Below are 72,089 nucleotides of genomic sequence, written 5' to 3' on the forward strand. Positions count from 1 at the left end.
AGCTGACCCTAAATATGTAAGTTTATTTTGGGGCTCTGTATTGTGCTCTATTTTCTGTGTATCTGTTTTTAATCCAGGACCATGTTGTTTTGATTACTATATCTTTGTATTATAGTTTAAAGTCAGCTTTGTTCTTTTTGCTCAAGATTGCTTTGGGTATTCAGGGTGTTTTGGATAGTTCCAGACAAATCTTAGTATTTTTTTTTAATTTCTGTAATAAATGTCAGTGGAATTTTGACTGAATTGAACGTACATGGCTTTACATAGTATGGACTCCCATGAAGACTCATAGAAGAAAGAATATTTTCCAGACACTGAGAGGAGTTTCAAATACCAGCCATTAAAAATCCTGATTCAAACTCAGATCTCTTTAACAACAAACTCCATCCTTTAATTACCATAGTGAAATGCTCATAATTTGGAATAAGGAATCTAGCTCCCCATTTCTTAAGATTTTGAACCAGATGGATTAAGATTATGATCTTTGTGTGTTTCTAAGTCACTCTTATTCTCCCTTCTTTTTTGAGTTTTCTTCAAGGGTCTGGTAATATTCCCATGAGGTTCCTGATTCATCAACAGGAAGCATGTTTCTTTCTTTTTTTTTAAACAACTGTGTTGACAGCTTTGTACATTACAATAAAGGAAGTGGTGTATCTGCCGAGCAGAGTCCACTCCTATACTAGGTAGAGGTGTTGGCTTGAAATGAGCCTGGGAGTCAGACTCCTTGGGAAAAGAATCCCCCTTTACTGACCTCTGCTACCTCACAGGTTTCCCCAGAGTCTTGGCAGCAGTGGTCAGTCACATGCTTACTCAGGCACCCAGTCCCTTGGGGGAGGCGTGGCAAATCCGGTTGATGAGAACCAAGGCCATCTTGTTTTAATTATGGGTGGAGTCCTCTCAAGGGGCGTGGATCATGTTGTTCTTATTGGTTTTGCCTCTGACCCTTGTTTCCTGCCTCCAAGTGGAAATGGAGAGACCTGGAAGAAATCACCAGCCTCCTTTGGCTGCTCTGGGAGATGAGGTGGGCTGGACCTCTAGGCTTAGGGCTACCTTCAGACTCATGTCTTGGTACAGGGGATCTTAGAGCTGGAATTGGAGAGGGAATAGGGAGTCTCATTTTGTATTCACCAATGCAGTTAACCAGATATCTTCTAAGTTCCACTCTGCTGAATCATTGATAGAATCAATATTTAAGTTCTGATTTGGCTATTGGGTATAAATTAGTCTTAAGCTCTGAAGAAACATTAGAGTCAGGACCTCTGGATTCAAAGACATCTACTTAATACATCTGGCAAGTCACTTAGCTTCCCTGAGTCAGTTTACTTCACTGTGAGGGGGAAATAACAATACTGGCCTCATGAGTACAGATTCATAACCACAATCATGGATAAAGAGAAACCGTATGTTAAATGTGTGACATGGCCAGGCCCATGGTACTCAAACCATGTGAGGTTAAAAAAAATTTTTTTAGAAAAGACAGGAACATTTTACTTTCAACATAAAAACAGTTAGTTTAAACTGGTTAAAGAAATAATGCAAGTTCTAGTTTGGTTACATTCTGAAAATTTTATTTAATGGTGTGTAATTTCCTTCTTAAAAGTAGCTATTGTTTACTGAGGACTTAGTCTATGCCAAATACTTTTCCAACATTATCTCATTTAACTCTCATGAGAAACTCTTGATGAATTCTATTAGAATCAATCCTATTTCACAGATGAGAAAATTGAGGCTGAGAGAGGTTTAGTAGTCAAAGGCAGACCTAGAACTGGAGTTTGGGTTCCTCTGGCTCCAGACTCAGCACTTGTAACCACTCCATCTCCTGAGGGTACAAAGAAAAACTCCCAGTCCCTCCCACCCACATGGTTGCCCATCTCCAGACAGGAGTGTGGATGAGCCCACTCTTCCTGTGAGCAGAGGGTCAGAATTCAAACCAATTCTTTATATTTGACACTTGCAATCTGAGATGCTAAGCAACAGCATCTCTCACCATGGATTCTGTCTACCTCATCAGCACAGGTAGATATGTTCCTGGGTCTGACACTGAGGTTAGTAAGGGGGCAGTGAGATGGGGCGCTGACCCCACAGGCCATCAGGATGAGTGACAGCCATACCCTGGATGTTTACCCCTCTCTGTTGGCTGCTTAAGCGCTAAGGAAATAAGGGGACTAGTTTTACTTAGTGCTTTCTGGCTGGTGTCCTCCTAAACAATCCCCCTTTCCTGAGCATCATGCCTATCAGGGCAAGGTTGTATTGAATGAGCAAACTGTGTTTCATGGCCACTATCCAGTTCCAGAATCTAATCTCTTGGCAATAGCGACTCCCAGGATTATTGTCACAATTGTAGGTTCTAAGTCCTTCTTCACAAGGCCAAAGAGGTTTCCAGGAGAAGAAACCCTGCTGTTGGCATTGCACGATGTCTCTGGCAGCGGTTTTCCTGGCACAGGCTGGGTGTGGGGACCCAGGGGTGAGATCTACTCATACTCGGGAGAACCTGGCAGTGGGGAGAGGTGGGAAGAGGAGTGATGGGCAGAGTGGAGGAGGGGACAGCAGAGCTGAGAGCAAGGCACGGGCCTTCGGGGACACCACACAAGCAGCATGGCCACACACAGATCTGTCCCAGCAGGAAGAAGCCACAAGGTAGGAGGAAAGTGTGTGAGTGTGCGTGTGTGTGTGTGTGTGTGAGAGAGAGAGAGAGAGAGACAGAGAGAGAGACAGAGAGATATCTCATCAGATTCTCTTTTAAATAGAGCCTAGATTCCAGAGCTCATCGGGTGAATGACTGAAGCACCTTTAATACTTTCTCTCTGGTGTATTCTCCTAAACTTCTGACTTCAGGCTTTGCCGTGTTTTAAGATCTGATCTCATTGTATCAGTAATTGAGGATAATGACATTATCCATTAATTCAAATTCATTCATTCATCATTTATTAAAAATTATTAATTGGGTGTTTCTCATATATAAGGTGATGTGCTAAGTGTTGGGACACCATGAACAACCTTCACAACCATCCATAGCAGTCCTTCTTTAGCAAAACAGAAGACATAAACAAGGTCGAGTTCTTGCCCTCAATAGACTTAGCATTCAAAACTAGAGAGAAGTTGAGTGGGCATCAAGAGGAGAGATTCCGCTCATCAGGGAGTTGTGACATTTGAATGGGGTGTTGAGATGGATGTAGGATTGGGGCACATGGAAGTGCAAGTCCAGTGGATGGCTTTCAAAAGAGAGAACAGTGTGAAAAGTTGTGAAAGGACAGGAATTGGCTGGTTGTGAATAAAAAGCAATGAGAGGAACAGTTGTGGGCAAAAGGTCTACAAAGTAAAGTGGAAATGAGATTGGAGACAGGTTGAGACCTTGAGTTCCAAGTTAAGGAACGTGTTTGACCCTGTAGGGAAGTCACATGGTGAGTGATGTGAACAGAGTGTGCTTTGAGTAAATTAATCTAATTAGAACATTAGGAAGGAAAGGGACTTGGATCAGACTGAGTAAATAAGTGTCACTTGACTCTTCTCTATGTGTTGATCCAAGCTCTCATTTTGAGTATATTTTCATAACACTGGTGCTTTTTAAAAAGCAAAATTTTGGGAGCAAGCTAATATTACTACTAGGTAATTAAATATACAAATTAAAATAGGAGATCTTTTTGTGTGTGTGTGTGTGATTTGGCTTAATTCCCTATCAGTGAATTTTTATATAACTGATGTTTTGGGCTGGTGATGTCCAATGGTAGAGCATTTGCCTTAGCATGTGAAAGGGCCTAGGTTCAATCTCTAATACTAAGAGAGAGAGAGAGAGAGAGAGAGAGAGAGAGAGAGAGGGAGGGAGAGAACTTGAAATTTTATGTTGTTTTCTAGATTTTTCTGAAAAATTAAGTTTTACAGAAGAAAAAGCACTTCAGTGTTTGAGGATTTGTCTTGGAGCTGCTGTAGACCACTTGACTGGGTGGTGGTGGGCGTGGGCTACTCCTTCGATTTAGTATGCCACTCCTTTGGCACGAGTCAGTTATTGGCAGTAGTGAAGATTTCTTCCAGTCTCAGGGACTTTTCCTCACATGCAGAGGAAGCTCCATTAATGGGACTGTGCTGGATTTTGTCTGATGTCTTACTCCTGATGGAAGAGGCATCCACAGCCTTCCTGACTGATGAGCTGGGAAGGGAACAGGACATCTATTGCTCTGCCACTCTCTGGGTGGAGTTGCCGGCAGGAGCCCTGTGATCTGCTCTTTGGCTCTGTGTCCCCAGCCTTCCCAGGGGGATACTCCACATGCGGAGATCTCTGGTACTCATGCTGTTTGTCAGAAGGTGGGAAAATATGTCTAATTCTCGGGTTTAGAGATAGGGAGCCTATTTTACAGTGTTTTGGACAAAATTCGGAAATAAGGTGATAAAAATTGCGTTTTGATTTTTTCTTCTGAAAATCTTACTTCTTAACTGACTCAGAACTTGAGCAGAGGAAAATGTGTGCTCCTTGTTGGGCCTCGTATTTTCTTCAGCAACATGGCGGAGGGGAAGAAGGTCTTTGTGTTTTCATTGAAAATGTGATGGCGTTCCTGTTTTGTTCAAAAGGGAATGTTTCTGGCTTCAGCTTTAAGGAGAATAGTTGCTCATTCTTCCAGGTAAAGTCTAAAATGCACTTTACAATTCACGGTCCCCAGGGAAAATGCCAGTTCCCAAGAGTGAACATAGTCACCAAAGAGAACTCAGACTCATGGTGCCATTGGGAAAAACAGGACTGTGCCCTCACACAGCTCCTCTCTTTAGCAGGGAAAGATGTCAGGCAACATTTTGCAGAGCAGAGAAATAGCTGCAGGAAGTAATAAACAGCAAAAATGGTACTTACAGCAATTCCCAAGCAAAGATGAACTCCTCTCAACGACTGGTGTTAAGGACTAATAAGCAAGTGCTAATTAACACTGTAGGCTAAAAATTGGATTCCCAATGATGCCCACATCCTAATCCACAGAGCCTGGGAATGTGTTACCTTATGTAGCCAGAGGGCTTTGCAGATGTGATTAAGGGTGTTGAGATGAGGAGCTATCCTGCATGATTCTGGTCGTCCAGCATCATCACACATGTCTTTATCAGGGGGAAGGAAGAAAGTCAGAATCAATGAAGGACATGTGATGGCAAGAACTGAGATCAGGGAGTCAGGAGAGCAATATGAAGATGCTGAACTTCTGGCTTTGAAGATGAAGGAAGGGGCACCAGCCAAGGAACACGGGAGGATTCTAGAAGCTGGAAAGGGCAAGGAAACAGATTCTCTCATAGAGCTTTAAGAAGGAAACACTTGACTTGAGTCCAGTGAACTAACTTTGGACTTACCAAGGGACTGCATTACAATAAGTTTGTTTTAAGTCACTATGTTTGTAGTAATTCATTACAGCATCCAGTAGGAAACTATTACAAAGATCCTAAAAATATAATTAAACATTGTAGCAAAGACATCAAGAAGAAATGGATCTGATCCTGGAAAACTAGTCGCTTAGTCAAACTGACTAAGACTTCTCACCAGCTACTTAACAAGAAGGAGCTGAATTTCATATAAGACCATTCATAATGCATATGTTTATATAACTTATTGTGCGAAGGTTTGTATTGCTCATTGTGAACTTAGCCATTCTCAACAAATTCTTCTTCCTTCCAAAATTTCTAGCTAAACAAATCTTTATTATTGTTTTGTATATTTTTTTTACCTTAATAGATTTTACTTAACTTAGAATCATTAGCCTGGTATTAAAAAGAAAACAGGCAAAAACCTCTTTTACAGAATTCTGTCTTTAATATGCACATTTCTTATTGGGAGTGCTTTTTGTTACCATATAACAATTGGCTCAGTAACTTCTCTGTTTTAAATCCTCTTGGGTCCCCATTACCATATTTCCTATGGCAGAATAGTGTTGGAGAAAAATTCCCCTATAGGAAGAACTTTGAGCACATGTTGACTCACTACTGTGTGTAGAATGAGAGATGGTCATAAGTGTGGATCTGTATTGATCCCTGTACAGCTGGATGGTCAGGGGCTTAGAAGGAACAAGATTGGAATATTAGTGACAAAGAAGTCTGGGAAGTTTGTGGATGATCTTCTCTGAGTGGGCACAGACTGTGATGGTACTTGTATTCCATCTGAATTCTCTGCAGTGGTTGTCACTGCATAAGAGATGCTTAATAAGCAGGTGGACAAAATGAAGCACTTTATAGATGTCATCACATTCTTTCTCTATTCTTCCTAGTGTCTGTTCATTCAGCCCTGAAAAAAGTAGGTAGTAGGAATGGGCTTAAAGATATGGACTTCCCCTTATCAAGGATAACCCAGACAACACTACTGCTGAATCAACCTGCCAACAGAAGAGACCAATATTGAGAATCTGAGATGGAGAACCAGCAAGCTATTGATGGCAGATTGATTGCATTGCATTAGACCTCTTCCACCATGGAAAAGGTAGAGACTCACCTTCCCTGCGATAGATGCATATTCTGAATATGGATTAACCTTCCATTCCTGTCATGCTAACACCATGATCCATGGGTTAACAGAATGCTGATCCATCATCATGGTATTCTCCATAGCATTGAGTCTGATGGAGAACTTCAGTTCACAGCAAAAGATGTGCAATGGTTGACTCACATCCATGATATTAATCAGTCCTGTCCACATACCTTCATCACCTAGAATCAGCTGGCCTAATTGAAAGGTAGGTGCCATTATTTTAGTTAGGGTGCCTGTTGAAAGACAACACCTTTTAAGGATGTGATTCTGTTTGCAGGATATGGCATATGACTCAAACCAGAGATCATTAGATCTTTATGGAAGTCATTCTGTCTCCTCCATAGTTGGCATACATGGATCTAGAAATAAAGAAGTAGACCTGGGAAAGTTTCTATATTGCTTTCCTGGTGCTTCCATAACAACATAACACAAACTGGTAGCTTCACACAACAGAACTTTATTCTATAATCACATTGCCGGTGTCCATAAGTCAGAATTTAAGGCGTTGTTATCAAGGCCTGACTCCCTCTGGAGGCTCTAGGGGAAAACCTGTTTTTGCCTCTTCCAGCTTTGTGGGGCCTGTTAGCATTCCTTGGCTTGTGGCTACATCACTCTGATCTCACTCTCCAGGATCACACTGTGTCCTCTTCTTCTCTCTATCTCTTTCAGCCTTCTCCATATGTGTCACTCATTATTGAATTTAGAGCCCAATGATCTAACAATAAATTCCAGATCCTTAATTTAATACATTTGCAAACACCTCTGTTAGAGTCTGTAAACAAGTCAAAATAACACCTGGCATTTTGTCAGGGGAATGTTAGAGTTGGTAAACAAGTCTGGATGGTGCCTGGCAAAATGCCACAGGGAGTGGTTTGAGAAGTAACAAAAGCGAGCCATTGAGTGTGGAGATTCCTGATTGGTTGATTGCTGTATCTAGTTTATGCTAATTAGATAAGCTGTGTGGAATGTATAAATACTGCTCCTGTCCTACAATAAATGGCTCCCACTCCTGCGGTATCAATCTACACAAGTTGTTCGTCACCCCTCGGTTATTTTGCTGCAGCCGGACTGCAGCACACCTCTTCTCTCAAATAAGGTAACATCCACATATTTCGGGGATTGGAATCTGGGCGTGTCTCTTCTGGAATCATTATTCAACTCACTAGTACTATACCTAAAAATCACAGGGCAATTCTTTAAAAAGAAAAAGAGTGATTCCTTGATTTTTCTCCAGGCATTCTGTCTCAGCATCTCTAAGGATGGGGTCTAGGTGCCTGTATTAGTTCCTTAGGTGGTTCACATCAGGCTAGTTCATACACTCACATTTAAGAACCACCACCAGGGCTGGGGATGTGGCTCAAACGGTAGAGCGCTCGCCTGGCATGCGTGCGGCCCGGGTTCGATCCTCAGCACCACATACAAACAAAGATGTTGTGTATGCCGAAAACTAAAAAATAAATATTAAAATTCTCTCTCTCCTCTCTTTAAAAAAAGAAATAAGAAGAAGAACCACAACCAATTGCACGTGCTAATCCTTTAATTTTATATTGCCAGCATCACCTTGCTATCTGTATTGCCCTGGAGAATTACTTATCTTCTCTTGAGCTTCCATTTCATCTCTAAAATGGAGGTAAAAACTAGAACTTTCTTCAAAGAGCTCCCATAGGAGTGAAATGTTTGTGCATTTATTTCACTGTACTTAGGATGCTCCTGGCATATAGTAAGCACTCAGTAGATGTTTGCCATGTTCTAATCATTCTTATGGTCATTACTGTTATTCAGTGATGTGAGCTACCATTCCTCTGCCATGTCTTTTAATTCACTACATTTAAGGGTCTTGCTACACCATTTTCCAGCATTGGGGGCCTCAGCTTTCTTTCAACTCTAGCAAGAAAGGTCACTGTCACCATAGTGTCAAAGCTTTGTCCTTACTAATGTTCAAATCATCTATCTTAGAATTATAATCATAACAGAATGCTGTTTTCAAGTTAATTTTTATCAGCCTGTTTGGGATAATATGATTTTACAACTTACAAATCTGAAGGATAGGTTGAGATTTTCCAGACTTCCACAAAATGCTGTGTACTTGATATAAATAAGTGTACAATACTTTTGATGATGACATCATAGTATGTTTTTGGTGATTATATTTAATGTGACTATTTCAAAGTATATTATTAAATTTAATATATTCCATTTAATTACTGTTTTCAGCATTTGTGTGTATGTGTGCATGTGCCAGACATCACACTAGATAGGAAGTGGGCCCACAATCTCTGTTTTTATTCCTCATATGAAGGATTAAAACCAGGGACACTTTGCCCCTGAGCTACAGTGGTAAGAAGCTTCTAGATAGGAACTGTGGAGTCCTTTTAATTTTATAATTATTTTTTGAGACAGGGTCTTACTTAATTGTTAAGAGTGGCCTTGAACTTGAGGTCCTCCTGCCTCAGCCTTCCAAGTAACTGGGATCACAGGCACCCATCACAACCTGCTTTTGAAGACAAAGTATTATTGGGACAAAGCCACATCCATTTGTCTACATATGACTTGCTTTTGCATTGTAATGGCAGAGTTGAATAGTTGCAGCAGAGATCTAAAATATTTATTATCTGGTCCTTTACAAAAAAAAAATGTTTGCTGATCCCTCTGCAAGATGCATAGGCTACAAAGATGCAAGAATATCATGTGCTTTCTCTCAAAGAGTTTCCAAATTCAGTTGAAAGATAGAAAACAAAATCTAGGATAGTGGAGAAATTTTTCAACTAATTGTGTGATGCATGCAAATGAGATTACATAGGAAAACATTGATGCATTCTTTCTATGAAAGTTGTTTTGAAGTCTTTGAAGAAGAGATGAAATTTAAGATGAGTATCACTCTGTACAAGATTTTGGCAGTGGACAGGAAAAAGTTTTCACATGAGGATTCCATATGACCAAAGGAGGCAGAAAAGTAAGCAGAAAATATGGGGATCACTCACTAAGTTGCCCATTGCAAGTGTAGCATCTGGTGTGTGGGGGGACAGAAGGAGCAAGTCAGGCCAGTGGTGGGTGGATCCAAGAGAGAGAAAGCAAAGAAGCAAAACAGAACTCCATCATATGGGGATCCCCTTTCCATCTCTTGTAGCTTTCACCAAAGCTGCAGTACCTTTTAGGGTGACTCACATTTTTACAACTGGTATAGTTATCTATAACCATGTAAGAATGGGGAAAGTAGGGGTGGATCTGGTCATGGTGACATTAGTTTCCTAATTTATGTCTTTGTAGAGATGTTTTCATGGCAAAGTTATGCTTTATAACTGGGAAACTGAAAACACTTTCTCTAGAATTGCTCTCACCATTCATTTCAGTAGGAATTTTATTTTCCAAAGCACAGTGTGGATAACACAAAAGAGACAGTCCAAAGATAAGAGGAGAAATGTCTACAGACACCCTTCCCCTTGCACAGGCATCTAAAACGATAAGTAAATGAATTTTGGATAGAAAGTGGGGAAAACCGATCAATTTTGTAGGAAGGGAGGTTCTAAGAACAGATGTTTCACTAGGAAAGCTTTGCAAATGGCTCCTCATTTGGCACTCAGGAAATGCTCTCCTTTTCAACATTTCTCTCTCTCTCTCTCTCTCTCTCTCTCTCTCTCTCTCTCTCTCTCTCTCTATGAATTCAAGCTCCATGATGGTCCTTTGGGAGAAGAAAGGTGAAGTGGGAAGCCCACCGGGAAAAGTTGGAAGGAACTCTGGTAGGACTTCACAGTCAACAGCAAAGTTGCTCCATAATAATTTGCAAAGTTTCAGCTCATTTTATTTGAGCAGCTCCTCAGATTATTTCTAAGTATTTGCTGTACAAATTGATCTTGAATACAGTATCTCTTTCTTAATATATAATTACAGACCTGGATCTTTTTACCTAACTGTGTTGTCTTTGTGAGGTCTTTTATATTTCTGGGTTTGGATTTGGTTTGAGGGTCTTGCAAGGGTGTGTACATTGGAGGCTTAGTCCTCAGGATAGTGGTTTGGGAGGTGGTGGGACCTTTAATGTGGTGCCTTGGTGGAAGAACAGGTCATTGGAGGCATGCCCTAAAAAGGGATTATGGTAGTTGTTGTGTGACTCCTTGACAGTTCTCAAAAGACGTTATAAAAGGAGCATGTCTGGCCCTTCCCACTCTCTTGGCTTCCGGTTTGGGGATACAACTGCTTGTTCTGAGATGGTTCTCCCACCATTGCCATCTGCCATGTGGTCTCACCAGACTGAGCAGGCTGCATGCCCTTGACCCTCCAAACCTGAGTGAAATAAACCTCTTTTTATTATAAGTAGGTTGTGTCAGGTACTTCATTAGAGAAACTAAAAGCTAATATACCAAGCATCAGTTTCTTCAGCCATACAAAAAAAGAATATTAGAAAAGATAGAATAGAGAAGTGGGAGAGCACTAGATTTGAGGTTAGGAGACTATTTCCCAAAACAGCTCTAACTCAGTTGACGCCAAATTGTTACTTATGTACTTTGTGATGTTGGATAAATTATTTCTCTGAAGTATAGTTAAACAATGAGAATAATATGTAGAATTCTTGTGAAGATACCAAGTTTAAATTAAGTAAATAATATTTATAAACTAGCCAAGAAAGATTTCATATTCCTAGGGCTTGTGAAACTTGAAGGTTGGGGACATTTCTTATGATGACTTTTAAAAGTGCTAAATCAATGTTTTTAATATGTATCAAAAACCTTTAAACATGGTCATAACTTTGATCCAATAATCCCATTCTTGGAAATCTTTCTTAAGAAAATAATGTGATATATAGGATTATTTTTAATAGTAAATTACCATCTGAATGTTTAACTAACAAAGAAGTTGCTATTTTGTGAATTATTATGGGATTATTAAAATCATAAAATCCCTGATGGAGTCTCTCCCAACTTGTCTTTCAAATAACAGCAATTTAGAATGTGTTTAAAGATCACGTCATTGCTATATGTCTTTTTCAAGGAAAAGAAAATATAAAAAACAAATGATGTTGTGCCTAAGGACAAAAATCACAACACTGAACGTGACTACTCATATACAACTTAGTGCCAGAATCTGTGATAATTTTCCACACATTTTCTGGTCAGTGGAGTCAGAATGAGAAAATCAGTCGTCAGCCTACACGCATCACCCAAGAAGACAAAGTGGGATGATATTTTTCCTCCTGCTTGTCTGCTCCCTGGCTCTGTGACTTAAGACCATTACTGAAAGAACAGTAGTAACCACACTTCCTCTAGGTAAGTGGCATGTTCAGAGGGAGTCACAGTGATCTTTCTTTTCATCCTGTCCCTGGTCTATCTTTTGAGATCATTTTGCAGAATGTTAGTCTCAGAAATTGCAGGGCAGGAAGTTGTGGGCGAGGTGATACTACTGTGGTAGTGAGATGGTTACCACCGTGCTTTTGCTTTCTAGGGGAAGAGTTCCCTGGAGCAAAGTGCCCTAGGGTGGGCAGCAGGCAGGGAAGAGCATGCTGTGCATTTCAGTTTCAGGGAAGCACACAATAGGCACAAGATGCCACCGTGGGTGTTAAAAGACAAAATTAACCACAAACATTATCTTACAGATCTTAATAGACTTTGTTTGAGATTCTACAATTGGACAGCAATACAAAAACCCAATGGTTCAGAATGTCCCACCTCACCACAAGGACAGGTTTTAGTTATAGTCAGAGGAAAGGAAGTGATATATAGAAAGGGAACTCAGGTGGGGAGAGAGCCCCGATTGGTTACAGCTGGCATCTATCCTAATAGAAGAGTTGGCCATTTGTGATTGGTTGAGACTCAGCTACTTGCTCTCACAGTAGGTTGCAGTCTGTTTTACATGTGCAATTAGGTTGCAGTTCACTATGTAAAGAGAAACCTTAGGCCAAACTTGAACTATGTGCACAGGTAGCTTTGGGTGGCCCAGAAAGCAGTCCTGGGCAATGCTGGTGAAGCACTGGGTAGCGGCTGTGCAAATAACTTCACTCCAACTATGTTCTAAAGTGAAGATGAAACAAGAATGGCAGAGAACAGAGGTTAAACTAAAAATTATTAAAATTCTTTTTTGCTTGGAAATGGTCTTCAGTGCATGATTCTAGAATGCTTCTAAATTCCAACAAATATAATAACATGCTCAAAGATTATGAACATTTTTTTAAATTAAAAATGTCAATAAAAATCTAACATGGATCACAGCAATAAAATTAACCAGCATTGGAATTGTTTGGCTACCCAAAATAGAAAGTGCAAATAGTGATGGCTTAAGAAAGATAAGGTTATTTTTCTCATATGTAAAAGAAGTCTTGTAGAGACAGCTCAGAGCCACAAAAGGCATACAGTTCAATAGAGCAGGTTCCTTCTAGCTTCCTTCTCTGTCGTTCTTAAGGTGATCTCTCAAGATTTCTGCCAGGATTCCCACCATTGTGTCTATGCAGAAGACAGGAAAAGGCACAACCCAGGGACCCACCTCCTCCAGCCACCCTTGAGGTGACTACAGTCACCTTCCTGTTAATCCCTATCAGGGGACTGATTCACTGATTGGGTTAAGGCTATCATAGCCCAATCATCTCACCTCTCAACCTTCCTGCATTGTCTTGCACATGAGCTTTTGGGAATGCCTAATATTTAAACCATAAAATATAATAAGGTATATTTCTGTGAACATCTAAAACACCAATATCAGAAGACTCTTTCTCTCCCTCTGTCTCTCTCTCTCTTTCTTTCGTTTTCTTTCTGTGCTGGGGATTGAACCCAGGGCCTCACACATACTACATCCCCAATCCAGAAGACTATTTGCTTAATATGGTAAAAAAAATAAACTTTCTTAAACCAGAGACAACACTTAAAATATGAGAACATATTTTAAGTGTTGTCTCTGGTTTAAGAAAGTTCACTAAAACTGCCATCAAAAGAAGCTATATTGTTATTACCACTATTTTTGTCCATTGGTATTTGTAGTAAAGACAGTAAGACATAGAGCTGAAGTAAAGGTCATTGGAAAGGGAGAAAGAATACTATTGTTATTTATATATGACTTGACACTTTAATTAAAAATCAAAAAGAACTGAAAAATAATTCTCAATTGAAAAGGTGGATACAGCATAAATAATCAAAATTCCTTTATATGCTAATGGTTGTAAAAATACAGCAATTGTAATGCATAATATAATGTATATATAAATACATAATGGCTAAATAATTCTGTGTCGTATAGAATAGACACATATCTATGGATATATATATGTATATATACATATTTTATATTTTTATATTTATATATGCACATATTAAATATAAAATACTTGCCATATAAATACTAGTCATGAACTAAGAGAAATTTGCATTAAGTAAACTATAATCCTATTTCTGAATAGCACAAATTAGATGAATAGAGGAGATATGAACAATTTGAATAAATAGAGGGCTTATGTAGTGGAGAGATAGGAAACTAGAATAAACATATTTTAACAAACAGTTATTTGTTTACAAATAGATGTGTAGAATTAATATAAGTCAAATTAAAATTCAAATGGAACCTTGGGGAAATGATGTGGGAGATAATTTAACTGCAAGTTGATGAGATACATGTCAGCACCTGTGTTAATCAACTTTGCATTGCTGTGATCAAAACACATGACAAGAACAACTTAGAGGAGGAAAAGTTTATTTTAGCTCATGATTTAAGAGGTTCAGTCAATTTTCAGGTGGTTGCATTGCTTTGGGACCAAAGTGAGACAGAAATCATGGTGGAAGGATATGGTGGAAAAGCACTACTCCACTCTTTGCAGTCAGGAAGCAGAGTGAGGGAGAAGAGAAGAAAAAAAGGGGAAGGTAGGGAGGAGGGAGGAGGAAAGGGGAAGAGAGAGGAGGGAAGGGGAGGAGAGAAAGGGAAGGAGAGGGGTGCGTAGGGAAGACGAATCCTTCCAGGGCATGCTCCCAGGGACACACCACCTCCAGCCACCCCACCTGTCTACAGTTACCACCTAGTCAGTCCATTCAAACTAGATGGACAGACAAGGTTTCAGCTCTTGTAATCTATTCATTAACATTCCTGCGTTAACAAAGGAGCTTTGAGGGGAACACTTCACAAACAAACCATAATGGCACCCAAAGAATGCTTAATCCAGAATCCCTACTTTCCCTTCACCACTTCTCTGCTTTGGGGGCTAGGATGGGACCTCTTCTCTAGGTCACCCTAATAAATTGTCATCTCTGGGAGAAGGGGGTGAGGGCTTGATTTTTTTAACCTTATACATCTTCTACATTAGCTTTCAAACTCCAGATATTAACATTTTCACTTGAAAAATATTAGCATGAAATAAAATTAACTTCCATCTCACTAAAGATACCATTATATTTACATTTTCCAAAATTGCCTTTAAAAAGCCTGTGTTATACCTTTAAATTAGAAGTAATGTTGAATGGAACCACCATTTGACCCAGCTATCCCATTCCTCACTTTATATCCAAAAGACTTAAAAACAGCCTATTACAGTGATGCAGCCACATCAATGTTTATAGCAGCACAATTCATAATAGCTAAATTGTGAAATCAACTTAGATGCCCTTCAATAGATGAATGAATAAAGAAACCGTGGTATATATATATATATATATATATGCGATGGAATATTACTCAGCATTAAAAGAGAATGAAATTATGACATTTGTAGGTAAATGGATGAAGTTGAAGAAAATCATGCTAAGTGAAGAAATTTTAAAAAACCCAGAAGCTGAATGTTTTCTCTGATAAGTGGATGCTGATCTATAATGGGGGCAGGGGAGCATGGGAGGAATGGAGGAACTTTGGATAGGGCAAAGAGGAGGGAGGGCAAGGGAGGGTGCATGGGGGTAAGAAAGATGGTGGAATGATGGACATCAGTACACTAGGTACATGTATGAAGACACAAATGGTGTGACTCTACTTTGTATACAACGAGAGACATGAAAAATTGTGCTCCATATGTGTACTATGAATTGAATTGCATTCTGCTGTCATGTAAAATAAATTAAAACAAACAAATAAATATTTTTTTTAAAAAAGAAGGAAGGCTAACAGTACTTTATAAATTATTTGGGAAAAGATCCTAATAGCATCTTAAATAATATAATAATACTGATTTTTTAAAAAAAAATTTTTTCAATAAATGGTGTTATTACCAAATCCCAATAAATTTCATCTGGGACGCTCTATGAGGGTAAGCTCATAGAAAACCCTCAAATCATTATTAAAACTGTAATAGTCCCAAATTATAGGAAATGGATTAAGTGCAAACTTCTTTAGTTAAAGTGAATTTCATATTTAGGAATCCCATTACCATCCCATTGATAATACTTAAAATCTCCAAAATTAAACAAATTTAAAATCGAATCGTATTAATTGCCTGGAATCAAATTTTTGGATGAAATTGGCCAACATGCATGTTAACTGATAACAATGGAACGCCGACCTATTCTTTGGTTTTCTTCAAATAAAGGAGTGGAATTGATGGTTCCTCTTTCTCTCTAACCCTTCCATCTCTAACCTTGAGTTTATAAAATCCAGAGCTGTTTCAAGTGTTTCCTTTGCTCTCCTACAAACCATGTTTTGGCTGGAGCCGGGGTGGTTGGGCAAGGTAGGATGCTAAGTGGGCTTTGCTGCTGAACTTCACTCTGTGTGCCAGCCGGTTCCTCTGTAATTCCAAGCAATAAATGCCTTCTAGAGCAGTGGTGAGAAACATAAGCTAAGTGGGAATAGGAGTCTTGTCTTCATGTTCATCTCAGATTCCCCAGGTCAAGAGGGGTGTTCAGCCCTACGGAGATATTCAATAGACATCAGTTAAATGAAGGTTTTCCCTGACTTGTAATAGCTTTAAAATTTTATCACAGATTATTTACCTTACATTGAATGATGGCCAGTTCACAAATTAGTTAATCCATTGCAGATAGTTTGTTTTTCATACAAAACAAAACCACTGAGAAAATAAAACAAATACTATGTAAAGGGGGAAATGAGGAAAGCCGAGGAAGTAGGACATCCACATAACCAGGGCTGAGTTTGCATGGTGGGATGTTTCAACATTTTATAAAGGATTTACCAAATATGCAGTGATGTTATAATAAAAAGCAGATTTTAAGAAGTATTTTCAGATGTCTTTGCAGTTTCAGGTTTAGTTTATTTGATGCCTTAAAGCTCAATTGATCTGAAAGTTTCTTAGACACCCAACAGATCTAATGGCAAAACACAAACAAAAACAAGCAACCTCCTAGACCCAGTCTTGGAATTTGTCCCTTCTATGACTGAAATCTATTTATTCTTATATTGAGTAGAAAGACTACCTCTACGTGACACTGTTGTTTAATACTATACAAAGAGGTTAGAAGTAGAAGAGGAGGAAACAATAGCAGCCTACCCTCAATGGCTGACCTGGCCCTATTCCTGTCCTAACTAGTGTTAGTTACTAGCACAGAATTCACCTTTGTTTTATGGTGACTCCTTCTCCATGTTTTATGATGGCTCTTCTCCTCTTGCGGTGTATCTGCAAATTACCTGAGTGTAGGAATCATGTGTTGCTCACACACCCCATGCTTGGAACAAGTTAGTTCCCCCCAGATTAGGCTCTCCCATAATTCCTTGGGCCTCCTTTCCTGAAGTTCTCACCATAAGTGTAAGGAATATGTTGAGCCTCACTTTTTGACTTTATATGACGGAACCTCCACTAGAGTGAAAGCGTCTTCTCTTATCTTGTCCCAGTTTTTTCTTTCCTTAACCAGTTGTGCTCAGTGGAGGGACCAGCTGGTTGGCCCCCTTGTGCTAGCTTCCAGTCAGCTACAGGAAAGCGAAGGTGGCTCTTGGTTCTGTGGCCGAGGATGCTGTTGGCAGAGAACCAGAGTGATTTTTTTTTGGCTCTGTCTACCTTCAGGGACAGATTATTCAGATGATTAAGCTAGTCCTCTGTGAAGGAGGCCTGCAGTTTTATGGAGAAGATTCATTCACAGGCACATCAGAAAACCCACTTGGCTAAGTAAGACACATGCTCCAGACAGTTTTCTCGGTCATAAAGTAGTTTGGCACTTGATTTCCACCATTTCCGTTGCTGGGTCTCTTTCTCAGGTGATTCAAAATTTGGGTGAAGAAGAGAGTGGTATAATGACAGTGCTTCTTAAAATGCTCAATTATTTTAAATTTGATATCTGTGTCACCCAGCAGGCTAGAAGACTCATGAAACAGAGATCAGATCCTCTCTGAGTATGTTTTACAATCATTTCCTCCAGACCCATCCTAGTGCCTGGAGTACAGCAGGTTGTCAATCAATACCTGTAGTTTGAGCAAGTAAATTAGCTTATCTTTTGATTCATAGGACAGTCCCTGACACAGGTGCTCAGTAAATATCGGCTTGAACTGGAGCTCAGACTTAACAGATGGGGGTGGCGGCAGGAGGCACATTCCGTTCCTTCTTTTTGGTCCTTGAACCCAGCCCTCCCTGATCCTGGGAGAGTGAGCACAGCCCCTTCAGCCAACCTGTACTTTTCCACATTGCTTCTCTTTCTCATCTCAGCAAAGTGCATAAAGGCAGGGGGCGTTAGAAAGATGGCAACCTGTTCATTTTCTCTTTACTTGACTCACCCCAATGCTGGTGGCAGAAAGAATTTCCTTTGTATTGAGAAAGACAGCCAAATTTTGGGATGAAAGAGGAAACGAGGGCATCTAATCTTAATAGTAATAGGATTTAGACTTTAGCTTCCAAGTAGCATGAAGAACCTTATAAGTATGCTCTCAAAGGTTTGTGCCAGCCCGTGTCCCAGTTCCCCGTGCTTTCTGTGGGCTGTGTCTCCTCCCAGGGGACTGCACAGTCAATTAAGAACGGAACATTTTCTTCACGTCCACCATGAACAGGAATGATGTGATATGCAGAATGTCTGTGAATTCCGCGTGCTGGTCTCAAGTAGTCCCCCTTTCACACATAAATCTTAGGTCGGCTGACACTTCCCTTCATAGGTGACTCTGGGGCCAAGCACACACTGTCCTTTTGAGTATGAAGTGAAGATCTGCTTTCCAACAGGACAGAGTCCATGATTTTAGAAGGCTGAACAACAGCTCAGTCATGTTAGTCATCTGCCTTTTACCTCCTGCCATGCCCTGGACTGGGTGACGAGAAGCCCATTTAGTGAGCTGAGATTCTGGACTCAATGTTCAGGTGGGACCCTATCACCCATCTAGGTCTAGTGGTCTTCTTCTACACGTGTGGTCCAACTGATGTTTCCCCTTCTCCATGGAGAGGAGATGACATTGTCTCTGAGGTCACTCACTTTATCTTTAGGCAGCTTCAGTCAAATGACCATGAGAGGGTGGCCAACCACCAGCCAGTGCCTTCCTGGGATAGAATGCCATGCAGCCATTAGAACATAATTTAGAAAAAAATTACCCAGCCACCTGGGAAGAAGTTCATGCTATGTTAGACGACAAGAGAAGATTATAAGACAATGTGCACCAAGGATACAAGAGTATGATCCAGGGAACAAGAGGGCAAGAACAAGAGAAAAGTGATAGATGCACCGTGCAGCAGGGATGATGAGCACTTTGAAACACTGAAGAGTTTCTGAGGAACTATGTTTTGGTTTTACCCAACACCATCTAAAAGGACAAGTAGAACAAGTACATTTCTGGAAAAAAAAAATCTGTTATTTAAATACAAAACCACAGGAAATCCGGAGCATGGTACAACACAGAGTTCTTCCCTGTATACTGTTCATCGAGCTAGTTATGGTCTCTGAGAACACTTTTCCTCTGATGGTCTCCCTCTTTGCTTCCACCCTGTTTCTACAGTTTTTCTGTTCTCTTTACAGGTTTTTGGGGCATCTTGGTGTCACCTGGCATTAACTGATCCTTAAAATCTTCCACAGGGACAAGCTTTAGGATTTCCAGAGATTCCAGAGTGAGGCATTTTCAAGATGAGCTCCTCTTTCCTGGTATTTAGCCCATTAGTTATATTTATAACTTAAGGAGTTATTTATAGTGAATAACACTCTACCCGGGATAAGAAGAACAGGAAACTGCACTGGGTCCCATTGAATTTGCCATAGAATTAAACAGCCGGAACACTAAGGTCTTGACCTGGAAGAGGCAGAAGAGGAAGGTACCAGTTTTTGTGGAAAGCAGAGATATCCAGGCATAATCAAGTTTAAAGTCAAAATTGTTTACGATTTCATCTTCAAGTACCATTGCTCTCTCTTTTGATCCTCGCTCTACACTTTATGTCCTGGAAAAAAAAAATTGACCACAGGTACCATTTGCGTTGCTCCTTAGAGAAATTGTGATGAGTCAATTCCCCGGTGTCTGTGGAGTCACAAGGCTTCTGATCATGGCTGAAGCTTCTAGAACTAAGAAAGAACAACGAAGAGAAGGACTGAGAGTGGAGGCAGTGAATGAGATACAAAGACACAGCGAGGCGACCTCGCTAAGGTTGTGTTAGAAGACGCACATCCGTTGGAGAGCAGGGGGAATAAGGTAGATAGCTAGGGTGGGGCTAGGCTGTGAGGGCTGGGCGAACTGGACTTTGTCCCAGAGCCCACTGGAAAGGAGAGCCTAGAGTTGAGGCAGCAGGTCCTTCCCTTTGGCGCCTCTGCCACTCTCATATCCTAGCTTTTGCTGCGGGTTTCTCTGCCTGTCCCCTTCCCAGGTGGGGAGTTCAGCTGTTCTGGACAATGAGAAGTCACTTCAGTGCCCTGGAGCCTTGCTTTGTGGTTCTAATACAGGACATTAGACCTGATTTAATTTGAAAATAATGTAGTGAGATGAAAGGAAATCCCACTTGAGCTTCTTATTTTAAAAGAGTTCAAAAAAAGTAGATGAAGGGAGCCTGAGACCTGAGCCTCAAGGAAGACCCTCTGGTTGGTGGTGGCCAGTGAGGCCAGATGTTTTTCCCATCTGTGTCTCCTTTGGCGTGGGGTTGGATGTGGGAGAGAGGCACCGAGCACACAGAGGAGCAGCCAGCATGCTGATGCCACCCATTCAGCTCATGGAAAATTCATAGCATCTAAAGTCTAAATCCCCCCCCCCTAAATTTGAGGGGAAACCACCTATAACCCACTGGAATACATTTTCATGGAAGGAACTTTGTTACTGTGCAAAATTTCACCCAAGATTAATTGAACTTGACATCCTGAATGTCTTTCACATGATGTACTAAGGTAGTGTTTTTGAAAAATGTCAGTATCTGATCCTTGGTGCGTGTTTTTTAGATGTCCAAATTATTCCCACTTCTCAAATTCCCTTTAAGAAACTGGAATGCAGTGTGTTGCTGGGTTTTCTTTACTTCAGATGAATCCCCACCTTGCTGTAGCAATACCAAATATATTCCAAATCAACAATTCATCACATGCAAAAAAAAAAAAAATGGTGAAAGATCTCCAGAGTTGCTGGCCTCAGTTCAACACCAACCATTCTCTCTTTTACGGGAAATCAGGATCACGGGCCAGCTTTACATTAAATGGAAAGTGTGCGCTACCATCTTGTGGACGAAATGCAAATAACACTAAAATACCTTCAACTCTTTGCCCTTGTCTGTGTTATAATGAACTCCTATCTCATCCTGGCTTCCCATATACACTCTGATGACCAGCCCCTGCAGTTTGGAACTTTAGCCCTACATTATCTTTTTTCAACAAATAGGTGTGCTTCAACAAGAGCTTATTGAGAAAATTTTGGAACACAAATACTAGAGCCCTGGGTCCTCCTTGTAAACTTTGGTTCTGACTCCTGCCTCTCCGATTTTTTATTTTTCAAATTGCAAAATTAAGTTGTTAATTCTTGTTATCTCATATTGGACAGATAGGTTCTTGAATGATAGTGACAGGGTTGGGTTCGCACAGTATCATGTGAAGTTGAAGGTTCTGATACCAAAATAAATTAGTTTATTAACCACTTTTTCTAACTAATGTAAAAATAGTTATTTATCTCCTGAATGACTTACACACACACACACACACACACACACAGAGTACTTATATGATACTAAAGGAATAATGTTACAGAATCTGGAAGCATAAAGTACAGGAAACAGAATCACAGGGTCTCAGAGTGGGCAAAAAAAAGGACCCTCAAGTTTCTTAATTCCAGTTGCTTTTCTAATGTTTGGATCACTTTGACAATATCCAGTTGTTCTTGGAATATATTCTTTCAGTATATAAGAAAGTTACTAGTAACAGTAACCTTGTAAAAGACAGGACTTGGGTTTTAGATCAAGGGTAGAATGCTTCCCTCTCATGCAAGATGCCCTGAGTTCAGTCCCCTTTAAAACACACACACACACACACACACACACACATGAAAACCAAAAAACCAGGAGGTTTATATATAAGTTTTCACTGATGCTGTTTTTTTTTCTTTTCCCTGATGTTCATTTTTATTGTGACCAGAAACATTCCTGGTCTTGCATAGTTTTCTTATCTTTAAAAAAAATATGCAGTCTTCATTTTCTCTATCTCCACTGATCTCACTATTTCTATTGCAACATTACGTCTACACTAGACAAGCTATTTCAAAAGAAGTCTGCTCACTTTCACTTCCCGGGTCAATGTTGAAGCACTGGACTTTTGCAACTAGAAAAGTGCTAAAACTACAAGAAAATTACAACAGTAACAATGACAGCACAAAACCAGGGCAGGCCTTTGTTCTGGCACTGGCTCTAGGAAGGAAAGGTGAGAACAGAAACAGTATTTGACCACACTGGCTATTCCAGTCCTCTAGATTCTAAGTCTACCCTGACTGTATTTTGAGTTTCCTTCCTCCTCAGGGATCTTTAGATTTTTTTTTTTTCATTAAATCTTGTAGCCAAAAGTATAAATGTGGTCTCTAAGGGGAAGCCATTATTTTAAAAGTTCTAAGGGTGCTTTAGAAGAAAAGTTGAATATAAATTCTGTCTTTATTAGCTGTAAAATCACCAGTGCTAAGCACTTAAAATCAGTAAGAAAATTAGTCAAATTGAGGAGGGAAAAGGAATCTTTCATAGTCCCTTGTTCTCTACAATTTGGACATAGTATTTCCAATTTCTGTACACTTATATGAGAATGATGAATTTTTGGATGCTGATACTAGCATTTTAATCATGAAATTGTTGGTGTTCGTCAGAGCAGAAGGATTTGCTACATTCTTATCATTTTTGATAAATTGAAGTTATTCTAGTCTCCTTAAGAATTTACTTCCAAATTAAAAGTGGAACTCAATGAGAAAACAGGCTTAATGTCCAGAATATTTATAAACAGTTGAATTTTTAAGTACTTCTTTGTTCTATATATGAAAAACATGTGCAATACAGACAAAAGATAATCTGAGAGGAAAGGCATGAGAGAAATCCCAAGGAGAAATCAGGAATAAGAAGAATGATATTTATTGAATGTCACGGACATACTAGGTAGTCTTCTAAGACTTTTCCACATACTACCTCCAATCTTTACAGCAGCCTGACCATCAACATTTCAAGTTTGATGCATATAAGTGATTCACTCAAGCCACACCGCTAAGAGAATTAGATTTGGACTCAGTCTATGTCCTGTTTATACCATGTGTGATCCTTATTTAAAGACTCAACTGTGGTCTGCGTACGTTTTAATAAGAGAAAAGTAAATTATTTAAAGGAAAATACCCACTTAGCATTAGCATTTTGGTCAAATAGCATTTGGTCAATGAACATTTTTCCAATTAGCATTTTGGTCATCCTAAGATTGGCACTTGGGAGAGAAGTCAAGGCTATAGTAGAGATTTTGGCATAGGTACCAGAGCTAAAGCTATGAGAAAAAGTGAGATCTCTGAGAGATGGTGGAGGAAGAATGGTGCACAAGCTTCAAGCAGGAGAATGCCCACAGGGGAATGCATGAACCTCTGATCTGTAACCAAGTCAGGAGGTAAGAGGTGGGTGCATCACCATATTCACAGATCACACACCTGCAATACAGAGAGAGAAATAAGTGACTTGTTCAAGGTTCCACATCAAATAAGCATCCAGCCCGGGACCATAATCCACCTTCAGACCATTGCTTTTGTGACCCACAACTTTAAAATGCCATCCTTGCTGTCTTTCCTAAGCTCATTGTTTTTCTCCCCAGCTGATGAGAACAAATAAATTCTGAAGAGAGTACTCCAGCCCAGCCTGGGCTTCCATCTCTGTTGGTCTGACAGCTTTCTGTTGCCCTAATGAAATGGCTGGATGCTGTCTTGGTTAGGTGGAAGGCAGGAGGGTCCACAGTGGGGAGAGCAGGAGTCAATATTAGTTTTCTCATTTGATTAACTCCCTTCAACAGAGCTAATGCCATAAGCAAATTACTAAAGAGCAGCAACATATCCCTTAAGAAATACTTGCCCCCTCCCTTTTCTTTTTCAGCCCATTAGTGACCAGAAGAACAGCCCTCATAAAACTCAGGTCTGCCAAAGCCAAAAGAGAATGTGCATAATTGGAAAAAGGTTGAAAACAATCCTGGATAATAAATTACACTTACTCAGTTCCTTTGTCCTTCCAATTCTACATCTAGCATCACATTTCATAATGGAGCCACGGAGAAGAAGCAAATGCTGAGAGGGAGTCTGTAATTATTAGACACCAGAGAGAGGCCTCGGAGATGAGTGAAATCAGTTGTTTACTTAGATTCCACTAATTCAAAAGATGTGTCATACCGAGAGGAGGCTCAGGCTGCCTGCTTCCCTCCCGGTCCAGGGCAGGGTCTCACAGCTCAACCATCATCTGTGGGGATGTTGGTGGGAGAAGCTTAACAAAAATCTCTTCTCATCAGGTGTTCTGATAACCTAAATCCCCTCCTGCAAAACCTACCTACCTGCCTTGTCTTGTTGGACTGCCTAGAGTTATAATCTTCCCTGACATTAATTGGATCTTCCCTGCGGGGAGAGAGCTATTGAACAGAAAGGAGGATGAAACAGAGATCTCCTGCTCACCAAGTGCGTTTTCTCTAACATGGGGATGCACGTTCATGTATGCACACCTGCACGTGTACACATGCGCACTGGCCTCTTGTGTGGATTGAAACCAGCTGGAATCACTGTGCTGGGGCTTGATGTGGCTCCTCCCTGTTTCCTGGGGTGGATGGTCTACACCATTGCCACTGAGGCATGAACTCAGTCATTAAGTCCTTGTCCATAAAGACATGATGGGCCTCATACTTTTCAGCCCAGGTCTCCTGGGGGAGGCAGGCAGAGGGCAGCATGTCCTCTCTGCTGACAGGTTCTCATCAGCATCCCTGGCATGCATCACCATTTCCTACCCAATATATCGTTGCCTACCCCATCCATGTGGAGTCACATGCAGTAAGGCCAGCAAGCCCAGACACGCATGCTAAAAAGTACAGAAAAAAATTTGCTCTCAAGAAACCTATTTTCTAAAAAAAATGGCCCCTTCTCACTCTTTGAAATACTATATTCACTTCACACTTTTTATGACTTATTGTGCAAAAGCAGGGAATTGGGTCTGCTGTCTATGGATTGAGACTTCTGAAACCATGGACCCTAAAATAAACTTTTCCTCCCCTAAAATTGTTCTGGTTGGTCTTTTAGTCACAGCAGTGAACTGACTAAAACAGTTACCCTATCATTGATGTCTTCCTAAAGGGGTAAATGATAAAATTTCCTTAGACTCAGATTCTGGAATTTACAGAGTTCAAGTTCTAGAAGTATCACCTATGGTTCTTGTTATATAAGAAACTTAAACTTCTCTTTTCCTTATCTGCAAAACTGAAACAATATCAACCTCACATGGTGGTTGTAACTTTAAATGAGAAGCCATAAACATAAAGATCATCAAGACAGGAATGTTTTACAGCCCATCATGACAGCCCCAAGTTAAAGTTTCTGAGCATGCTTTGGGAACAGTGACATAATCAGGTATCCAAGAAACTGTCAGTATCATGAGGATGTGTTTTTCTTGAGTCCCTCTCTGTTGAATTTTCCCCAGTCAGCACAGCTCCAGGTGAATTACAGTCACAACAGTGAAGCCCCCCAACTCACTCATGCCAAAGTGGTTTCTCTCACTTTTGAAGAATCTTAAGTCACTTGAATAAAATTTAAATTGTTCAGCATCCCTGACATTAAGAGTATATCCTCTGAACTCAGAGGTCAAAATCTTGGTTCCAAAACTTAATACCTGATGGGACTGCAAATTGGTGCAACCACTATGGAAATCAGTATGGAGATTCCTCAGAAAATTGGGAATGGAACCACCATTTGACTCAGCTATCCTACTCCTTGCTTTATACCCAAAGGACTTAAAATCAGCATACTATAGTGACGCAGCGACATCAATGTTTATAGCAGCTCAATTTACAATAGCTAGACTATGGAACCAACTTAGGTGTCCCTCAATAGATGAATGGATAAAGAAAATGTGGTATATATATTCAATGAAATATTAGCTTTAAAGAAGAGTATAATTATGGAATTTTCCAGTAAATGATTGGAGTTGGAGAATATCATGCTAAGCAAAATAAGTCAATCCCACAAAACTAAAGGCCGAATGTTTTCTCTAATATGCGGATGCTAATTCACAATATGGTGGGGTGCACTAGGGAAGAATAGTATTTCCTTAGATTAGGTAAAGGGAAGTAATGAGAGGGGAGGGGATATGGGGACAGGAAAGAATATGACTGCATAACCAATATGATTCTGCAACAAAATACTCAGAAAAATGAAAAATTATATTCCAACTATGTATGATATATCAAAGTGCATAAATGCATTCTACTGTCATGTATAACTACTTAAAACAAATAAAAAATATTAAAAAAAGAACTTAGGGCTGGTGTTGTGGCTCAGTGGTAGCACGCTTGCCTAGCATGTGTGAGGCACTGGGTTCATTCCTCAGCACTACATAAAAATAAACAAATAAAATAAAGGTATTGTGTCCATATACAACTAAAAAATAGATTTAAAAAAAGAACTTAAGAGTCAGGTGACCTTGGACAAGTTACTTAACCTTGTGAGGTTCTATCACTCATTTGTGAACTTTGAATAATTTGAATAGTAGCTATCTCATTTAGAATTGGCTATATGAAGTGAGATGATGTTAAATCATTGCCTAGTATAAACTTAGGGCTTAGTTATATTAGTTGCACTTCACTGAAATATATTTAATGCTTATGTTCTTAGAATTCTAATTTTTTTCTTTTTTATTGGCTCTTCTTAATTGTACATGACAGTAGAATTCATTTTGATAAAATTATACAAGCATGGGATATATCTTATTCTAATTAAGACCCCATTCTTGTGGATTCACTTAGGTATTTTTATACATGCACATGGTAAAATCATTTTATATTTATTCTACTATCTTTCTTATTCTCATCCCCCCTCCCTTCATTTTGTTCCCCATTATCTAATCTATTGAATTCTTCTTCCCCTTCCTCCCTTTTATAGTGGTCTAGCTTCCACATATCAGTGAAAACATTTGACCTTTGTTTTTTGGGGGACTGACTTATTTCACTTAGCATGGTAACCTCCAGATCTATCCATTTACCAGCAAATGTCATAAAATCATTCTTCTTTATGGCTGAGTGGTGATCTTAATTCTTGTAAAACCTGCACTTCAGGGGAGGATTCCTTTGTAATATCATCTTTCATCTTTCATAAACTTTGACTCCTTCTCCTAGACTGGAAGCTCCTGGAAGTTATAATACTGTCATCTAAACCACTTCCTCCAAGGCCAGCAGTTGTGTCAATCTTGAACATCTGGTCTGTGCCAGGCACAGTGAAATGCAAATCTCCATCAATGAAACAAACACCAAATAGGAACCCAGACTTCCTATATGATGTCCTCATATAGTAGGGGTCATTATCCCCATTTTACAAATGACCTTGATGCTATGGAAATTATTTTCCAATGTTAGTTAGACATGCAGTCTTTCGTCTGATTTCAAAGCTCATGCCCTTTCCATATAAAGGTTAGGTTCTGGGACCCCCCAGGATGTCTGGGACAGCGCTTTCCACATCTGTAATAAATTAGTGCCCTCCCAATTTTAGCATGTGTCAGAATCACCTGGAGGTCTTGATATGACCTGCTGGTTCCACAAATCTGGGACTTTCCTGAGGCTCTGAATTTCTAGCAGCTTCTCAGGTGGTATTGATGCTGCTGGTGTAGAGACCTCACTTAGAGTAGCAAGGCGTGGAGAGTTGGTTAACAGGCCAAGTGTCTAGGATCTGGCCTTCTGAAATTCTTGAGGCTGGGGATGGTTGGGGAGAGGGTGTGGCAGGAGGAGGAGATCTAGTGGAGCTGAGTAAACAACAGGAGTATTTAGTATCAGGGGTGGTCATAGCTTGGGACCGATTGCTTTTATCGATTTCTCTTAAATTCTATGGCCCCGGCTATTCCTCCAGTTCCCCTGATGATTAGAATCACCTGGGTACTTGAAAACCATATGGATTCCTTAAACCCTGTCCCAGGAGGGGACCAATAAATGCGTCATTTTACAAGTACTTCAGGTGACTCAGTACCAGAGAAGTTTGGAAAACACTGGAAGGGCAAGAGAAATGGAATTGAGAGTAGATCAAGGGTAGGGTTCATTCTTAAAGACCAAGAGGTTTGCAAAGGTTAAAAGAGTGAGAAAAACACCTCAGCAAGGGACAGGAGCAAGGCCTGAAGACTGGTTCTGCGTTTTATCAGATTCAGTTTGAGGACTACTGAATTTTGTTTGAAATCCTGTATAAATGCGTTCTGTGTTGTTCATCTAAAAATGCTCTAATAAAAGATTTTTAAAATATTGGTTCTATATGTGAGTAACACCAATGGCACCTATAACCAAAAGTTTGCATTCTATAATAAACTTAAACAATGGCTGTGCTCCCAACTGCTGTGTCAGAGCAGCTAAAGTTGAAAAGGGGGACATCAAGGGGTACTGAACATGCAAAAAAAGAAGAGAAATTAAATTGTTACAACCATCTTAGACAAATATCTATCTATATGGAAATACATACCTGGTATCTATCCACATGGAAATACACTCTTTCCACAACCCAAGAATTTTTCTTATATGTAGAGATCAAAAAGAAATCCATGCATTTCTAAGAGCACCTAAAGCCTGAACAAGAATTTCATAGCAGCATTATGTGGAATGGCCCCAAATTGGAAGTAAATCGGATTTTTATCAGTACCATCACGCAGAAACTGTATTATATTTGAGTGACGGAATGTTATGCAGTGGTGAAACGAATCACTATTGCAACAAGTCGATGTGAAAGAATATGTAGCATGTGTTTCCTCTTACCTGAAGTTCACAAACAGACAAAACTGGTCTGTGGTGTTAAAAATCAAGACGTAGCTATTTTTAGAGAGGCTAATGCCTGGAAGTGAGCATGACAGAGCAAATTCTGGAGTACTGATAATATTCTATTCCTTACACTGGGTGTTGATAATATGCATAGGTCTATTTTGTGATAATTTATTTGGTAATCACTTAACAAATATCCATTCTTTTCAATAAAAATATTTAATTTCAAGAAAACACACATAGGCATGCATGATCTCTCTCTCTCTCTCTCTCTCTCTCTCTCACACACACACACACACTCACACACACATTATTCTAAAAGGAAGCGAGAATGCCATAGTCACAGATATTTCTAGGCTACCTTGACATTGGCTCTTTTTCCCCAAGACTCATCTCTGAGCAATGATTGGCACCTGGGGATTTGTTTTTCTCCAATCAAATGTTATAAAATTAATATTTGGTAAATAGATACCACCCTGATTCTTCCCAAATCACATATTTCTATAGAAGATAATCCTTGGGCCGGCGTGATGACACACACCAGTAATCCCAGTGGCTTGGGAGGCTAAGGCAGGAGGATCTCAAGTTCAAATCCAGCCTCATCAATTTAGTAACACCCCATATCTAAATAAAAAATTTAAAAAGGCTGGAGATGTGACACAGTGGTTAAGCAGCCCTGAGCTCAATCTCTGGTACAAAAACAAAAATTAAAAAAAAACACACAAAGATAACCCTTAAACTACATCATATTCCCTTTGGAGAGATACTGAAGCATCATTCAACTCTGTGGATATAATTCCACAGAGGAATTACAGTCAAGATCCATTGCTTTTGGAAAAAAACCCTAACCAGTTTCTTGGGAAGGCCTGATCTATCTGTGACCAACATGGTGAGCTGGTGATCACGTTTCCCCTGTCCATCTATCTACTACTTCCCCACAAATATATATGTGTCTGTTTGTTTTAGCTTTTGTGACCAATCTTGCAAAATCCATGTCCCATGGCTCCTGAGGAGTGAGTTTTGCTTTTTCCTGATTACCCTGCTGGCTCTTAGTCCTGGCTTCCTCTCTAGGCCAAAGGCATTGGTGGTCTTTGAGAAACCTGAGAAGGTCATAAATAAGGGATCATCTCCCCAAAGTGACTTTGGAGCCTCAAGCTAAAATCCTCCTTGGAGCCTTGTCCTCTGCTAGTTGAGAAGAGATGGTATCATGTGAGCTGAGGCAAGAGGCTGGGTGGATTCTGAAAGGATGCAAACACAAATGGTATCCTCAAAGCAAAAGACCAATTTCAATAAATCAGCTAAGAGGTACCAATAAAGGCTCAATATGCAAATAACTACAATCAAAAGAAATAAAGAATGAAAATGTACATGTCATTTGCCTCACTTTTAGGAGATCTGCCCCTGTACATCAATTTTTACAGGAAAGCTCGAAAACTGACAGTCTGAAGGCTAATGTAGCCCACAGATAGATTTGCTTTGATTTCTATCATGTTTTAAAATTCAGGACCTTCACCCTAACATCCATGCTTACAGTTTCTCTTTAGAAACGTAAAGATCTGGGTGGTGTCTTCTTACATGAACAATTTTCTAGAGTTCCCCCACTTCCTATTGACTTCCATCAGAATGGCCTCACTCATTTCTATTGCTTGTGTGACTGCTTGAGGAATTTCGTGTTTCCTGCCCCATTGTGAAAGTGTCTCTCTTCATAGGCATATTCAATGAAAGGGCACTTGCCCCAGCCGTGGGCTCTGGTGATGGGAAGGGCGTGGGCAGCCGTCTTTTCCATGAGGTTACTTCTCAGCTGTGGCTTCCTGCACCAGGCATGATAGCTGCTTCAAAGATGGCCCATCCAGAAGCTTGCCAGGGACTTGTGGCCTGGCAAAGAAAAGTGATCAATGGTAACATTCTTTGCTCAGAATTTTGGAATGATAAAACTGAGCAACTGCTTCCAGCTCGCGAGGGGGAAAATTGCAGAGACTGAGAAATGCACTTAGCACCACAGTAAGCCAAAGCCCCGTGTGAGCCAAATTGTGGTGGAGAAAGTCTACAGAGGGAAGAATGTGGATTGCATGCACCAAAAGAGGCAGCGATAAGATGCCAGATGTCCTCAGAGGCTGAGGGTGTAGACTGGTCCTCTGGATTGTGTTCTCAATTCTACTTGTGGCGAAACCTGCTGCACCTGCTTGCAGATCCTCAAGTTTCTAGTAATTCCAGTAGTGCTAGTTTCACCTTTCTTAGGAAAATAATACTCCCAGTTCTCCTAGGGAACCATCCCACCAGATAGAAAGGCTACCTGAGAATAAAGCCCATGCACCAGGGGAGGTAACACCCACACCCTAAATATTTCAGATATTTTCTATTTTTCTGGAAATGATTTTTACTCTTGAAGGTTCTCTAAGCCTTCATTCAGCCTATTCGACTATAATAAGGTATAATGGAGGAAAATCAATAATCATGAAAATACTTTCAATAAGCATTTATTGAGTACTATCTGTTTACAGTCCACCATGGTAAGGACTGAGAAGAAAACAATGATGTCCACCATCCCTACACCCCACAGAGGTTATGATCTAATGGTGAAGACAGGAAACATCCATGAATTGCTAGAATATGACAACAGAATGAAATAAACACTACAGTAAATACTTTCAGATCCTCAGAGCCCTTAGGAAAAAGAAGAGAGAAAAATAATGGTTCTCTTGGGGGGTGGGGGGTGGAGCTTGGTAATCTGACTTCCTGTCAAATAAGAAGGGGCGGTGACAAATGGAGAAGAACTTACCAGGAGAGACTGACATGGGGACAATGTTGAAGGACATGAGGGAGGAGACAGAAGAAGGAACACCAGGGGACTAGAAGCAAAGCAGGACAGAGAAAGCAGTCCCCTCTACAGCATCCACTGCCCTTCAGTAGCACCAATACAGGGAGTCATGAAGGGTCAGAGGAGGAAGAGTCACCATGGATTTCGTATCTTTCCCAGGCAGCCTCACCTTCAGTGGGATTCTGCAGCTTTTTTCCCTCCCCAGAATTTGGGAAAGGGTGAGAGGCAGCAGAACCCCCCCCCCCAGGTGAAAGGAGCCATGGAAGGAGCCCCTCCCAAGGGCAGTCTCCCCGTGTGGGGACACGGGAGGGAGCAGACCAACCTCTCTGGATTGATAGTTCCCATAGAGAGTGATGGAAAAACACTGTTGATAAGGCAGCGTCTGGAGCCAGCCTGTGGAGGCCTGGGATTTCAGGACAAAGGGTTTGGACTTGGTCCTGGAGGCAGTGGGAGCCAGAGACGATGAAAGAGTTCCTCATTCACTGAGGAAAAGCAATCGCGCAGCTCATTTTTCTCCTTAGGAAACAACCATAGAATTTAGTTTTCAAGACACCCCCAACTCAGGGAAATGCATATGCCAGCCCCTGCAGGGTCCCCCGGGAGAGTTCATGAGTTCAGACTCAGAGCACAAGATGTGTTTTACTTGGCATTGAAGCACGTCTCTGGGTGATGCATGTCTTCAAATGGGGCAGGCCGACATGATTAAACATATTATATCAGTTATTCTGAGTCTCTGATGGTGCCCCCCGACACTGTTTAGTCTCACACCCCTCCACGCCTGGATATCCAGAGTAAAATGACTAAGAGACAGGTCGCATACTTTCTTAATAGCATCTGCATGATGCAGATTCACAGAGTAAGGGCTTTGCAGGAATCGAACTACTGCTTTTCTCAAAAGCTGAGTCTCACATGGTCTCCAGGAGTGTGTGGAACACCTCACAGGGGGTCTAGCATATTGGGAGTAATGCTATGGTATACATGGCTTTTAAGGGGAACTTTTGATTTTTTTCTTCTCCTATCCTTCTTTCCCCCTGCCTTTCCACTATGTATTTCTCCATTTCTCTTTCCCCTTTTTTTTTCTGTTTAGATTTTCTGTTCAGTCCAGTCTTGTCTTCTCCCCCCACTCCCATCCCCTCTTTCTCCTTTCTATCTTCTTGTAGCTTTCTTTTTCTCTACAGGAACTGAGAAAGACAAGGGTGTGTGGGCGGCCATGGCGCCCCTCCAAGGAAAGTGTGAGGCTTTGGGCAAAATAGACTCTCATTTCTTCCAAACATAGGTCTAATCTGAACGGTCTCCAGGCTCTGCTCTCCAATCCAACTTCAGTGGTTTCAGTTGGACTCCAAGAGAAGAGACTCCAGGGATGCTGTGTCCTTAGTCTGGTCTTGGAGAAAAGCAGCTTTCTGTGCACCTACTTGTTCTCAAAGATTGGGGCACCCACGTTCCCTTTCCTCAAGTCACCAGAGCCCAAGAGAGGCAAAGCAATGCAAAGCCTGGCTCAGGAGAAGCAGGACTTCATTAACAGTTTGATTTATCCCCAAATGATCTATTGTTATGCATCAAACATGTTTTCCCTACAAACCAGTTGGCAGGGAACACACAGATAAATTACTACAAGATGTAACCAGACAAGCTGTTCAAAAGGAAAACGGTTCTGTGTGTGTGGAGCTCAGGAGAGAACATCTATAAACATGTGTTGGGAAATCAATTTGGTATAAATTGGCTGGAAGAAATGGGTTGCTGCCCCCAAACTACCAGCTTGCTGTGATATCTGACAGTTCTTTTGAGGTCACTGTCCACTGTTTCAGTAGTGAGGATGGAAAAGCAAGGATATTAATTTCTCCGGGGTGTCTTCAAAGAAAGACAATGCCAGGTTATCTGTAGGCAATTGCAAAATCTCTGCATAGGCAAATGTGATCGTAGCCAAGCTTGTTTGCTGGAGAGAATGGGTTAGAGAAATTTCACTGGCATATAACAACATGTAAATGATGCTAAAACAGGTAGCAAAAGAAGGAAGTAACAGAACACTAGAGCACTGTAGCATACAGCTTGGTATGGAAGTAACCAACCTGGATGTAACATCAGGCAGAAAGAACTATAAATCCCTGATGGAAAGTTTTTGAACTCTTTTGAGATTTTTATGCTCTTTTATAAAGGGATAGGTAGACTTGCTTTGACAAGGTTGTAAGACTCATATAACACATGCCACTTGTCCTATAATTCACTATGGCCAATCAACAGACAGACTGATTAAATTAAAATTAATTAGATTAAAGTAGATGGAGTCTATTTTAATGGACTAGTCAATCACATAGCCACATTTCACATGCTCAATGGACACATGGGGCTTGTGGCTAACATTTGGGTGCACAAATATAGAACCTCCCCGACACTGGAAAGTTCTATGGAACAGTGCTAACTTAGAATATGCCAGACACAAAGTAGACCTTTACACATAATTGTTTTCCTGTTTTGAACATTTTCCCACATAGTGCTTGATTAGAGAGCTAATTGTCAAAGTCAGAATGCTCTTTCACAGCCTCCTGATAAGACAGACTATTTAGTGCTCTAAACCTGGCTGACATCTACCAAGCATGGGGATTGCTGGAAATTGGAGAGGATACAAAATAGAGAATCTCTTGGTCTTTGGTTGAGATAAGTATGAGAGATCTTGACTCAAGTCACAAAGGTATCTCAACAGAGATGACAATCAAAGTAGAAACAAAATGGAACTCAGCAAAGGAAAAAAAAAAAACTCTATAAGAACAGCCACCAAAATATTCTTGCTTTAAGCCCGATGAGTGGATTCTAAATGGGCTTCTGCTAACATGCTTATAAACCTTCTAATGTTTCATTTAACTGCCTTGGAAAAATCCCAGGGTAGATGAAAACTTCCCCCAAGATATGTAGCTGGACCTTAAGAAACTTTCTCAAGGTCAAAGACGAATTATTCCAAAGTTGCTTTCATTTGGTTGAGGACCATCTTGACTTTCTGGGGTGAATCCAACACATCTATGCTGCTACTGATCAGATCGTAGCCTGCAGAGAAGGTCCTCTTGATCTTCGTTTCCTGGCAGGAAAAAAAGAAGACGGCCCAAGGTAAGATTGCCTTCTATAGGCAGAAGAAAAGAACAAAAGGAATAGGTACATCTGCTGAGTGCTTATTGTGCACACTTTTCTGATCATGATATCCTGGTCATATGATTTAGTCTTTACCATAACTGTACAGAGGAAGAACTATCAACATCTCCATTTTACAGAGGAAGAATTGAAGCCATGAATGGTTAAAAACTCATTCAAGGTCACAAGCTAGTAAATCGTGGAGCCAGGACCTGACCCTGAGTGGTCCAGCAAAAGTTTGAGTTCTTAACCACTGTGCTCTGAAGCCTGTCAGGGTAAGTAATCTCTCTGTGGCTTCCTTATTTAAGTTTCCAAAAATAATGAATTTTTTAATGATGTTTGGGGTTTTCCTTTTGCAGTTTTTCTGGTCACCATAGAGAAACAAACTTAAGTATTAAAATAATAATAATAACAACAACAACAACAACATTAAAAATAATGACTGAAACAGTTTTCCATAGATATGTCTTATTATAGATTTATGTAAACAATCATTTTGTAATAAATGAGAATAACAAATGCCAATGAGATGGTGAAAACACTTTATCTTTGAATTTGTGTGCGATAGTTTGTAATTTCTGTGCCATAGTTTGGACCTGGGAATTTCCCCCAAGATCCATGTGTTAAAGGCTTGGTCCTAGGCCCACAGCAGTAGTGGGGGTGGTGGTGGTGGTGGTAGAGCCTAAAGGGGTGGGGCCTAGTGGGAGAATTTAAGTAATTGGGGGGTGTGTCTTTGAAGGAGATAATGGGATCCTAGATCCTTCCTTTTCCTCTCTTTCATGTCCTGGCCATGAGATCAACAGTTTCACCACATGCTCCTGCCATGATGTGCTGTTTCACCATGGGCCTCCAAAATAATGAACCTCCAAAATTGTGAGCCAAAAGAACTCTATCATCTTTTAAAATTGATTATCTCAGGATTTTGTTACAGTCATGAGAAGCTGACTAACAATGTGGACCCATTTTGTCATTAACACTTGAAGAAAGTGTCAAGTGACAAATGGGGACTTAGATGGGGAGGAACGGTCCTGAAACCAAGACCTGTAGACCAACTGCTTGTTTTTGTAAATAAATTTTTACTGGGGCATGAGCACACCCAATCATCTATAGATTGTCTGTGACTATTTTTCCATCACAATAATAGAGTTGAGTAGTGACAAGCCAAATGGACCACAAAGCTGGAAATGTTTACCATCTGATCCTTATAAAAAGTAGTTACTAACTCCTCACTTAGAGGACAGTGAGAAAACAGAACTGTGTTCTCATAGTGGGTCTTGACTGATACCCACCAATTTCAGATGACTGAAAATGTCAGATTTCAAGGGTAGTGCCAGTATAACCCCCAAACTGTAAATAAGGGGAGTTTGCAGATCAAATGACAAATTTTTATAACAAAGCTTTGTCACAGTTCTGAATTTGAAAGTCAAAAGCAACCCCCAAATAAGACGGAATGAGAAGATGCTCCAACCCTTGGTCCATTTCTGAGAGTTTAATCCTAAGCAATTATCAGTAGTGTTCTCGTTGTTGTCTCATTTGCAAGCATTTCACCATCTCTACCTGTGTTTGTTGAGGGCAGAAGCTCTGCCTTTGTTGGTCTGGTGCTCAGCCCAGGGACTGGGGGAGAGTGGGCACCTAGTGAGGCTGAATGAAGAGCCATGTGGCACAGGGTTAAAGAATCCACATCTAGGAGGGTGAGGGGAGCAGCCACAGGACAGGGGAGTTGGGTAGAGGGCTGTCTCAAAGACTAGGAGAGTCAGCAATGAAAGGTCACAGGGTCACTACTGAACCAAAATGCAGATACATTCTAGATTGAGCTATGAAGTCAGGGCTGACGTGGACTGATCACCCATTATGTGCTAGAAACCATCTCAGCTCCTTGTAAACATTTATTTTATTTAATATTCACAAAGATTCAAGGAAAAAGACTATTTCCTAAAGCACAGGACAGTTTTCTTATCCCAGGGTATTCAGCAGAAAATAGTAGGTTTTAAGTTCCAGTCTGAACCCAGAGATAAAACTTGCCATGACTACTATACAGTTCTCCATGGCAGCATCCATAACCTCTCCCTCCTCTGTGGTTTTAAGCAATTCCATGGGAAGCTACTTCCACTTTTCTGGTGAGAACCTATGGCCCCAAACTAGTTTGTTATATAGCTCTAATTTGTCTTATAGACAATCTCATGGCAACTGGACTCCAACGTATATCATGTAACAGGGATAGACATGTCATACTCTACTATATATGTATTCTTAGCACTTGTTAAGAATTTTTTTCATAATGGTTTTTAATGTAATTAGAAATACATTATTTCAAATATTGAGATACTAGAAAAACTTTAAGTGTAAGTCCTTTCTAGTCATATGCCTGTCTGAAGTCCAACAACATCAGCCTCATCTGGGAGCTTGTTGGAAACATACAATCCATGGTCTTGGGTACCATTCTAGAATGACCAAATCCTAATCTGCATTTTAACAATATGACCAGGTGATTCCTATGCACTTTAAAGTCTGAGAAGTATTGATTCTGTCATTGTAATATCATTATCAATGACTCCCCAGAAGAGAGAAAATTTGGATACCTCTGGCTAGGTTTAATGAAAGAGACTGAAGAAAGCTTGATGTATTGGGGGTAAAGATGATTCCTCTCCTTGGACCCTCTTCACCTGGGTAACTACTACTCACCTTTAGTGTCTTAGTCTAAACCTTACATTTCTTCCCTCCAGGAAGTATGTGTTGGTTGAGTGGGTGTCCCTCCTATAAAACCTGCTGAACTTCTACCTGCAACTATTATCATTTCCTGTATACTTTCTTCTCTGTCCCATTTGACTCAAACTTTCACGGTAAAAACACTGCCTTGCTCAACAGGAACAGCAGCAGCAGCAATCAACGCACATTGCAAACTGACGATGAAGCCATCACCATGCATGTGTTACCTTGGTCGAAACTCATCACAACCCTGCTATCATCTCCATTTTACAGGTAATGATTTGAGCCTTATGAAATTAATTGACTTGCTCCATGTCACATTGCTTGGGAGTCCTTAATGCCATATTCAGTTCTTGGAACATGGGGTGCTCATCAAGGTCTGCTAAGTTGAAGAAGAGACACATGAGCTGCTCCCCTCTTTGGTCTGCCCCTGCCTTCTCCACTGGGATCAGAGAGCCTCAGTGAGATTCCCTCCCCCTGCTCTCTACCCTCACTACATAGTTCTGGGAGCTCAGTCCTCACGTCTTTCAAGTTTTCAGCCAGAAAATAAACTGACTGAATGTCCTGATCTTCCTATGCCTGGATGCTAACAACTTCCAAATCAAAGACTCATATCCTGGCTTGTTTGACAGAGTCTACTTAAAGAAAAAAATGAAATGAGAGAGAACAGACCATGTGTGTAATATTTTCCAAAGTGTATACTTCCAGCTTGCAGGCTCCAGTTCTGTCTCCCAACCTGCAGGGGAGAACACAGCAGGGCATGGGATTGCTGCAGAAGTCCTTAAATCCTTAGCCGTGTCATACATTTTCTGGAAAGGGAAATGAACACACTTCTCCACTCCTGAATGGACTACTGGACTGTATTACTGTCATGACACATTAAATGTGAGCTCACTTAAAATTATTATCAAACCCATTTTCCATCCTCTAACTCAAATAACAAAAACAGAAGCACTATTACATTTTGTGGGGTCCAGTGGGGATTTCTGAAGTTATTGCTAGCAATAAAAATTCTAAGTATATATATATTTACTGGGCAGTGTGTTGCAGATGTAGATTGTCTCATTTGATTCTCCATCAACCCTTTGAGGTAGGTATTACTATTTCCAGTTTATACAGGAAGATTATAAGATATTTTTAAAAATAGGTCAAGAGCCAGCAGCAGATAATGTATACTAAAGTTCCAGGCTATAGCTCCACATGCATCATCTCCTGAAATCCTCACACTCAGGGAAGCTGGGAGTGCTAATGTCACCCTGACTCTAAAGAGGAAACCGCAGGTCTTGCTGAGTACGTAACTTGCCCAAGATGAGACTGTTACCCAAGATGCACACAGGGCTTGAATCCCAAGTTTGGGTGATCCCCAAACCCAACTTCATAACACTATCTTATTCAGAAAAATACTATTTAAAGTCCTAAAAGCATCTAAATTAATAAATATAAACATTTTAAAATTTTAAACAAATAAATATGGAAATATTACAAACATACCAATATTTCCTGCTTAATAGTGTAAGAGGACTGAGCTATTGGGGTGTTCTCAGCCATCCCTCTCTAGGCTGCCTGACAAGTTTTTCAGGGGGCAAGTGTTTGGGTGAGAGCCAGGAATGTTGAATCAGCTCTAACTCTACTGCTAGAATTACTGAGGTCCTTCTGGCATTGTAGAGTTTCTTAAACATTGCTGGTCAAATTGGGGTCTTAGACCAATGGAACCAGACTCCTCAGAGGTAGGGAGGGGGAACTACATCCAGTGATTCCTACACAGTTCCATTTTGGATAGAGAAGTGGTTTTCCAACTTAGCTGCAATGTTAGCCACCTGGAGGATCTTTAAAATTCCTGACACCTCTACCCTGTCCCCACAGTGTCTGATTTAATGACTCAGAAGAGAGGCTGGGTAGGGAGAGTTTTGAAAACTCTTCAGGTGATTCCAGTATTCAGCCAAGTTGGAGACAGAGGTTTAGAGGATGGTCCCCAAATGCCAGTCCACAGTTCAGCTGTGTCAGAAGGGCCTGGCGGGTTTTTCAAGAAATCTCTATATCAGACCCAATGTGCCAGAATTTCTAAGGGTGAAGGCTGAGAATGGATACTAGAAGAAAATTCTTCTGGCACTTAAAATAAAACATGGGAGCATCTGGTGATTTTTGAACCCATGCAGGTTTGGGAAGCCCCGACTTGGATTGGGGCATCCCAGTCATTAATTTGGTTTAATTTGAGATGGAGTCTGAGATTCTACATTTCTAACAAGCTCCAAACAAGCTGTTGTTTGTCAGAGGAACACACAGCAATTAACCAGAGTTCAGGGGATGGAACGAAAGAGTGGATACCCTTTCTCTGAAACCTACCAAAGGCTGTACCTGAAATCTATTGGCATTCAGGGATCTGATTTACGCGCTTCCCTGTCCCCTTACCCAGTATCACTTTTCTTTGGGGGATGAGTTGGGTCCTTGTCATCTCTGTATCCCTACCATCTAAGCACAGGACTTAGAGATGTTAAAAACACATAAATAGAATAGAATTTGAATTGACTGGATACCATGATGTCCTTGGAGTCCAAGCTGCGGAGCCAACTGAAGGTGAGACATTGCTATAATGGGAGCCTTTGGTCACTTCCACTCATAAATTCCAATTGCATGGGGTCCAGTGCAGAGCTGTGTGTTACCAAAGCCCACTCTGTAGGGGGTAAGTCAAAGCAGGCCTCTGGAATATTAATAATTCTGCACAGTGATCACAGCTATGACATTTACAGAGCCATGGAGTACAGGAGACAGCCTGAGGTTGCTCACAGCTCTAGACTCCAAGGACTTATCTCTGCTCCAAATGGAGCATGTATATGGCCCAATCCTGCCAAAAGCCGTACGGTTCATTAGCTTTTACTATACAGAGAATCTCGCCAGGCCTGGTGCTAAAATGACAGGAGAAAGCCTACTTGACATCAACGGTAAAAGGAAAAATCACAGTGGGAGCAGAGCAGCTCTGGGAGACATTGCTCATGCCTTTGGAACAGGAGAAAAATGCTTCGGCCTCTAGATAGCAGGGCCCAGGCTAGCTGGAATCTGACAAGGACTTATTACTTTAGAAATTGTTTTCAGGGGTTTGGTTTCATCCCTTGGAGCCTCTATGCATGGCCCTGGATGATTTTTCTCTATTTTTTGATACTGCAACTATTTGTGTGGTTTGTGAGTTCTATGTTGGGAGGGGTCAGGAAAGAGAAGGGGAGAGAGAGAGAGAGAGAGAGAGAGAAAGAGAGAGAGGGAGACAGGCAAAGAGACAGAGAAGGGAAGGAGGAAAAAATGGATGCAATTTTAAGTAATCAGAGAAAAAAGAAAAACAGGGAAAGAGATGACTGGGTTAAGGGCGAGGATAAGAAGACCCAGGCCAAGGTTTCCCCTTCTCTTGGGAGGGATGCTCTTTGTACTGAAGGGTACTTTGTACTCTGAGTTCTGGTATCTTTTAAGGGTGTTTTTTTTTTTTCTGTCTTTCCTTTAAGCTCTATAAGAATCCATTACCTACTGTGACCTCGAAATCTCACCTCTAATTGCTTTTCCTTCCACCATCCCCTCGCCCCTTATTCTCTGTCAAAAGGGAAGTTATTTGGCTCAAGGACATTTACATTTTATGGGTTAAAACTTTCTCATCCGACTCCACAACACTTACATCTTTTTACCCCCTCCCCCCACCTCCAGCTCTCCTCCCTGCACACGTGGGTCTATGACAGGGTCTCCTCCTCTGGTCCCCCACTCCCCACGCCATCTGAAGTATGACTCCCACCCGGGATGTTTTCCAAATAACCCAGTGATTCTTCACCCTGGACCATCTGCTTCAGAATCCCTGAGGGAATGGTAAAGGAGAGAGGAAAGAAGGAAATTTTTTTTAACATGCAGATTCCTGGGACCCATCTCCCCGACAACTGGGGAAAGCTACATGTCTTATCTTTGACCTGGGTGATTGTGAAACTCCGTAAAGTTTAAGAGCTTCTGCAAGACCAGCTCTCAAGCCTCCCCATGTCCTTGCCCTTCAAGACCCGACTCAAAGATCCAAGACTCCCCTTCCACCACCCAAGAGAATATTGAGAGCCAGGGTCACACGCCTTACACCAATCATTCGAGTTGGGCCCTGCACCTTCTCCTCTTACGGGAGAAGAAAGCATTCAAGTCAAGGAAAGGGCAGGTAGTGAGGCTGGCCTGATAGGAAGGAATTAAGAGAGGCGGGAAGCTCCAAGCCATGACTAGTTGGGCAACTGCTCCTCACGGCAGCCTGTGGCTTGGTGGCCATACCACCCAGAGATGCAAATCTTCTGAATTTTTAAGGAAACTAGAAATCCAGATTTTTATATAAATTATTCTCACTTTCAATTCCTGGCTAATTTCTTTTTCATGAGTCAAACAAAATACATTCTGGCCGCTGCGTTGATATCTGCAACCTCTGGAAGGTTTTCAGAGGTTTGCAGTGGCTTTCAGTTCTAGGACTCTGGAATCCAGTGGCCCTGAACCTCTGTGGCTAACCAAGTTCTTTGGTTGCTGGTTGGAGCTTCTCAACCAATACTTCTCCTCTCCTAGAAATCCAAAGATCTGGTGACACCACAGCTCCAATAAGTGGGACTTGGTTGCTGGCAGGCTCCAGTGGTTTTGAAACCTGAGTGTGTGTCAGTCACTTGGAGGGCCTGGTCAACACAAGGAAGACTGGGAGCCACTGGAAGCTCCTGATTCAGGTAACCAAGGAAGAACCAGATAATTGTGCTTCTTACAAACCTGCAGGCACCGAGTCTTCCTGGAACTGCTCACGTGATTTAGGAGTCCATTTTAACAGTAACTGTCAGAGCTTAGTAACTTTTTCAGAGCTTAGTCTGTGCCGGCCATTTGTCATAGCACTGTGCTGGATCGACTTTAATCTTACATCCCAACCCTATTAGGAAGGTATTATCCTCAATTTATACAAGAAGAAACTGAAACTCAGAGAGGTTAAGTGACTTGTCCGAGGTCACACATTTTGGTGAATGGCAAAACCAGGACCTAAATGCAAATCATCAGACTACTGAGTCTTGTTATAATATCATTTATAAACCATGCTGAGACACTTAGGAAAAAGTAAGGAGACACCATTAATAAACATGCCAAGGCAAGATGTAAGCCAGGACTCTCCTGGGCAAGCCAAGACATAAGGTTACCTGAGTGGAGTTTGAATTGAGTCTTGGACACATGAAGGTTAGCATTGGGGAAAACTAAAGAAAGACTAAGGTTTATGCTGAACATCTCCGTGATGAAGTTTGTCAGATGTTTCCTCTCCATTCCAACTGTTGCAATACTCCAGACAGAACAAAACAAGGAAATGTCTTTTTTTGTTTCGTTTTGTTTTGTGCACTCTGACATGATTTTGCAGCCACTCACAAAGCCCTGGAGAACCAGAGTCAGGATTTAGTCCACCAGGCAGGGACGTACAGACATGGACATTTCGGAAGAGAAATTGGGCTGTGGTTTTTGAGAAATTCTGAATGTAGGTATTTTTGCACAAAATCCTGCCCATCACAATGGGTTTTACAGTAAGAGCAACAGCTGCTGGGGACTTAGTCCTCGCTGATTTATGCAAAGAGGAAGGGAAAATTCCATACTTTCTCAGACCCGTTGTGGGGAATTCTAAACAGGCTCAATAGTACCCTCTAGTGGGCAAAAGGGGAATGCGCGGGGGCTCAGAGGACAAGGAGACAGCCAAAAGACTGGAGAAAAGTAAGAAGAAATATTCTGCAGAAGTGAATTAAGTATCCAAGTGCTCTGTGATATAGACAGGTACTTTAGTTTAAAGGTTTAACAGATGGTGGATCTGATAAAATATAATTCTCTATAAAACACTGATCCCGTGTGATATTGCATCCACACAACACACAGCACAGTGAGCTCAGAACCCTCTGCATGCAGGACAGTGAGTGAAGGACCCAGGCAGGTGAGCCCGGGGAGGGGGGGTCACTCCATTCCCCACAAACCATTGGCCATTGGACTCCCGCCATAATCCATCATCCCCTGGGCAACTGCTTGTGGAAAGATACCTGGACAACGCTAGCCAGAAAAATACCAGTTTCCCCCTTAAGCTCCCACATAACAGAAGTTTTGATGGTGAAGCTTTAATTGCTTTATTTTTGCTTACAGAGATCAAATTAAATAGTAAACCAACAGCACTGACACAGGGACAAAAGAACAGGGCGAAGACAAAATCAAGTATGTGATTAATCATGCCATGAACTGGGAGATTCTGCAAGAGGCTGAGAGGTCACCAGCAACACCCACCCCACGTACCATCCATGTCTTTAGGCAGGAGACAACCTTCTGCATTCCGTTCACTGCCCTGACTCCATTTTTCTGTCAAAGTTCAGCTGTATCTGAGGTTTATTTCGAGGGTCTCCCTCCTCAGATTTCTCATGACTAACTGTCCCCATGAGCAATTGCCTTTCAAGTTTCTTTTCAGTTTCAATGAACTTCAGTTAGATCACCATTCCTTTTACTCATCAAAGGCACATGGAACTTTTATATATGTACAAAACAGTGTTGGGAATATATATCTGAAAACAGACAACAACCCCATCTTCATAATTTTCCCACTGAAGGAGGATGTGAGGAAGGGACTAGGCAGGCTCAATCCTGGAAAAGTTAGCAGATGGAGATGTGGTAAAAGCTGCAAGGACATTGCTTTATAGATTATATCCAGCAGAGATGTCACCTCCATCACATGCACCTAGTCATGGGTAGGTATTCTATAAATGTTAGCTTTTATTGTGTGTCGCTACTACTATTGCTGCTGTAGTAATTTACATGTATTTCTTTTGCTATTCCTGCACAGTCACATAATAGAAGGGTGAAATGCCAGTCTCTTCCACAAATGCTTTATTTAGTGAAATTACTCCATTACTCAGGGAGTGGTGAATCCCAACACCAATAACAGTTTATTTCTCTATTTGTAAAAGGCTACTATCAAGAAACACTGTTCAGCAGATTTCATTGATTCTTCAATTTCTTCCTTCATTCATTCAACTAACACATTACTTATGGAGTTCACTTTGTGTGCCAAACCTTATGCTAAGGATGGGAAGTAGAGTAATTAAGAAAATGGGCATGGCCTTTGCCCTCCCGGAGCTCTCTGTGTCCCAAGATTTTTGGATATCAAGAACTTCAACAACCTTAGATGAGGTTGTTGAAGCCAGAATTAGACAGGGAGTCATTATAGATAGGTAAATCGAGTCAGGTAAATAGAGTTGGGTGGGCTCAAGGAGGCCAATCTGAGTGAGTCTGGGAAGTTGGAGACTGTCCCCTGAGAGATTGAAATGTTAATTCCTTCAGAGCCCTTCCTCCACCCTTATTAAGAACCTGCCCCTGCTCCAAACTGTTGCTAAGGTAACCTGACCCAGGAATTGCCCCTCCCTACAGGGAGTTATAAAATTGTTAATTAATGTGTCTGGGGCTGCTCCATCCTGCCCTTCCCCCATCCATCTGCTTCTCACCTTTTGGCCACCCACTGAGCATCTCCTGGGCCTAGTCCTGTAAGCAGGAAGGAGGGAGATAGGGGAAGAGAGCAGGGGGACAAAGGAAGCCTAGGACATATAAAAAGTCAAACACCCTCACTTCTTGGGATACCAGGATACCAGGCCCCCTTTGCCCTCCCTGGAGAAATCTGTTACCCCTTTTTAAGTAAGCCCTGCTTTATATGCCTACCTCGGCGTGCTTCTCTAGTGTTATACTTCAACATGTGAAGGAGCAGCACAACTGGTCACTGATAACTGGCAGTATCATTATGTCATGAAGGACGTCAAACTCAGCCTCCAGTATCTGGAAGAGACAATCTCATTGTGCTTACCTGGAGCTGTGCCTGGTTCCATGGGTACCTTCTGAGGTGTCTGCTGCATGAATGAACTGGTGAGTGAAGACTGGGAGGGTTGACAAGAGGAATTATTGCTAAAATTTCATTTGCTGTGCAAATAACGATCATGAGGAACAGAGGGGTGTTCATGGAAATGCCTGGGAGTGAATGAGTTCCTATCGTGTGGTCACTACAATGTTGACACTTTCTGACCATTGCCTCCCAGCAGCCGTAGGATTTAGCATCATTACTCCAATTTTAGAGATGAGAAAACAACAACAACAACAACAACAAAGTTTTGGGATATTATTTATAATTTGGAAGCACGGATAGTAAAGGAATTGGGGACCAGAGAACATGCTCATGTCTGCCTTCTCCAGTCATTCCCTAAATCCCATTTTTCTCACTGGGGAACAAGAGCTTCTTCTCCAGTCTATAATGATGGGAATGGATGAGGTGACAGTCCAGCCTCATTTGCCACAGCAGGAGATGAGGATCCTTTAGCGGAGACTAATTCCCTGAAGGCAATCATCTCCCAACATGCCTGATGGGCAACTCTGATAGTGAAGTCTCGCTTTCCTCCCAACATTTTTCAAATCAAGGAAAACAGCCACAGATTTCCTGAACATCGAAAGACCAGGGTCACTGTGCTGAGTGAATTTTGATACAGAACTTGGTTGCATGGGACCTGGGGATGGGAACTGAACGTCACCTGGTGCAGCTGTTCATTTGATGAATCTCTCTATTCCGTCCCCACCATTCTACCCACCTGCCTGCACCTGACACTGCTAGGCTGGAGATCTGGCTCATGTTTCCAAAAGTGGCCCATTTCACGTTCAGAAGGAGCCTTCTGGAAAGCCTACCCCATGTTAAGCTGCAACCTGCTTCCAGCAGCTTCTCCTCTCCGGTTTTCATTTTCTCCATTGAGAGCCATTTGGAAATCCCATCGTGTCCACGTCACTCCTATTCTATCTGCCACACCACATACTTAGACTCCCAATATTTTTTTCATCCAACTCATTTTAACTTTACTTATTTTAATCTCCAATGAAGCAATAATGCTTTGTAATACATTTTTTTTGTTTTCCTAACAAATATGAATTATAGTATTGTTAGTGTGTTTTTAATTATATAAAAATCATGCATTACTCAATGATGCAATACACTATGAGGAATGCATCGTTAGGCAATTTTGTCATGGTGGTTATTGGCATCAGATCAATATTGGCATCAGATCCACCATTTTAGATCAGGAGCCATTTTTATCTAGGGACTCCTGAGTTTTGATTTAAGAGCCACTCTATCTAGGGACTCCAGGCTTCGATTCTGAATGCACCTGCTACAAGGTTGAACCGCCGGAGCCCATGACACAACCCTTAAGCATGCTTGTGAAATTCCTCTTGTGGGCTCTAAAGCTGCTCTGTGAGGGCCCACAGACTGCTGCTCCCCTTGGAGGGACAGCCTTGTGGGTTTGCTCCATGCTACTGACAATAAATCTCTTGCATGGGATTCCGGTGTGTGGTGTGGTCCTTGGACTTTGCATGAACTTTGCAAGTGTCCTTTCAGTGGGAACATTGAAGAGTGTGCTTCTGTCATCCCAAATGGTAAAGCCATCTCCACACCTGGCTGCATGTTGAAGCCTATGACTCTGAGGCCACTAAGTACTACAGGCAGCTGTAGCACAGTGGTGGATATATATATATCTGAGTGCACCTAAATGTAGGAAAGGCACATTAAACATGAAGTATAGAAGAAAAATAAAAGGGTCCACCTGTATACCTTGCCATGTTCATGTGGCATGACCAGGACAGGAAGTTGCTGTGGGTGAGTGGGTGGAACTGAAGGCGGAGGACATTACTGTAGGCTCCACTGTCTACTTAGCCTACACTCGATTTATGTTTCAAAGTTGTTCCTTTAGCTCACCTTCACTCTTTTGCTTTATAATCTTTTACATTTTTTAAACTTTTTGACTTCTTTGTAATAGCACTTAGCTTAAAACACAAATATATGGGATTGCTACTCAAAAATATTTTTTTCTTTATAGTCTTACTCTATGACATTTTTTCAACCTTTCAAATATTTTATTTTTTTTTTCAAGGCCCTGGGTTCAATCCCCAATACCCACAAATTCTTTTTTCTTTTTTAACTTTTTCTGTTGAAAACAAAGATACAAACACACATTAGCCTAGGCCTACTCAGGGTCAGGTCGTCAGTGTTGCAGTCTTCTATCTCAACATCTTGTCTCACAGGAACATCTTCAGAGGCTGTGACACACACATGTCAGTGTCCTCTCCTATGACAATAGTGGCTTTTCTAAGAATCACTCCTGAAGGACCTGCCTGGGGCTGTTTTATAGTTAGTATTTTTCTTTATAGTAGAATGAATACACTCTAAAATAATAATAAAGCATACAGTATAGTAAATGCATAAATTATTAAGTCATTTATTATCATGATCAAATATTTTATACTGCACATAATCGTGAATGCATGCAATTTTTACACATCTGGGTAATACTTCTAAAGGCTGATGGGCTAAGCTGGAAACCAGGGTCAAAAATGAACTAATATATAGTTTCTAGCTTGATTTCATAGAAGGAAGAAATAAGTGTGGACTACATTTTTTCCCTCTGATTCCGAAGCTGTTGCCACTGTAGTTACCATTATCTTGCTTCTCTTGTATAAATGACACGGTGATGGCATCCCTGGAGGATGCAAGTCTCCACCTTACATTCACAGGTAATCACTGCCGCGCCCCTGTCTTGAGGAGTTGTTGCTCCAGAAAGGAGGCTTCACTCTTCATCTCATCATCAGTGGGTATGGAGGCCCAATCAACATGGAGACTATTTCAAAGTGACGGAGGAGACCAAGGGCACTCAAAGGAAAGACGCACTGGTAGCTGTGCACTATGGCCTTCAGTTCCTGGGCATTCACTAATTTAGGAGAGCATGGAGATGGCTGCTTTTCAATAGGTGCAGCCTCTCTGCAGCTCTGGCGCAGTCTTGTGGCTCTGGGAGGGTGGGTAGCAAGCAAACGTTTCCATCAGAAAACTGTTTTTAGGTGCCAAAAATGCACTTGGCCATGGAACTACTGCAAAAGCCTCCGGGGGAGCCTGTGTGTTTTTGCATGGTTGTGGGTTGCTAGGTCTGGGATAACCTGGGGCAGGCTGCATTGCTCAACAAATCCCTAAATGAAGTGCTTCAGCAAGGGAACGTGGGGTTAGCTCGCCTGGCTTCCTGTCAGGGTTGGCAAGGCCCACTGCCACATCGAAGACCTCATTTCAAGGTATGTTCAGCTGAAAGCATGGAACAACGTGGTCAGACCAGATGGCTGGACCATATGGAAGGGAGCCAGCTTGTTTAAGGTAATCTGAAACATTTTTTAATAATAACTTTATTTAAAAAAATTTTTTTCCCACCTGCTTCTAAAGAACAGGGGAGCCAAATCCGTGTAACTAGGGAGACGTCATCATAGCAGAAACTGTCTCACACACGTCGTTCTGTTCTGTGGTCCAGTAACTGTGCTCCCAAGAGAGATCCTGCTGAGACTTCCCGGGATGTACTACCCTGATGATGTCAGTACCATCCACCCTGGAGCCCCGGAGAACTTGAAATTTGATTTAGTCTATAATGTGATCTGCTTCATTGCTAGAGGAGACCGCAGGCCCTCCCAGGGTCCCCAGGAGAGTGCGGCCTGAGTCAGCTCTCATTTGAATGAGGCCCCTCCATCTTCCCCTGTTTGGAGCCACCAGCATGTCTTCAAGAGGCTCTTCAGCAAAGAGCACCTTCTTGAGCACTTTGGGATTCCATATTTGACCCCAAACAAACAGCAGGGAAATCTGTCCGCACAGCTGCGCGTGTGCACCAGTGTACGTGGACCTCAGGGTATATCCAGAAGATGTTCACAGGGCAAAAGGGAAGAAATTCTGGCAGCCATGATTGTTTCTCTTGTCTTTGCTCATCCAGTTCTTTTAAGAACAACTCACATGCCTGTCAGAGAAGACAGTTTCTCCATAGTCCTCTCAAATGGAGCTCTCCCTCCCATTTCCCCCAAGTACCTCAAGACAAGAAGATGGGACCGGCATCCTCCGAGTTCTGAATTATTGATTATAAAGGATGTCTACTTCCTCCTTCAAAAGCCTAGCTGCTTTGAGGATCATGGGACCAGCCAAGCCTCCACATTGCTGGCATTTACTGACCTCTTGATGACTAGCCAACCCCACTCCTGAGGACTTGAACACCTGCCTCACCCTCTTCTTCTCCACCTCCATTCTGTCACCGTTCCTGGTAACGTCAACGTCTGTCCACAGGTGAATGCAGTCAGCACCTTCCGTCTTAATGCTCTCAGTTCTTGACTCTTGACAATCCTGCTTTCTCCCTGCTTCAGCCACGTGCTCCCCACAGTCACCCACCCCTGGCAAAATCCACCCTCCCAATCTGCTACAAGCATCGTCCAGCCACCGACAACCCCTTTTCTTCTTTCAACTCTTTTACTAATACCGAGGCCTAAGGATGCCTCCGCCTCACTGAGATCCCCCTGAATTTACTGTGGCAGCTCTCTCTCTCTCTCTCTCTCTCTCTCTCTCTCTCTCTCTCTCTCTCTCTCTCCCCCTCTTTGTCTCCCTTCTCAAAAAATCATGACCCCATTTAAACCTAACTGTTCATATTCTCCATGGCTACACCTAAAAAAAATGTTTCTGGAAAAAGTTAAAAGGCTGCACTGATTGGCTTGATGGCATATAAAAGCCTCAAATCTCAAATGGTCACTCAACATCTATCTACTACACTTCTTAGGAAGTCCACTTTACAACTCTCATGATGGTTACTGTACACCTTCTCCTCTTTCTTCCAATTTCCACAATCTCCTTCTCTACTCCTCTCCCCTGTCAGCTGATGTCTTGCTTAAAAATGAAAGCCAAGAAGCCCCTTTATCTACTAGGCACAAACACCCATAAGAATCTACCTCTAGCCAGGGGTAGTAGCATGTTCCTAGTAGCAGCTTGGGAGGCTAAGGCAGGGGGATCACAGGTTCAAAGCCAGCCTCCGCAATCTAGCGAGGCCCTAAACAATTTAGCAAGACCCTGACTCTAAATAAAATATTTAAGAAGTTATGGGGATGTGGCTCAGTGGTTAAGTACCCCTAGGTTCAATCTCTGGTACTAAAAAAAAGAAAGAAGAGAAAAGAAAGTTTACCTCTCTCCCTGCTTTCTCTTGGGTTAGGGTTAGGGTTAGGGTTAGGTTTAGGCCTTTCTGTTACGGGTACCTGGCATTCCTGCCCCTGGCCCCTGCTCCTCTTCTGAGACCTGATTCCACCCTTCACCATCTCAGGCACTTGGCCTCTGCATTGTCGGTTTGTCTGACTCTGTCACCTCATTTTCATCAGCACATAAACACGTGCTGTATCAGGGCCACACAACATGCGAGTCCACCAGGAGGTAAGATGACACCAGGGAGCAAGTCCACATTGCTTTTTTCCTGCAGCGACAAAGTCTTGCTGTGAAAAAACCTCATCATCACCTAGACTGAGCCTTTTGCCCAGTGACCTTGCTGCTCCGTGTTTGCTTCACAGAGCGACCTGGTCTGCAGCCCAGGCCTCTGCACCACACTGGGAATGACACTGCTCTGGATTTCTGGTCCTTAAACCCTTTCCCTTGGCCTTTCCCCAGCTATGTCTTGTTCCTGAGCACAGAAGCATCTCACTGACGAGCTGTTCACTACCTTTGCTTCCTTGATACACACTTGCTGCTCAGTCTCCTCCACTCTGGCTTCTGTCCCTGCCCCTCTCCTGAATTTCCTTGTCATGGCAGCTTGGGCCCCAGCGTTACCGTATCTCCTTGTTGCTTCGGAGCCCTCCTTTTCCTCTTACCCTCAGTGGGAGTTGACGCAGGTAACCTCCCCTCCTTTCCTGACACACACAGGCTCCTAGGGGCCAAGCAACTTGCTGGACCCCTCTTCTAGGGAGGTTAGAGGGAAGGCTCGACCTTGGACAGCTGTCTCCAGAGTCTTGCTCCTGTCTATGATGCTGGGGACTGGCTTAGAAGGAGAGATCATAGAGCAATGGGGAATGCACCTAAATGTACACAAGGAAAGAAAGTAGGACAGCGAGGTCCGAGAAGAGCCCAGGCTGCTGAATCTCAGTACAAATGCAAAAGTCCAAGTTCAGTTTCAAGTGCACTCTGTTAGCACCCCAGGACACAATGTGCATGAGGTTCCACGTGGGGTGGGTGTCCTCTAGTAGCAGTCCTCCTTTTAAAATGTTTTATTAGTGTATTGTAGTTTTATAGTATTGGGGTTCATTTTGACATTATGGCATGCATGAAATATAATCTGCTTCATTTCAGTCCCCAGTCCTTCCTCTTTCCTTCCCCCTGTCCTCTTCCTCTACTCTACTGGGCTCCCTTCTTTTTATTTGTAGTATTTTTAAATTGGTGCTTTACAGTTAAACATAAAGGTGAAGTTTGTTGGTATATTATTATATGTTCATAGCATAATCTGGTGAATTTCATTCCACAGTTAAATAATGGACTTCTAAGCAACACTTTGCTCAGAGTACTGGTTGACTTGTCATGTCCTGAATGTGAGAGCATGGCTCCATGACAAGAGGATTATCACAACTTGCACATCTTAATGGAGTTCCTAAACAAGAAAACAGTAATAAAATGTAGGGGTTTCTTTAATATCTCTCTCTTTCTCTCTCTCTCTCTCTCTCTCTCTCTCTCTCTCTCTCTCACACACACACACACACACACACACACACCATAAATGTTTTCTGACTTTCCTTTATAAGGAACTAAAATTAATATCTGTGTACAGCTCTAGAGTTTTAATTGGTAAACACAAGTCTTGTTAACCATACTTTTGACAAGGTGACCCTATCAGAAAGATGAAGTTCAAGGGAAAAATGAAGTTTTCAGGCTTATTTTGGGGGAAAAAAAAAGCTTCACAACAGGCATTGAGGTGTAGTTGCAAAGAATCTTCTTGCTGAGTCAAGGCCTGACTCATCTAACTGGCTTGAGTGACTTCTTGAGTGGCTTCGGCGATATTTCGGAACTTCTCTGGGCTTTGTTTCCTTTTCTGGGAACCTAAAGACAATAATGGGGGTTCCTGAACTGTTTTTCAATACTTGGGAGTCCTAAAAATCTTTTTTGTGGCCAAACAAGCTGTGTGACTTTTAGCAAGCTACCTCTCTGTTCCTCATTTTCTGTATCAGAAAGGGGGAATGATAAGGGTACCTGATCTGTGGTTGTCTCGTGAGGGTTAAATGACAACATGGATGCAGCACTGACAGCAGGGCCTGCTCCCTGGAAACTATTGAGCAATCTATCTTAGCTATTGTTTTTACCATTGTGATCATCGTCATTATGATGGTGAAATGGAAAAGCTGCGGTACACATTTGAAACAAATTTATTGTTACCTAATACATGTGGTTTGGTGATTAAAATGTTTCAAAACAAAAGGCTCTTTGAGGGGGGCATTTAAAACCAGCATTGAAAATCTGGGAACTGCATCTCCAGGGCATACAGGAGTTAGCAGCTCTCATGCACCTAGCACATACACTGTGACAGATAGCTGTACACATGGTACTTCTTTAAAAACATCTCTGGACTCAGAGCCATGGTCTGTTAACCCCAGCCATGCCTCTGGCATTATCTCCAAGGAACATTTTGTAGAAAATTAGTTGTAAGCAAACTGCTGGCCTGTATCTCAACCTTAACATGATCTCAACTCATTATATAAACATTCCATTAAGGGCTTCTCCATGACTCTTGCATGTATTTATTTCAAATTTGTGTTAGTCAACTTTTTGTCACTGTGACAAAATACCTGAGAACAAAACAACTTAAAGGATGGAAGATTAATTCTGGTTCATGGTTTCAAATGTTTCAGTCCATGGTGGGCCAGCTCTGTTTCTTTAAGCCTGAGGTGAGGCAGGACATCATGGCAGACTTAAATAGAGGAGGAAGTGAGAAAAAGAGAGGAAGAATTGAGGAACAAGATACAGTGTCCACACATACCTAAGGACCTATTTCTTCAACTACTCCCCAGCTCCTACAGTTTTAACCACCTCTAATGCCATCAAAGCATGAATCCATTGATGGATTAATCAATGGATGAAGTCAGAGCCTTCATGATTCATTCACTTCCCAAACCACCCCCCCCACCCTTTGAACATTGCTGCATTGGGGACCAAGACTGCAACACGTGAGCCTTTGGGGGAACATTCCAGATCCGAATCATAACACTTGTATATAGTTTGGGATAAGGAGTAGCAAACATTGTTTGTAAAATATTTGAACAATGCCAAGCAATTAGTTCGTGTTCAGTAAATACCAACTATTTACCAGTCACACGTAACTCTTCTTCCCATGTTTAACTTTAATATCAAAAGTAATGGGCTAGTGATATAACTCAGTGGTACAGTGCTCACTTAGCATGCACACAGCCCAGGGTTCAATCCCCAGTACTGCCAATAAAAAAATCAGTGATGCAGTTGACCTCATATTTTTAGAGGCTAAGTATGTGCAAGTAACAGGGCTAGAGGTTTTGTGTACATTCTTCTCATCGTGTATCAGCTCCACTCATACACCTCAGCAGAGCTGAAGAAGTCAATCATCTATGCTGAGGATAGTGTGTGGTAACTGGACCACTGTCATTTTTAGGCTGGCCCTATATGAAGATACAGGCCCTATATGAAAATATGGCCCTATATGAAGATGCCCTTTGTTCTGTGACTTAGCATCACCACCCACTGGAGAAGGTAGATTTCCTTGACCATTTGTATAGGGCTTGGCCACATGGCTTGCTTTGGATAAAAAATAGGTTGTTAGGAATGGCAAAGTGCAACTCTGGACTAGCATTTCTAGAGGTCAGTCATGTTCCACTTGTTCTGTTCAGTGCAGAATTTCCCTGAAAAGAGCATCTCTTACAAATCTGTTGCTCCTTCCATCTGGGCCCCTGAAGGAGTACCACGGAGCAGACTTAAACACAATCAGCAGACAGGACTAAGTCCAGGTGGTCTCAAGGTTTGAAGGAGAGGTACTTGGTTACCCCAGGAGAGACCAGCCAACCCCCAGATTGTTATGGGGCAGACTGCTGAGAAAACATACCAAGTCCATTTTGTCTGAATTGAAGAGTCTTTATTTAGCCAGCCTGCATGACTACTCCCCATAAGACCTACCAATGTATCTGCAAGGAACAGCCCCAAGCCTGAGCATTTCAGGGTCTTTAAAGGCAAAAATCACTAAAATAACATCCAGGTTGATGTAGCAGCAAGCAACAGGAGTACAGAAACTGAATTGAGCAGCTAACAAAATAATGCAATGGGCACACTGGTATTTCCCACCAGACTTTCCAGGTTAGCAGAGCAACAAGCAAGCAAAAGGGAAGTGGGTCAAAATGACCCTCGTTGAGTACAAGTTAGAGAATGGTTACTAACATCTAGACAATCAATCTCTGGCAGGGTACATTGCCCAAGAAAAATGGGAACCAAAGAGAGAACAGTTTCACATTGTATAAGAATTGCCATTTTGTGTTGCCAAACATGCTATGCTAAGCAACTGTTGATGGGTACGGAGGTGGGGTATTCCCATAGGAGAAGCATTTATTATATGACATGGAGTCTCAGGGTAAAATGGAGTCTGTTTGGTCATTGCCCATGTAACCTGGCCCATAACACAGACAACCTGCAACAGCAACATAATAAACAAGATTGCCCCTGTGGTGTGCTCCTAAGTTCTATGGTGGTTGTTACATAGCATTGATTAAGAGTGGTAACTGATACGTAATCACTTCAAACTCAAAAGCATTCATGTCATGTTGGCCCTTAATGCCACCTGGCATCGACACACATTTTCCTAGTCCATGTGCCTCTGTCCTTAACTCTTCACTATCTCCTCTTCCACCCTCACTCTCAGCTGTCTTTTGTTTACCCTTTCACTGAGAAAAACGGAAAGAATTAGGAAAGAACATCCATGTGTGGCCTCAGCCACTGTCCTGCAGGTCAGCCTCTGTGCCCATACACAGTGCCGTTTCTTCTGCTACTGATGAACTGTCCCGTTCCTATCAAAACCGGCTCCTCCTTTTGAGTTTTGAGCCACATTCCTTCTTGCTCCAGCATTTTTCTTCTTCTTTATGTCCTGCATCACCAAATTTCTCCCTCCCCCAAATGCATCATTACTATCACCAAAAAGAAAGAAAGAAAGAAAGAAAGAAAGATGGGAGGGAGGAGAGAGAGAGAACCTTTACTATTCTCTTACTGCCACCTCAGTTCCCTGGCCCACGCTGTAGCAAAGTTCCTTGAAAGGGTTGACCACATTCTCTGTTACCACTTTCCTTGTCCCTAGGCAACTCCCTGTAGTCATGTTCTACCCTGGCCACTCCACCAGACTGCCCTGGTGAGGACCCCTTATTCTTTACATCTGCACAAATCCGTGTTCAAGGCTCAGTCCTCATCTTATTTGACATATCTACTGCTATGACTCCCTCATCATGCCTGTCTTTCTGAAAATGTGTTTTCCAGGACCCTATACTCTTCCGATTTCCCTCCTGCCTTGCAACTAACTACCCCTTTCATGAAAAGCTGGAGGACCTTAATGATCAGGTCTTGGAACTCTTCTCTCCTGTGTCAACTCTCCCTCCCTTGACGATCTTAACCAGGATCGTGTCTTTCCATCACACTGAAATATGAATGACTCCCAAGTCATTCTGCAGTTCAGATTTCTCCTTAAAATGCAGACTTGTATATTCGACTGCCTATTTGGTATCTCCTGCTTGGAAATCTAATGAGCAGCTCAAACTTCACATGAGCAGTAGCAAACTCTCCATCCTCCCCGTACACATACATCCACAAAACTCTTTTCTCCATCTCAGTAAATGAATGGTACTCTCTCTATTTGAGGAACCAAAATATCTTGGAATCATCTTTGAGTCTTCGTCTTTCATTCACATCTGTCTGTTGTCAAACACCATTTGTTGCAGCTTCAAAATTCATCCATAATCTTACCATTTATAATACTGATCTATCCTGTTATTTGGGTGGGACAGTTATGGTCTAACCCACTGCCAACTCTGGCAAGAATGTCCTAATGGTCTCCCCATTTCCTTCTTTGGCCGACTAGTCTGTTCTCAACTAAGCTGGCTAAGTCAGAATGCTCAAACCCAAGTCAGATCACAGTAGGTAGAGAGTCAAAGTGCTCCTAATACCTACAAGGCCTTCTGGTTCTGACTTCATCTCCGACTACTGTTCTCTTTAATGCACTCTGCTTAGCCATCTGACCTCCTTGCTCTTCCTCAGGCACATTCCTGCCCCAGGGCCCTCGCTTTTCTTTGCCATACTCTATGGTTTATTCCCTTATGTCCTGTTGATTTGCTCCATTGTGATCTCACGGAGAAGTTCCCTGACCTTTCCTAACCTACTAGCACCTTCTCGTCTACTTCTGTTTTTCTCACACTTATCGTAGTCTAACATACCACAAAGAAATTTCTTGTTTACACTGTTTATTGTTTGCTTCTGGACAATCTCTGGGAGCAGGGATTTTTGTATTGTTTGTACCTGATACAGAATAAGCATTTAGCAATATGTGTTCAGGAAATGAATTTATATAATTTAATCTTCTCAACAAATTTGTGGGGCATATTCTTTTCTATTCATTTCACAGAATAATATAAGTCTGAGAGAGGTTAAATGACTTTCTCAGATTACACTGATGGTCACTGCTATGTCTTTAACCTGACCCGTTTACTGGAGAGCATGATTAATAGTGCTCCACCTAAGACAGGACTTTACATTACATATCTATATATATAATTATTTCTTACACATACATAGTACTATATCGTCTCTATCTTCTGTAATAAGTACTTTCAGATTTAGTTCTCACCTCTAGTTGCTAATCCTTTCCAACTTCTCATAAACTGAAGTTATCAGCATTTCTCCCTGTAATTTTTTATCAACCCTTTTAAAGCAGAGAACCACACTTCTCTATGTTCTAGCTCATTCTTTGCCCAGATTGGACCAATGAAATAAAGAGCTCTTCTTTAGTCCAGCCCAGGCAGATACTGAAAAGAAATCTTATCAATGAGAACACTCTTAAGTAGACTTTTTATAGCATATTGGATTTGAAATGTATCTTCTTATTAAAAAAACTTCTCAAACTGAGTGTTCTTCCTGTCCACTCCAGGTAAGAACTTTGAGTCTGGACTCAGAAAGTTTTAGTTCAAATTCTGACTCTGCCATGTTAACTGCATGACCAGGGTAAGTTTCTTAATATCCCTTAAACTTGATTTCCTAATCTACAGAATAGTTACTACTGCAGAGGGTGAACATAAGAGGTTATGTTCGTGAAGTACTGATGACTACAATGAGAATGCACAGGACATTAAAGATCATAAAAAAATTGTAACACAATCCTAGAAAGTGGGCATCTAAAGAGGCCCAGAGGACCTGAGGGCCTTACCACCATTCCATATCCCAAGTGCACTCTAGATCCAGAAGGTCTGTCTAATAAATGAACCTGCCCATTGTGGACACATTGGCCCAAGTTAGAAGGTGTGAATCAATTCATGAGTATGGCTACGAACAACCAGAAATTATCAAATCATCACTCAATCAAAAGACATCCATTAGTGAACTCTCACAACTTTCTCTTCGTTAAGAGGCTCTGGGATTGGAAAAAGAAGAAGGAAAAAATAAATAAAATTGTCCCCATGGCTCATAACAGTATATTAGTATGTCTGTGTCAATAAACATTTATAGGAAAAGACAAAGTAAGAGCAGGCCACAGTATGTTGGAAGAGGCAAAGATAAAGCAGATATAGCACAAGTAGGGAATGGAACTTCCCAGGAACAGGCAGGTAGGGGAGCTTTAGGAGGGAGGTGAGACTTTGGCCTGGCTTTGTGTGTAAGCTGAATCTGAACAAGATGCAGGAAAGCAAAAAGTCACTTAAAGGTGAGACTAAAATGTAAGTATGGAGCCAAGAGCTTGAAGACCTTGACTAATAGCTGAAGAATGTCAACCTTGATCCTACAAGAAGTGGGAATCAAAATTTGACAATCTAAGAATGACATGGAGTCAAAGAGACCTGCCATGTCTCTAGACTAGAGCTAGAATGCACCTCATGCTGGCGAGCCTCCTCCACCTGGGACCAAGGAGGAAATGTAGGTCCAGGGAGATGAAGGGGCTTGCCCAAGAGACCAGTGGTGACGTGGCTAAGACTTGAACGCAGGTCTCCATCTGCTAGTTTGGCATTCTTTCCACCTTGTCATCTTCATAAAAGGACAACCACCCATGACTAATTTTATAAGCCATAAACCAAAAACGTCATACATCTGTTATCTCCACAATGATGAATAAATCATAAGCATGAAATGCACACTGACTGTAGCTGAATCTTAATATAAGTATCAGAGGATCCAAGAGAAGTAAGTCCAATAATCTAATGAGCAAAAGAGACATTCAAGATGTTTATGGTTGCTTTTATGGTAGCCTAAAATCAAACAGAACCTGCCTTTCTTTCATGTTTGCTCGGCTTTCCTTTCAACTCCACTTTTGCCCCTCAACCGTCATTGAGTCAGAAGGTGTTAATGCCAGGCCTTGCCCACTCTGTGTCTGAGCCTCCTGAGTAGGTTCTGGATTGCGGACAGCCAAGCATTTAATCAAGAAATTAGAATTGATTAGGTCCTGATTGGAATAAAATTTGTATTTACAAATTTACATCTTGAAATAAAACTTAAACTTCTGCTTGGTGTACTGAGAGAAGCCAAAAAAAATAAATGGACAGAGAAACTGTCATCCTTCCATATGGCCCAGAAATCACAGGGGAATGTACTTTGCCTGGACCAAGAGGTGATGATGGGTCCGATGGTGTGATAGGCTGGATGCTGGATGCTGATCAGTCTAGGACACAAGATGTTTCTCCAGAAATGATTTCCTGGAAACAGAATTACCTCACTGTACTAAACTCTTGGAATTGGCCTTCTCTGCACATCTATAACATAAGGGTGGGTAGATCAGCAAATGAACTAGATGACAGCATAAAATTTGAGATATATTGAAGCTCTATAATCACTTTATTTGATTTTAATCAAATGTCTCAAAGTCAGTTTTGCAACCTTCTACTCATGGAGGATAGGGAAGACCTTGCATTTTCGAGTTGCATGTGGTTTTATGCCGCGTACTCTACCCCATGCTTAGAGATAATAATCTATGTTAGTTTATTAAAAGCTCCAAGAGGTCATGCAGTAAGTTGAACAGCTGTTGCTCAAATGTGATCATAGAATCCTTCCTTCCCCCAGAAAAGAAATCTCAGCCTAGCTATTTTAAACTTACCATCAGTATGAGGGGAAATAAATTGCTTATCTGCACTGGGAACATGATCCAGTAGTTCATAAAACAGCATTCTCTAGAGGAGAAAAACAATAGGTAAAAAGTATGGTCACACAGGAAAGGCTATACCTAAGGTTATCTATGGAAAAAGTTAAACACGATGTACGTTTTAACATTCAGAGACTAATGTGGTTTAATTAGCCGATGAAATTAAATATTATCTTAGGAAGTCCAGCTACTCTGGAGGTAAATTCCTATACAAAACAAATATCACTACATTTGTACAAATAGGTTTTAATATCAGAAAGGATTCCTGGCAGCAGAAATACTTTGTCGTGCAAAGTTATAAAGTTAGTACTCAGAATCTATTTATTGAATTATCCTAATATTTATAAAAGGAAATAGAGAATAAAAGTACACTCCCTATTGAGTTATACAGTGGTCTCTGCACATTGCAAAAATAGAACATTGCATCCCAGTGAGTGAATTCACTTTTGCCGTTGCTAAAGTGGACACCTGTCAAGAAAGAGTATCCATCCCAAGTTTGATGGTCTTGAAAGGAAATCTCCATTTCCCACAGACAGCCAAAGTCTCAGGTATTTTTAGAATTCAGGAAGTCAGTTGGCTTAAAGTGAGTTCTCATTTGCCTTGCCCAGTAGTGTTCTTTTCTGGTAGCCAAGGAACATTTACAGAAGGAAAGAATCCCAGTACAGTCTCAGACAGCTAATGGATTCATATCTGTGCTCTACCCATCAGATTGCTTGAAACATGGTGGAATTGGCTGTCTGAACAGAAAATCTGTCCTGGAATTTTGGGTCAATGAAGTCTCTCATCAATGGAGATGTACAAAATCAAATTGACAGTCAAGGGCACCAAACTGACTGTTCTTCAATCTACCCTCAGAATCCAAGGTGTGAAAACCAGGGAGAGGCAGAAGAGCTAAGATGATTAAATGAGTTGGGGACCCTTTGTCTGTGGCATTGTTATCAAGGCTAAAATTATTGAGCAGAGAACAGAGCATTCAGGATGCTGAGATTCAGAAGGAAATGTTGAGTGGACTCTCCACTCAACATTTTCTGAAGCAGGCCCTGAGACTTGCAATAGTTTCAAAGCAGAACTGCTTTGTGGCTGGCCAGAATGTCAACAGTCCTAACCAGTTTGTATTAAAAAAAAATTACAGCAGGTTTGCTTCAAATTTTGTAACAATAAGATTGCTTTCATCTGGATTATAGCAACATCTTGATTAATTACAATGAAAATAACAAGATGTTTCAATTAGACACTTTTTGTCCATATTAGTAATAAAACTGAAGTGATAATAAAACCAAATCACTTAATAGGAGATAATGACTACTTTCAGAGGGTACCAAGTCATCTGTCTTTTCAGAATTCAGTTGCAATTAAGAGGACACTAACTATCGCTCAAAATGATGATTTAGAGGCATCGGAGATTCGGGCACTCACCAACTCCTCTTGCAATTTAGAAAATGAATATTCAGCATTAATTTCTGAAAAAAACTTACAACATATCCTAGGATAGCTTGGAAGCCTGTGAGATTTTACAAAGTAGATTACAAACTACTGTGACATGTTCCCCTGGCATGATACAGTCACACTGGCAGACACTGTCAGCTAACAAATAGTTGGTTACTGATACCAGCTATAATATTAAGGCATTTTCAAGGTCATCTTTATTATGACAAAACAGAGATGATACTTTTTAAAATTCTTCATGCTCTTTACTTCCTTTACTTTCTACATACTTGACTTTCACTCACTTGAGATGTGATCCATGTGCTGGGGAAGTGGGGAACAGCATCAAGCACCCCACAATTAAAGATGAAAGTAATGTTCAAACGAAATAAGATTTCCAAGTAAGAAATAAGAAGTAAAACTGGGAGGGGGTTGTTCAGACAGAAGTTTTCTAATTCTTTTGTGTCCCTTTTAGCAAAAGCTCTTCCTGTAACAAGCAGCTCTAAGACTTTGGTAGGATGACAGAGATACCCCTTCCCTGTGTGACATGAGCTTGTCAATTCATGGTAGCAGAATATGATGTAAAAGGATAGAAAATAAAAGTCAAGTCCCCCTTTCCATTTACACAGATGCACACATCTCAAGAAAAAGACAGCATACACATAGAAAGCAAAGCAGGTAGACTGTGTTTCTCGACACCCTCTTCTCCCACCCTTGAAATGGACAAAGGACTGTGTGTTAAAAAGTGGAGATAACCCTGAGGGGAGAAAGGGATCTCCTGTCTTTAGCTCTCTGTCTGAGGCTCTGGGAGGTTCCAAGTCTGTGCCACTAAGAGGGACAGGCTTGACAGAGCAGGGTAATTAGGCTGACAGGCCTGACTTCAGGTTTTCTGAAGCTGTCTTCTGTTTTTATTCAAAATTGAAGTTGGAAATCCAACAGACCTGTACTAATAACTTTCTTGTGGATAGCAGGTATATAAGTCAGGGTGCTCCAGAGCCATAGAAACAATAAGAGGTAAATATACAAGGAGATTTATTATAGGACTTGGATCATACAATCATGGCTGAGAAGTTGTCTTTGCAACCTGGAGAAAACCAGGAAAGGTATTGCTGTGACTCAGTACTAGACCAAACACCTGAAAACCAGGGGAGCTGAGAGTATAAATACACCCAAGATTCTAATGTTCTGAGAAGTGGGAGCTCAAGTGTCAGAGGACAAGAGAAGATGGAAGTCCCGGTTCAAGAAGAGAGAATGGATTCACCTTTTTGTTCTATTGGTTTCTTGGATTGAGGGAGACACATTGGTTCTACAGGTTGAAGAGCTAACCTCTTCTGGAGACACCCTCACTAACACAACCAGAAATACAGATTTACCAGCTATCTGGGAAGCCCCAAGCTCAGTCAAGCTGACAAATTTACCCACCACATTGGGTAAAATGATCCAATAGAAAATGGCATTTTCACTAGGAAGAAGAAGCCAGTACAGAAGAGAGGGGAAGGGAATAGACAATTCTCCAAGAGTACTGTCCAGGCCAAAGAATGGTTAGCATTGGAAACAAGCAACATGCTAACTTCTAGACAATGAGAAATGACACCTGGAGACCAGGAATGGCAGAAGATACCATTTCCCGAGGTCTCTAACTCTTTCTTTTCTGCACAAGGTCATATAAACAGGTCACCGCTGTGCATCCAGATGTTATCTTACAGAGGAAACAAGGAGGTGATCAGAAAACCCCAAACTCTAAGACACCAACAATAATCTAAAGGGACCAGTTTAGTGACTGGATCTGACTAAAGTTTTAAAGTAGCTAGCACTAAAAGTTATTTTCTCCCTGCTATCAGAAGACAGATTAGAATTATAGATAAAATTTAAAAATCATTTTTTTTCCTCTGCACATTAAGTTATTGAGTTAGAAAATTTGCAGCCACTAGGATTTTAGGATGCCAGACTAAACCTAGGGACGCATGTCATGCCAAGGTCAGAAATAGATGTAACCATCAAATGGGAGAAATAACATAAGTTATAACAAGGACCTTTGCGAATACTGAAATCTATCTGTCTATCTATCTATCTATCTATGTATTTGTACCAGGAATTGAACACACAAGTACTTAACCACTAAACCACATCCCAGCCCTTTTTTATTTTTTATTTTGAGACAGGGTCTCACTAAGTTGCTTAGGGCCTCACTGCATTGGTGAAGCTGACATTGAGTTTGCAATCCTCCTGCCTCAGCCTCCTGAATTACTGAGATTACAGGCCTGTGCCACCACCCTGGCTCTGAAAGTTTTAAAAGATTAATTGTTCTTGCAAAAAAAAGAATAGCCTTAAGATGGACCACCAATTACTGGCATGGTTCTTCTGAGACACTCCAGAGGTAAAGGTAGCACTCCATATCAGGGTCAGAAAGCACACGGGTAGTACTGCAGACACTGGACCCTGCTTAAGAAGCCCTGTGAGCTGTGTCAGAATCACAATGTTCCAGCAAAAGCTGGTTCAGCCAGTACCACCTATTTTGTTTTGTAATGATGGATCCATAATATTTCTACATATTGATGTGATTCACATACATAATTTGAAACATTTTTATAATATTTATAGCCAAATCATGTCCACATGTTGGAAACTTTGGTACACTTCTTTTCTAGTTATTTTGAGATTCATCATAGGTTATTTTGAACAATATTTACCCGACTGTGCTAACCAGAACTGTTTCCTCTTGGACTGTGTTTTGGTACCCTTTTCTAACCTCTTTCCACCCTTGTTCCCCACCATTACTAGGCTCTGGTGACTATTATTTCATGCTGCTCTTCAATGAGATCAATTTTTCAGTTCCCACAAATGATTGAACATGGAATTTGTCTTTCTGGATTATTTTACTTAATATAATGACCTCTGCCTCATCCATGTTGCTGCAAATGACAGAATTTTATTCTTTTTTTGGGCTGATTAATATTCCATTGTGTGTGTGTATGTATGTATGTGTGTGTGTGTGTGTATATATATATATATATATATATATATATATATATATATATATATATATATATATATATCACATTTTCCTTAAGCATTCATCCATCGTTGAATACCTTATTGATTCCATATCCTGACTGTTGTGAATAGTGCTGCATAAACATGTGATTTTCAGGTATCTCTTTGATATAATGACTTTATTCCCTTTGGATATAAACCTATTAGTGAGATTGCTGGATCATATGGTAGAAGTATTTTCAGATGTTTTAGGAACTGTGGGAGGCCATCCTTGCACATGAGTCGAGTCACCTCCCCGACTGGGCAAGACGCTGAGACACATCTTTGAGTTCACAGTTTTCCCCACCCTTCTCGGGTTGTTCGTGTAGAGGCGTGCCTGACCACAGCCCCTGAAGACCCAATTGTCTCACCTGACCTCGGGACACTGCCCCCTTTAATCTTCATTGGATGGGACCCTGGTGTGTTCTCTCTCTCTCTCTCTCTCTCTCTCTCTCTGTCTCTCTCTCTCTCTCTCTCTCTCTCTCCCTCCCTCTCTCTCTCGCCTCTTCAGTAAACCTTGCTACCCTAATAGGTAGCTTGAGGCTGGGGCTGGGGGTATGAGAAGCCGTCCTGGAGCTGGTTTAAAGGTAATTAGAGTCTCTGTCATTCAAACTCCCTGTGGATTTCTCAAGTAGCCGAACCTTCACCTATGAAGCCTGTGCTGGCTTCGGGGTAAAAGGGACCTCGATACTGTTCTTTATAATGGTATCCTAATTTGCACTTCTACCAAACACATATGATTTACCCGTTCACTACAAACTCGCCAGAATTTGTTGTTTTCTCTTTTTGATGGTGACCTTTCTAATTGGGATGAGGTAATATCTCCTTTTGGTTTTGAGTTACTATGTTTTCAAATACTTGATGGCCATTTCTTTCTTCTTTAGAGAAATCCCTATTCAGATCTCCAGCCCATTTTGAAAATGGACTATTTGTTTTGTTGTTGTTGCTGCTGTTTAGTTTTTTGAGTTTGGTTTGTATTTTGAATATTAAATTCCTGTTTTTTGTTTTCTTTTGCTTTGGTTTGGTTTGGGCTTTTTGCAGTATGGGGGATAGAATTCAGGGCCTTGCACATGCTAGGCAAGCACTATACCTCTGGGCTACACCTCTGTTCTTTTTAAAATTTTTTAAATAGGGTCTTGCTAAGTTGCTATGTTAAGTCAGCTTTTTTGCTGCTGTGACTAAAGGACCTGACCAGCATAATTGTAGAGGAGAAAAGTCTGATTTGAGGGTTCATGGTTTCAGACGTCTTAGTCCATAGAAAGCTAGCTCCATTTCTCAGAGCTCCAGGTGAGGCTGAACATCATGGTAGAAGAGTGCGGTGGAAGGAAGTAGCTTATACCATGGTGATCAGGAAGCAGAGAAAGAGGGAGAGAGAGGGAGAGAGGGAGAGGGAGAGGGAGAGGGAGAGAGAGAGAGAGAGAGAGAGAAAGAGAGACTCCACTCTCTAGATACAAAATATATGCCCCATAACCACACCCCCAATGAACTACTTTCTCCAGAACCACACCCACCTGACTCCAGTCACCACTCAGCAATCCCACCAGGGATTAATTCACTGACTAGATTAAGGTTATGACCCAATCTTTTCTCCCCCAACCTTCTTGCATTGTCTCACACATGAACTTTGGGGGGACCCCTCACATCCAAACCATACTAGTTTCCCAGGCTGGCCTTGAATTTGTGGTCCTCCTTTCTCAGCCCCCACAGTAACTGGGATTACAGGTGTGCACCACCATGCCTGTTTTACATTAATCCCTTATTGCATGAATAGTTAGCAAATGCTTTCTCCTATTCTTTTTGAATCAAATGGGGTATAATTTGTCATTTTTCCAAGTGTACGGGTTGCAGAATCACATTGGCTACACAGACACGTATATACACACAGCAATACTAGTGTCTATTTTATTCTGCTGCCCTTCCTATTCCCCCTTCCCCTCCCCTCCCCTCCCATCACCTCTCTCTACCCAATCTAATGTGACACATTTTTTTTTTTCAATAAGGACAGCCTCCCATCAATAAAAACTGCATGGGAGAAAAAAAAAAAAGGTACGTGGCTTTGAATGTAAGAACCGGGGAGTAACAAATCACTGGGTTAGCTCAGCACCCCAGGGTGGTTCCAGGTACAAACAGATGCCACAGGCACCAGGTGAGGACTGTGTTGACTATTCAGAGAGTAGGAATTCTGGATGCTTGCACCACCTAAAGTCATCAATTGCTATTTTCTATTTTGTTTATTTAGTTTTTGTGTGTTTGTTTATCTTTTTCCACATTTTTATTGGTGCATTATAGTAGTACATACAAATGGTATTTGTTATTACATATTCATATATACACACTTACATAATTTGGCCGATATTACTCCCCGGTATTTCCCCACTCCCCCTCATTTGCCACCCCTTGGTCCTCCTCTACTGATCTCCCTTTGATTTTTATGAAATCCACCCCCATCTTTCTTTTCCTTTTCCTCTCTATCTTCTGCATATGAAAGAATATATATGACCTTATTCTCTTGAGTTTGACTTATTTTGCTTAACATAATGGTTTCTAGTTCCATTCATTTTCCTGCAAATCAGATAATTTCTTTTTTATTTATGGCTGAATAAAATTCCACTGTTTATATATACCACATTTTCTTTATCCATTCACCTATTGATGGACACTTAGGCTGGTTTCATGGTTTGGCTCTTGTAAATCATGCTGCTATTAACATGGATATGCATGTACCACTATAGTATGATGACTTGAATTTTTTAGGATAAATACCAAGATATGGTATAGCTGGTCACATGGTGGTTCTATGCCTACTTTTTGAGGAATTTCTAAATTGATTTTCATAGTGGTGGAACTACTTTACAATTCCACCAGCAAGAGGATTCTCTCCTAGTATTATCATTATTTGTATTCTTGATGACTGCCATTCTGACTAGCATTGATGAAGTCTGTTTTGTTTGTTTGTTTGTTTATGGTGCTGGGGATTGAACCAGTGCATGTGAGGCAGGCACTCTTACCAAATGAGCTATATCCCCAGCCCTCAGTTTAGTTTTGAGTTGCATTTCCCTAATTGCTAATGATGTCGAACATTTTTTTCACATATTTATTGACCATTTATATTTCTTCTTTTGAGAAATGTCTGATTAATTCATTTGCCCATGTATTAATTGGGTTCATTGATTTTTTTTCTTATTCACTTATGATTTTTTAACGGAAGCTTTCATGTGAAAGTGGCAGAGCTGAATTATTATAATAGGCACCATTTAGCTGACAAAGTTTAAAATGTTTTTGTCAGAATATTCATGGGGGGAAATAATTATTCTTGATTAACATTAGGAAGAGTCCTCTCCATATCGAGGAAATGATCCATTTCGTAGCTAGAGAAGACCTCGACATGAAGCTAGACTTGTGATATATGATTCCATTTTAAAATAGAAATTTCTGGAGCATATTCCTCCTTGATAGATCTTAATTCAGAGAGCACCCTTGTGAAATATAAATGTCCAGTCAAATAATCTGTTTTCACTAGGACTCTATAAAAAAATCCATCCATTTATGAAGACCAGGAAGAGAGGAGCTTAAGTACCTATACATAAAGAATGGGTAGAAGAAGGGAATTACCTGACTTCAACAGTGCCCACTATATTCATGTGTTGAAATATAACACCTATCCCATTAATGTGTATAATTATTACACATTAAGGAAAAAATTTTAAAGTACGATCAGTTGCAGACACGTGTAGCTTCATTTTTTCATGTAAGTTTTTTTTTAGTTGTTTTATGTATTCTAGGTATTAATACTCTGTCAGAAGAGTAGCTAGCAAAGGTTTTCTCTCATTCTGTAGGCTTTTCCTTCACATTTCTAGTTGTTTCCTTTTGCTGTGCAGAAGATTTTTAATTTGATGCCATCCCATTTATTCTCTCTTGGCATTTTTTCCTAGGCATTAGGGGTCCTATTGAGAAAGTTGTTGCCTGAGCCTATATGCTGGTATGTGTACCCTATGTTGTCTTCTAGGAGTTTCATAGTTTCTGATCTATTCTTTAAGTTGCCTTTTAATTCTATTTCTTTTTCAGCAAGTTTGTTATGGGCATACACAAATGCTATTGTTTTTATTTGATGATTTTGTATCCTGCAGTTTTACACAATTTGTTTACCAGTTCTACCAGCTTTTTGATGAGATATTTAGGTTATTCTATGTTGAAAATAATTTCATAAACAAACATCGATATTTTGACTTCCTACTCTCTAATTCATACCTTATATGAAAAAAAATGAAGCTACACCTGTCTGCAACTGATCATACTTTTAAATTTTTTCCTTAACGTGTAATAATTATACACATTAATGGGATAGGTGTGATATTTCAACCTTGCTAATACTGTATTGAATAGAGTGGTGACAGTGTATTTCATTTTCATTTGTTTCAAAATAGTTTTGATTCAATTTCCACATCTATTTGCATGTTTTCCACTTGTTGTTGATTTCTAGCTTTATTCTCTTGTGGTTCTGAGAAGATATATTAATTCCATTTTTAAAAGTTATTGAAATTGACCAAGTTATGCTATACGCATATATGAATATTTCAGAGTGAATTTCACATCTGTGTATAACTATAGTGCACCAATTTAGAAACAATAAATAAACAAAAGGAAGATCAAAAGAGAAAAGGAAGGAGGTCAGGAATAGGGAGGAGAGGAGAGAATAGGGGAGTATTAGGAATTGAAATGGAGCAATTATATGTAATTAAAAATATGTCAAAACAAATCTCTCTATTATGTGTAACTGTAATACACTAGTTAAAAAAAACATTAAACTCATCAGTATTTATCCAAAAGAAATAAAATCAGCATACTATAGTGACACAAGCACATCAATGTTTATAGCAGCACAATTCACACTAGCCAAGTCATGGGACAAGTCCAAGTACACATCAACAGATGAACGGATAAAGAAAATGTGGTATTTATATACAATGGAGTTTTATTCAACCATAAAGAAAAATAAAATTATGGCATTTTCCAGTTAATGGATGGAAATGAAGAATATCCTGCTAAGTGAAATAAACCAGACACAGAAAAATCAAGGATTGAATGTTTTCTTTCATATGCAGAAGCTACAGCAAAATAAGGAGGGGAAAGTAGGAGTCAGACCTCATAAGGATAGGCCCATCAGTCAAATCAAAAAAGAAAATTGAGAGGGAGGGGAAGAGACAGAAAAGGGAGCAAATGCAAAATGAATTAGACAATGAAAGAATTTTAGAGTGTGAATGTGTTTAAATATACCACAGTGAATTCCACCTTTGTATAACTACAAAGTACCAAATAAAAATAAATAAATAGATGGAAGGAAGACCAGGGGATCAGAGGAAGGAGAAAAGGGGGGGGGGGAATCAGGGGAGGGAAAGGGGAGGCACTTGGGACTAAAATAGAACAAATTAAATCCATGCATGTTTGATGATCTCAAAATGAGCCCAACACTATGTATAACTATAGCACACTAATACAAAGACTTTTTAAAAGTTACTGAAAAAATGTGTGGTTTAAAATTTGATCTCTCCTGGAGCATGCTCCACGTTCATGATAAGAAGAATGTGTATTCTGTTGCTGTTACATGAAATGTTCCTAAATATCTATTTGGTTCATTTTCTTTATAGTAAAGTTCAACTCTAATCTATGTCTCTTCATTTTCCATCTGTTTGACCATCCATTGATTAAAATGGAACAATGAAATACCTAGCTGTTATTTTATTAAGGTCTCTCTCTCTCTTCCTTTACATTTAGTACTGTTATCTTCATTCATTAGGGCGGTCCAGGGTTAGATGCTTGTAAATTTACAGTAATTTTATCTTCTTACTGAATTTATTCTCCTATACATATGGTAAGTCTCTTTTAAAATTTTTGACTTAACATCTGTTTTATTTGATATAACAATAGGAACTCATGCTAGATTTTGGTTTTCTCTTCCCATGTGTTATTGGTACATTATAATGATACAATAGTGGGATTCAATGTAACATATTTGTATGTGCACATGATATAACAATATGACTTGGTCAGTATTATTCCTCAGTATTTGGGTTGCTGTTTGCATAGTATGTCTTTCAGTCCCTCACTTCTAGTTGATGTATATCCTTCTAGTAAGTTTCTTATAGGCAGTATAAAGTTAGACCTTGCTTTGTTACCTATTAAACCAGTCTATGTCCTTTGATTAGAGAACTTAAGCCATTTACATCAAGGTTATTACTAAAAGGTACTAGCTTTCTTCTGTAATTTTGTGAATTGTTTTCTGATTGATTTATATATACTTTATTCCTTTCCTACATTCTTATTATTTGTCCTTGTGGTTTTGCAGGGGTTTTCTTTTCCTGACAAGATTTTATTCTCTTTCTCTTTTGTGTATATATTCTACCAATGGAGTTAATACATCTCTGTGTTTTCATGATGATACTCACCATTCTTTTGATTTCTAGCATCGGACTCCTTAAGAAAGTCTGTAAGTGATACATCCCTCAGTTTTTGCCTGCCTGGGAAAGGCTTTATTTCTTCTTTATTTCTGAAGGATATCTTCACTAGGTACAGTATTCTTAGTTGGCATTTTCTTTTCTCTTTCAGAACATGGACTGTATCATCCCATTCTCTTCTGGTCTATAAGTTTTCTGCTGAGAAATCTTGACAGTCTAGTCGAGATTCCATTATATAGGATTTGGTGTGTTTATAGTCAGTGTTTTCAGTATTATTCTCTTTGTCTTATACTTTGGACAGTTTGACCATGGTGATGACCTTTTTGGTTGAATTTCATTGAGATTCTTTGAGCTTCATTGATCTGGACATCTCTATCTCTTTAAAGGCAGAGGAAGTTTTAAGTTATTATTGCAATAAGTAGGTTTTCAATGCCTTTTTCTCTTTCTTCTCCTTCAGGAACCCCACTCTATTCCTTGTATGCTTTCTTCATTCTTTTTCTTTCTTTCTTTTCTTTTCTTTTGGTCTGACTGGTTATTTCAAAAAGCTTGTCTTTGGGTTCAGAAATTCTTTCTTCTGATTGGTGTAGTCTGTTGCAGAAGCTCTTGATTGTACTTTTTACTTCATTGGATGAGGTTTTAAACTCTAATATTTCTGATTATTTTTCATGATTTCTATCTATTTTGAAACTCTTATTCATATCATGAATTGTTTTTCTCATTTCATTACATTATCTATCTTTTCTCATGCATCTTACTAACTTTCAGTCATTATTTTTAATTGATTTTCAGGCATTTCATAGATGACCTTCAAATTGGGATTCATTTCAGGTGAATTACCAGGTTCCTTTGGAGATGTCATGCTGCCTAGTTTTTCATGTTTCTGTGTCCTTATGTTAATGTCTGTGCATCTAGTATAATAGCCATTATTTTAGTTTTATGTGGTAGCTTTTGTAGGAAAACATTTACATTTAGATGGGATGAACAGTGTAAGTTAGTCAGGTCTTTGACTTTGTTTTATATAAGCTCATCTAGAGCTCCATGTGATTTCTTCAGCTCTAATGCATGTACTCTACACATGATTTCTTGAGCTCTGATGAATGTTGGCAGTGTCTATGAATGCATCGACAGTTTAGGCAACAGCAATTCATAAAGATAGTGGTACAACTTTTTGAGATGGTACAGGTATACCTCCTCAGGTCCCATGGAGTAGTGCTGAGGGTACTGGGTCTTGTGATGGTGGTAGCCATGGTCCCAATGCTGCAGGATGTGGAAGGAAATATCCCCAGTTCCCATGGAATAAGTTCAGGTGACCCAGGTGATTGTGGGGCCAGCTGTGGTCCCAGAACCACAGAATGTGGAGGAGAATATTTGTAGGCTCTTGGGATGAATGCAGGTAACATCTTGGCTTGTGAGGCCAGCAGCCAAGGTCCTGGAGCTGCAAGGTGCAGAAGGGGCCTTCTCCCAGTCCTATGAGATGAGGATAGGCAATACTAAGGCTTTTGGCACCACAGCTGTGATTCCAAAAATGTGGATTGTAGAGGGGAACTTTCCTGTGTCCTGTGGGCTAAGCGCAGATGTACTAGGTCTTATGGCACTGTTAAC

At 40.8% G+C, this 72,089-nt stretch overlaps 1 long non-coding RNA gene across 3 annotated transcripts; it reads left to right on the forward strand.

The window, feature by feature from the left end:
- The first annotated feature begins 32,214 nt into the window (after positions 1-32,214).
- On the forward strand, positions 32,215-46,715 carry LOC124083131 (uncharacterized). 3 transcript variants are annotated; one of them, XR_006848642.2, is made up of 5 exons: positions 32,215-34,639; positions 34,801-35,533; positions 37,526-37,639; positions 41,924-42,075; positions 43,505-46,715. It is a non-coding gene; the product is annotated as an uncharacterized LOC124083131 (long non-coding RNA). The 3 variants fall into 3 exon arrangements; XR_006848641.2 differs by having other exon boundaries at positions 41,924-46,715; XR_009225429.1 differs by having other exon boundaries at positions 34,801-34,935; positions 41,924-46,715.
- Positions 46,716-72,089: the final 25,374 nt, after the last annotated feature.

This window comes from Marmota monax, unplaced genomic scaffold (genome assembly GCF_021218885.2).
Source record: "Marmota monax isolate L192 unplaced genomic scaffold, Marmota_monax_Labrador192_F-V1.1 WCK01_AAM20220418_F8-fsc00051, whole genome shotgun sequence".
NCBI classification, from domain to species: Eukaryota; Metazoa; Chordata; class Mammalia; order Rodentia; family Sciuridae; genus Marmota; species Marmota monax.